The sequence below is a fragment of the Eriocheir sinensis genome, chromosome 9, assembly GCF_024679095.1.
Source record: "Eriocheir sinensis breed Jianghai 21 chromosome 9, ASM2467909v1, whole genome shotgun sequence".
Lineage (NCBI taxonomy): Eukaryota > Metazoa > Arthropoda > Malacostraca > Decapoda > Varunidae > Eriocheir > Eriocheir sinensis.
In genome coordinates, this window is record NC_066517.1 from 20,105,048 (window position 1) to 20,162,526 (window position 57,479).

A 57,479-nucleotide genomic window follows, 5' to 3' on the forward strand; every position below is an offset into this window, starting at 1 on the left:
TTCTTCTTTCTTTTCGTCATCCTTTTCTTCTCCGTCCCTTGCTCCTCCTTCTGCTCCTCCCCCTCCTACTGCTACTACTACGTTTTCTTCTCGTTCTTCGCCACCTCTTCTTTCTTCTCCGGCATCTCCTATTCATCCACTATTTTTTCTCTTCCTCCTCATCTCCTTTTTTTTTTTCTTTCTTTTTCGTCCTACTTTTCTTTTCCTTCTCTTGCTCCTGCTTTCTGTTCCTCCTCCTTCTCTTCCTCCTCCTCCTGCTCCCACTAATTTTCCTCTTCCTCCTCATTTCTTTTTGTCTTTTTTTCTTCTTTCATTTTCGTCTTCCTAACTTTCTTCTCTTGCTCCTGCTCTCTGCTCCTCCTCCTCCTTCTATTTCACTTTCTCCTCCTCCTCCTCCTGCGCACTTACACCCACTATAATCAAAGTCTCATAATCCAGCAATCATCGTATTTATCATGACAAATATTGGAATCACCGTGAAAGCAGTACCGTTATTTTCCTGCAGTGTTGTGTATCTTCTTTAGAATCTTCACTATGTATGGCTGTGCCTACCACTTTTAGGGTGTTCGTAGAGAGATATGAACTATGTGGTTGTGTGGGTGAGTGAGTTGGGAGGGGGTGGAATCTGTGTGTGTGTGTGTGTGTGTGTGTGTGTGTGTGTGTGTGTGTGTGTGTGTGTGTGTGTGTGTGTGACTAATTCTAGGGGTTTTGGACTTAAAATGAGCGGACCATATGGGAGTTTTCGCTTAACATAATGATGAAGAGAGAGAGAGAGAGAGAGAGAGAGAGAGAGAGAGAGAGAGAGAGAGAGAGAGAGAGAGAGAGAACCGGCTTGTAATCTAGTAATAGAAACAAAACATTAATCAGCCTGCTTTTTACCTGTCTACCTACCTGCGTGTACCTTATCTACAGGCAGGAACTTACAATCAACACCAACAAACTAACGGGTTAACATTCTTGAGGCAGTCATTCGAGCACAGTTTCCGGTGTCTCTTGTGTTCGTCCCAGCGAGCGCTTTAATGTGTTTATGTGCAGAGTTACTCCTCGCCTCTTCGTCACACTGCAGGAAGGTATAATCATCGTGAGACAAGGGAAAGGAGAGAGAGGGAGGAGGAGGGATGTCACGATAACCCAAAAATGCTCGTACTGGGAGAAAATACTGAAAGATGACGGGAAAAGAAGAAAATTACCAAAAGATACCAGGAAAAGATGATGGTACTTAAAGAAATATACGAAAAGATGACAGGAAATCATGTTTGTACTGAGAGAAAACTATCAAAAGATGACTAGGAAAGATGATCGCAGTGAGAGAAAAATGCCAAAAGATGACAGCAAAAGACGATCGTACTGGGAGAAAATAACAAAAGATGACAACAAAAGACGATCGTACTGGGAGAAAATAACAAAAGATGACAACAAAAGACGATCGTACTGGGAGAAAATAACAAAAGATGACAACAAAAGACGATCGTACTGGGAGAAAATAACAAACGTGACAGCAAAAGACGATCGTACTGGGAGAAAATAACAAGACAGCAAAAGACGATCGTACTGGGAGAAAATAACAAGACAGCAAAAGACGATCGTACTGGGAGAAAATAACAAAAGATGACAACAAAAGACGATCGCACTGGGAGAAAATAACAAGACAACAAAAGACGATCGTACTGGGAGAAAATAACAAAAGATGACAGCATAACGTACTTTGTATTGGAAGAAAATTCACAAAAGACGACAGGAAAAGATAATAATCGTACTGTAAAAAGAAAGATGCTCGTAATACAGGGAGAAGAGTACCAAAGATGAAACCCTTACAGACGACTTCCTTCATAAAACTATCTGGGAGTGTAATAGTGTTGCAGGGTGGGCCGAGACCTGTGATGATCTACATAACCTCGCTAAACGAAAGAATAAGTTCAGGAGCAATATACTGCCACCTTAAATCGCTTAGGTATTGCCCTGGTTTCTGTCATTTTGTTGAACCCTTCCCATACAGGTTACCGTTACCCTTCACTCCAACCTCCCCGCATGTCGCACCCACCACTCAGTCGATCCGTCAGGCGTCTTCGGGTCCCGAGGCGTGCTGTCAGCCCCGCCACGACCTGCTCTTCCTCAAGACACACAAGTGCGCCTCGTCCACCACGCAGCGCATCTTCCTCAGGTAATACTATTACTGTTATTAATATCATTATTATTATTATTATTATTATTATTATTATTATTATTATTATTATTATTATTATTATTATTATTGTATTAATATTATCATTACAAGTTTTGTTATTACTATTATTGTTGCTGTTATTATTATTACAGTAAACCCTCAGTTATCCGGGTGCACCGTCTCCTACATCGCCCGTATCCGGGAGTTTTCAAAAATATTAGATTTTTTCCAAAAAATAGAATAAAAAATTGTCGTTCAAATTGCCCGCGCGATGCCTCTAAGCTCTTCCCGGGCGGCGTACCACACCAACAACAAGCGCCCCGCCCGCCATTGTTTAATAAAACTGTTCTCCCCTTGCAGTCAGAGACGTGGTGCATGTATTATCTTTAGAATTACCACAGTTACCCAAGTAAGTGTGGGTACAGATCCAATGAATCATAGCTGATTTAATGAGCCATTCGCGGTTTCGCCTTAAATCGGCTTGTACTTAGACATGCATGGCTTAATCTATGAGACAAGCATATGACTACTGGCAGGATCAACCAGGTAGCTATGGCGTTAGCTGGGGCCAGGCGGCGAACGAGCACAACACCACCACTACCAGGAGGCGGAGGAGGAGGCGTGCCGCACACTCGCTTGGCAGTAAGGTAGGAGACGCCGGATGCGTGGGCTCGAAACTCTTCCGGCCACGTCGCCCGCGTGCACTCCCAACCCTCTTCGTGCACAAGTGAGCAGACTGGTGGGTGGGTTTCCGCATGAGGCCGTGTCGAGGTACGAACGCACCACGGACACCAGCCCCAGCGTACCGTCACCCGTCGTCGCCTGCGAGAGTGGAGTGCTTCGTTCCAACCGACCGCTCGATAGAAGCTGCGTCAGTGTGAAGACTAGGGGCCGCTTTCATAGTCACTTTGTTTGTTTTGATCGTTACCAATGGCGGCGATCGACGCTATAATTTTCCACGTGAAACTGGCCTATGAGGTAGTGGCGGCTGCAGATGAAGGGAGAGCTGTTAAGAATGTGTGGTAAGGTGCAGGGCTAGGCTAACCCCGCAGCCGCCACTACCCCATCGGCCAGTTTTACGTGGAAATACTATAGCGGCGATAACAGCCATTGGTAACGATCAAAACAAACAATGTGACTGTGAAAGCGGCCCTAGGGTTCTAACCGACGACATTGCGTGCGGCGTCACCTTCGGGATGCATTGTCGCACGGAGAGTGGAGTTACCATCACCTAGAGAGAGAGGAGTCGCTGCATTGAAGGCTGATCGCATTGGCAAACACGGTAAGAACGTGCGCCGCCACAAGGAGTCTCAGCTAATGCCATGAGGCTTCTCATGAAAGAGAGAGAGTTGTGGGGGCAAGACAAAGGTGTCAACATCAACATCGACCTGAGAATGAGGATTGCTAGGTGGAAGTGAGCGATGCCGAGTCTTAGAAAGGCCTCTCGTAGGCCTTGGTCTTAGCCCGCGGGAGGGTCGGCTCGAACTAGGATACAGTTCAACGGCGTGTTTAGGCTGCCGTAGTAGGTCGGTGCGTGCAACACAGACTAAGCCCACCCAAGTTTGCTGGCCCCTGTCTGAGAGGTTGGCAAACGATTAGTCGCTCTGGTGGATGCAGCACGCTCCGGCCCCAAACAACGGGGAAGCTCGAGCGGTGGTGTATATATGTATATAGAAATATATGTGTATTTATCATTTTTATTAAATGTGGTAGGCGAAAGATAGGTTTTCGGGTCCGTAGACTTAACTTACACCATTTCCGGGTTTTTCCCATATCCGGGTGCCCCCGTGGCTTTATTAACCCGGATACCAGAGGGTTTACTGTATTATTATACTGTATTATTATTATTATTATTATTATTATTATTATTATTATTATTATTATTATTATTATTATTATTATAACTACTACTACTACTACTATTACTATTACTACTATTACTATTTTCCCCTCGCTCAAAAAAGTTACTCCTTAAGAAAAAAATATTGTGTGTACTCCGTAAACTCACACAGGTAAGTGTTCCCTCACTCAAACTACCTGTATACCGACATGACTCTGGTGTATGGCACTTTCCAGGTATGGGAAGGAGAACGGCCTGAGCCAAGCCCTGCCCCTCACCGGGAACTACCTGGGCTCCCCGATGCCCTTCAGGCCCTGGATGCTGCCCCGTGCCCTAAGGACACCTGACAAAAAGTACAACATGATGGTGGTGCACACGAGGCTGAACGCCGACTCCCTGGCGATGGTGAGGACTGGTGGTGGTGGTGATAGAAGTGGTGGTGGTGGTGGTGGTGGTGGTGGTGGGGATAAAAGTGGTGGTGGTGGTATATGCTAACAGTAGTGGTGGTGGTGGGGATAGAAGTGGTGGTGGTGGTGGTACTGATAGCATTTTTTTTTACAGTAAAGGAAGCATCTCAAGGGGAAAAAACGACAAAAAAAGCATAAATGCCAGTTAAGAAAAATTGGTGTAGTTGGTGGTATATGCTAACAGTGGTGGTGGTGGTGGTGGTGGGGAAGGTGGTAAAGGAGTCAGATTCCAAAGATATGCCACAGTTTTATAGGTGTTGATGTTTTCTTGAAGGCTGCTTGAGAGTTTGGCATTCATCGCAGTACTATATCAAATAGAACCAGTCAGTCTTTCTTAATTTATTTGTCTTTATTTACTTTCCTCTGCAGGTGATGAGGCAGGAGGCGGTGTGGGTGACTATTGTGAGGGAACCCGTAGCCCAGTTTGAATCGCTCTGGGAGTACTTTAAGATGGAAAAGGTGTGTGTGTGTGTGAGAGAGAGAGAGAGAGAGAGAGAGAGAGAGAGAGAGAGAGAGAGAGAGAGAAAACACACAAAAGAATATCATCTACAGCCTCATTATCACAGTCAAAACAATACTGTCATCATTATCACCCTCATCACCTTCACATTTTTGGCATACATCTTTACAAAATAGTGATACTGTGATACATTAATATTTTTCTAACTTACTGTAAACCTGCCCCTCCTCATCCCCACTATCATCATCATTATCACACTCATCACCATCAAATCTCATCAAGAAATAAGGAAACATGGCTAGAAAATTATGCTTCTGTACTACATTAACATCTTAACTTTCCATAAACTTCTCCCTTCTCATCCTTTTCTCTCCTCTGTTAGTTCTACAAGATGTCTCTGGAGAAATTCACACACCAGAGTTATGAGAAAGTGGCTCGTTGGCGGCTGGCAAAGGTCTACGGCATCCACCAAATGTTCTTCGACTTCGGCTACAGCACTGCAGAGGACATGACAGCGGAGCGTATGAGTCACATCCTGGAGACACTCAACACCACCTTCAATCTGGTGATGGTGGCTGAGCGCTACGATGAGTCCCTGGTGCTTCTCAAGGACTTAATGTGCTGGACGGCAGACGATGTGGCCTACTTGAGCATCAACTTCCGGAGCAGTAAATCCAAAACCACCAAACTCTCCAAGGAAGCTCGGGAAAGGCTACTGCAGCTAAGTTACCCTGACGTACAAATCTACAAGTTTTTCCTACATATGTTTGATGTAAAAGTAGAGGCATTTGGGCATTCAAGAATGGAGAAGGAGCTAGCAGCCATACAGGAAGCCAACAGAAGACTAACAGAGATGTGTGTGGTTGAGAAGGACAGTCCATTGAAGGCGAGAAAGGGTATGGAGTGGGAAGAGGTGGTGGGGAAAGTAACGGTGCGAGGTGACATTCAGAAGTGTGTGGATGTTGCCCGCACGGAACACGACATACTGAATGAGGTGAGGGAGAGGCAGAAGCTGTGGGTGGTGCAGGGATGGCGCCAACCACTCTCACAGGTGGTGGTGCCTCCCAGGTGAGCCATGCCATACATCCACTCACCTGGGTTAATTTGCTCACCTGTTTAAAAAGATGTAGTTATTTATTTACCTGTTAATTTATTCTTATTTATAGCTGCACTTTATTTCGGTATACCTTTCATTTCCATACTGAAGGAGATGAGTTAAAAAGCAAAGGAAATTAGATATGTGAGAAATAATAAAGGAGAAAGAATAGGAAAGGAGAAGAAGGGAATAATAAGAAAGGAGACAAAGGAATGTATTTAGCATCTACATATGTATCTATTTTTAATTCTCTTATTTATTTCTGTATTCCATCTCAGTGCCATTGATTTCCATAGTGAAGGAGGGAAGGTCAAGAAAAGGAAGAAATTAAATATGAGACGAGAAAGAATAAGTTTAGTTCCTACTGGTCTACATATTTATCTTTTTTATTAATTGCTGAACTTCTTTTCCATACCTTTGATTTTCCAGCGAAAGAGGAAGAGGAAATGAAATGCAAGAAAAGAATGAGTTTAGTGCCAAGCTATTTATCTATTTATTTACCTATTTATTACCTCACTTCATCTCGGCACCATTGATTTACAGAAGGCAGGGAGAGAGGAACAAGAGAAATGATTGGAATATAAGGAAGGAAAAAAATTAGATAATAGTTTAGCATTCTTGAACGTTAATTTGGATAGCTGATTGTTTTTCTTTGCTCTTTGCGTCCTTCCTTTGATAAATGCTTATGGTAGGCAAATATCTGACTTTTTTTCTGATAATGCATTCGGAAAAGTCCATCTTAATACAATCTTGCACACTTTAGACAGCTTTAATTTTCTTATTATATTTTTCTGACTTAAAAATTTGAAGTCTTTTTTCCAAATTCAATTTTGTTTTGTTTTCATGAATTTGTACCATTGGGATTTGGTGACTGATGGACGTTGACTGTATACCAAGCAAAACCACTTCACAAAAAAAAGAGGTTAAAAGTGAAAAATAGATAAATAAAAATCTATACACTTTTATTTGCCGTTATGGTAGTGCAGCTTTTTGCTCGTCAGCATGAACAAGATTTTCATGCATTAGAAAAATTCTTTACATTCTGTACATTATAACTTACCACTTCTGAATTTGTCATTATCTTGTGGTCATTAGTAAGTGGTGTTCATCTTCTCCATTACTATTATCTGGATGCATTACCATTTCTCCCTTCATCATCACCTATACATACATACATACATACATACACCTATACACCTAAACCTTTTCTTCCTTTTCATCATTATTTATTATCACTCCATCATCATCTGTAAACAATTATATGGCCTTTCTTTCTTCTTTTTCATCATCCCTATCAGTATCAGCAACTTGTCCACAATCAGCAGTCCTGTTCACCTTTTTTTCCATATATTATAAGCACTATCAAGAACCCTAGGCCTGAATCTTCCTACAAGGTTCAAATACTTTCATACGTATTTACAGAGCTAAGAGCATTAAGTAAACACCTCTATTACATATTTCCCACCACTAGAGGCATAAGAATAACACTAATAACAACAAAATAAAATAATCAGTGTGGACTAGCTTGGTTTGGTGTCGAGGGATTTAACGTAGACCGGCCGTGAGTGTCGCTGTCGGCTGAGGTTGGTCTTGCCCCAGGCCTTGGTGATGGTGAGAGGCGGCATGTTGACAGGGCGGGGGTAGGGTGTTCCGTAGTGCAAGGCTGGTGAGAGACGGAACACCAGACTTAGAGGCCAAGATTATAATTATTATGGTATGTGAGGTAAAGTTGTGATTATATGCCAAGTTGAGTGTGGCCTTGGTGCTTATCACTGTCTCATTGGATCTTGTCAATTGTTTTTGTTTTCTTTTTGTGCCTTTTTATATGGTATGTGATAATGGCTGGCAAATATTTAGGACATTTTCACCCAAACCCTATAATCACCAATACAAGGGCATCCACAGGAAATTTTTCACAGGCAATATGTTTTAGGTCCTATGTTTTAGGTCCTATAGTACTACATATTTACATGAAATTTCATATTTTCCTTGGTAAGCCACAAGACATTGGTATAAAACTCTGCATTGCCTGTAAAGATAAATTAGAATATAAACACATTATATTGTATGTTCATTTTACCTTGACAAAACAAATGAAAGTGATATTTTTCAGAAACCATACCAAGTAAACTGGAGGGATTGTTATTTGTGAAAGAAACAAAGGAGTGAAAACATTATTATATACCTTTATAGGAGAGGGAAAATACCATAAAAAAAGGGATAGATGGAAAAAGTAGGAAACAAAAAAATATTATAGCTACCATTTTTATAGAAAAAAAAGAAGAGAGAGCCAGACACACAGAGACTATAACAAGAAAACTGGATAAAAGAACTTTTACTTGGAAAAGAAATAAGGAAGTGATAACAATATTGTATAATTTTTATAGGAAGGAGAGAAGAAAAGCAGACACAAAAAGAGTGAAAATGGACATCAGGGGAGACTGTTTCCAAGGTGACCTCCCCAACCAAAACCTAATCCTAACCTTTCTGACCCTAAAAGCTTACCAATTTCAAGGCGCGACTCCCCCTCCACCAGGTGCTCCTTGATCTCACTGGGGTCCTGGAGGTGCTGGTTGGCTCTGAACAGCTGCCGTGCCTCCTCCAGGATGTAAGCCCTCTCCTCCTGGGTGTGGGCGGGGTCACATGCCCCCCAGTGCCGCCCCGCACGCAGGATTTGGCGGTACAGACTCAGCACCTGCCGCCGCAACCCCTCGGCCATTGAGTGTTGGAGACTGGGAGGGTGCAGGGGAGAGAGGTTATTATGAGTATTTTTCCATGTCAAGTTGTGTGTCTTCTGAACAAATCTGGGAGGAAGTGGTAGACAGATAGTGGGAGTGGAAGAACAGGAGGAGGATTGGAGGACAGAAAGGAGTGGAAGACAGAAAAAGAATGAAAGACAGAAAGGAGTCTAAGATGGAAAGGAGTGGAAGATAGAGTGAAGGCCAGAGAGTTTATGATGATTATCTTCTTCCGAACAAATCTGGTCTTCATTATCTTTGGAAATAACAAGTTTGGAAGTTATGAGCTATATTCAAAGTAATCAAACCAAAATATCTCTTGCAACCAATTCAAGGAGAGTAACTAATCACAGCTAAATTAGTTATCCATTGAGGCTGTGTATTTTCATGAGTGCTGCCCACCTGTAAGAATAATTTGGCATATCCTCCCCTGAAAAATCTGACATTTCTTTTGGACAATCTACAGTTTTACCCAACCAACGATTTTCTCACTTGGGTAATGTTTTCTGGTGAAAGACGTAGTGAATGGACCGTATTGGCTATACAGGCAGCGCCACATGTGGCCACTCAACTCCAAGCTGATTTTTCCATAGAGTTCAAGTTATAGACTAGAGTGCGTCTGAGGCTGTCTCAGGGACAAATGGCCATGATGCCGCCGTCGCCCCTACCCGATGATTGCACACACTTCACTCCTACCCGATTTCAGTTTTTCTCCATGTCAAAGGGTAGAGTCAGGAAATCAGGTAGGAGTAAAGTGTGAGCAGTCATTGGCTAGGAGCGGTGGCGGCACCAAGGCCTTGTATCCTGGAGGCAGCCTTAGACGCACTCCAGTACATAACTTGAGTTCTATGGAAAGTACTGCTTTGACAGTTCACCGAGTGGCCACCTGTGGCGCTGCCTGTTATAGCCAATACGGTCCATTGCACGATTTTGTACCTCATTTCTGTCGCAAATGTCTACTTTTTGAGTTATGTCTCTTTTCAAGTTATGCCTATCCCCTGATTCTCACTGATCTTGGGGGACCTGTGGGAACTCAGGTAAAGGAAGCTTGTTCTGCATATCAAGAGAGAGAGAGAGCATAAAGGAAAACAAAAAGGAGGGAGGTTAATAATATTTTTGGAAGGGAGAAAGGAGGTGGAGGGAGGAAAACAGTAATGAGAGAGAGTGGCTCTGCGTAGGTTAGCCGATTACAAAACTGCCTTTGCGTAAGAATTAGGAGTAAATGATATGCATGCAGGACGGTGAGGGCATTCCTATTACCTCGAGTGCCAAGTGCCGCCTACTGCCGTGCCAGGGAGAGTATGACAAGGACGTGCAGGGAGGTAACTGGACTGTGTTGCTAAAATTCACGCCTGGCCCCCCACGCCTTGTTGTGTTCCCGAGGATCCGCATGGGGGAATCCGGCCCGTTAAGGATTCTCAAACACTTCGGCCCACACACACACGCACATATGATTGATTGACGGGTTATTGCAAAGTCTATATATAGACTTTCGTTTATTGTTGCAAGTAAACATCAAAGGAGAAGGGAAGAACATGCCATCCCAACCCCCGGGCAGTACATATTGTGATTATACAAATATAGTGAGACATATGTGGAGGTAGCACCATGAAACTATAGAAAAAAAGACACAATGGTAGGAGACAAGTGCTAAAAGTTTTCGTAGGAGTTTTGGGCATTTCCAGCGGTAGGCGCCGAAGGAGCCGGCAGCGTTGTCAGAAGATTGACACATTCAGAGCATTGCTTTTATCAGTTAAAGGCCCAAAACTGTCGTAACCACAGTGATAACGATATCCAATATTAACGCTCGTGTTAAAACGGTACAGAACCCGTTTTTATAGGTATACTTGGGCTGAGATACCGAAAATTACGATCAATGTACAAAGGGCGATAATCTGGCACCGCTGCGCGGTCTGGCCATTCTAGCAATTTCCCTGCCAGATTTGAAGATTCCAAGGTTCATGATTTTGCTGGCAAAACATTTCTTCCCTCGCCCCTTCTATCTTTGTCTTGCAAGACGGTCTTGACTTGTATAAGAAGCGTCGATCACGCGTATTAACCCTTGCAATGCCAGTCGCCTTGATCCTGCTCAGTACGTATACATATATTTCAGTTTGCCGCCCTCCGCTGATTATGTCGTGGATTATGGTCATCATTTTGATTTATTTAATTTTCGTCATTTAGTGAAACTATTCTTTATGCCTCCACAATGCATTCGAAAGTTTGGAAAAGAGCTAGTGGCTCAATGATCCTGGCAGACTTGAAAGATTGGCTTACTGAAAAAAGAAAAGGAGCGTTGAGAGCGCAGCACACACTTGATGATTTTAATTGTAATATGTATGACGTAATGTAAATTTTGCTGGATAATTAGTCTGTTCCAATGAAAAAAAGTGTATATTCTAGTGAAAATGCCTATATATGCATTATTGGAGGGCAAAATTATTGTGGTACTTAAATACTAGCGGTTTCGGGCACTGATCTAGCATGTTTTAGGATGAGTCCAACGGACAATATTTTTCTATGGCAACCCTGGGCGGCCGAGGCGTCAGTGTTGTGTTGACGCAGCGGCGGCGTAGGAGCGAAGGACGGCTCCCATGACGCTACTCCTGCCGCCCGCCACGCCGTGAGGGAGTGAGGGAGGCAGCCGACATGGCCAACCTGTTCGGGATAATAGTGTCAGGGAGGCTGGTAATTCACCCCCCTTCGTTACCCTTTAGCTTGCCGCGGGGGGCCAGGTAACTTGTCGGGGGGCGTGTTCACCTGTGCTCACCTGGCCAGAGGTAACAGTGTCGGGGAGGCTGGTGGTTGGGTCCCCTTCATTACCCTTTACCTTTACCGCGGGGGCTAAACAAGGTGATTCGTGTGGGGGCGTTGTCACCTGTGTTCGCCTGGGCCCCCTGCCCTGGGTGGCTGTGGCGGGGGACTCCCCCGTGAATGCTTACCTGTGAACATAATGGAGAACTAGGTAACTTCCTACATTGCCCTCCACCTCTCAAGACATGCCAGCCAGTACAATCAAGTTAATCCAATGCGTGTTATGCCGTGCTTGGAAAGTTGCTGTTGCTGGGGCAGTTACAACACTCGGGAAGGGCGCTCAGTGACTGATGGCAAACCAATCCCTCTTTAATGTTGTCTGCCAGTGATCAGGTGTGGAAGTCTCCGGGTGGCAGTGGGTGAGGGAGTTCAGTGAGGCTGTTGTCCATGCTTGTCACTTCCAGGGGCAGAGATGAAGAGGCTGAGTTGTAGACATAACTTTTTTTGGTAAAGATTCGTTTTAGGTCCGTGCCAGTATCTCATAATCTACTTTATGAAACATCACTATCTCTTAATACATCTTTTCTACAAACCTTCAACAGTCATGGAAACGCTTTGAAAATCCAATTCAAGGACTTTTTTTTTTACTCTTGAAAATAGAGGATAATGTTTACGAAAGCGCGTCGCCTTCTCTGGCGGCGGCCGTGGTGACGCTGCTGCCGCCGCAGCTGTAAAATAGCTCACAGAGGGTTTAGGGTTGGGGAGCATATTTAAACTACTCCAACCAAACTTTACGACCTACTAATGGGGGGGCTGCGCCCCCCTCGACCCCCCATTCTAACCAGGGGAGGCTACGCTCCCCCCTTGACCCCCCCACATGTATATATGACTTATTTCAGCGAGGAGGTATTTCTCGCAACACCGGGTGCAGCGTCGCCGCGGCCATCGCCAGAGGAGGCAACGCGCTTTTGTAAACATTATTCCCTATTTTCAAGAGTAAAAAAAAAGTCCTTGAATTGGATTTTCAAAGCGTTTCCATGACTGTTGAAGGTTTGTAGAAAAGATATATATGAAGAGATACTGATGTTTCATACGGTAGGTAATGAGATACTGGCACGGACCTAAAACGAATCTTAACCCTTTTTTTTAACAGCAGCTTCTGATGTCTTGTTATTATTATGGTAATTGTGGAGATTGACTCCATGCCTCCATACTATAATTAAGGGATGAAATACATGTCCCTCAACCATAATATGAAGATGCAAGTACTTAAAAGTAAAGAAAAAGGCCTAATCCCCTTCCCCTAACGATCTTGGGGGACCCATGGGAAATCGGGGTTTTTGGGTGGAGGAGCATATTTCAAATACTCCAACTGAACTTTACCTAACCTAACCTCTAATGGGAGGGATTGCCTCCCCCTGGACCCCCCCACATGTATGATGCGCCGGTAAAGCTAGAGAAGTACAACAGTATGTGAGACCTTGGTAAGGTCATTATTCTCGTGGGGTCAATATTGGAGGCGCGTAGCGAATCTCCATATTTACCATTATTTTTACTATTGTCCTCTTTATTATTGTCATGGTTATTGCTTTCCTCTTTATTATTGTCATGGTTATTATTGTCCTCTTTATTGTTGTCTTGGTTATTATTTTCTGTTATTGTTATGGTTATTATTTCCCTCATTATTAGTGTCATGGTTATTATTTTCCTCATTATTATTGACATGGTTATTATTTTCCTCATTATTAGTATCATGGTTATTATTTTCCTCATTATTATTGTCATGAATATTATTGTCCTCAATGTTATTGTCACTGTTAAGTCTGTCGTTTATTATATTCATTGTTGTTGTCCTCTTTATTGTCATTGTTATTGTCCTCATCATTATTGTCCTAGTCCTCGTGTGACACCTCCTTTAGACCTGACATGTTGACTTTCCAGGTCTCCCTCCTTGATCTTCTGTTGTATTCTCTTCTTGTTTATCCCATTGTTTCCATCTCATTCACAGTGAAACTGAAATATTGCAATGTGTAGCTGCCAGTAGATGTTTGGACAACTTGTATGTAGATCTTGTTATCTGTTTTGGTGTTACTGAAAACTATGGCCAGCATCATAAAGACAATGTTTGGTATTTATTTATTATGGTGTCGACAAAAAAAATTGATTGTGATACATCTTAATGTGCATTCATCTACTTATGACTATTCCTGTCGGGCGTTACTTTACCATAAAAGATAATTATGCTAGTGTTTCATTTTTTTGAGATGCAAGCTAATTCTGATGAATGTAACATATTAAAATAATTATTAACTTTAAATAAATTAAAATTTGCACGATATTTCATTTCTATTTTCCCACTTGTTTCCACTGAAAGAAACAGTAGAAAGGTGAAATATAGTTGAACTTAAATCCAGTCATAAAATATACATAAACTCAGATTTTACTATTATTAAACCTACCATCAAAGGTTCAGAGGTGTCATTTTATCTTTTGGGGGGAGCAGTTTAAGGTGCAAGTACTTAAAAGTAAAGAAAAGGCCTAATCCCCTTCCCCTAACGATCTTGGGGGACCCGTGGGAAATTGGGGGTTTTGGGTGGGGGAGCTTTTAATTTTATAGCATTTGGTATGTTTCCCTCATCCTAAAATCAAAGTATGCGAGTGTCCCTTTTTTCTGACAGGTACAGACCAACTTCCAGCAGTGTGGAGAGACGCAGTTTGTCACAGTGATCCCCGAGGCTGATAACATCAACCACGTCGTCGTGTTCCTCACAGGCACACAGCCCTTCCCCGACGGCCTTGGGGGCTCAGGTGTGTTTCCTCCCACCTTCTTGTGTGTGGTGTTAATTAGTATTGATATTGGAAGGTGATGAAGGCTGTGTGTTGGGCATTTGCTGATTTGTATTTACTGTTCCACTTAGTAAAGTAGAATATTGATTTAGCGCAGATTTATTTGAGATTATCTATTTAGCACGAGACTAAAACAGACAGAACCTCCAAGAATATTATATCAGCTTGGTCTGATAAAGGAGATGCCATTTGATATAGATAAGGGCCAAATGCTTCAAGTTGAAACAAAGAAGAGAGTGTTCATTTATAAAATGTGTGGTGTAAAACTCATAATGTACACTGTACAATGTTAAGGATTTTGACATCAGAATTATGGTAGACCTCAGTCTCCCAGCAATGTGTTGAGTCAGCAAATAAAGAAAACAAAATGTTGGGCTTCATTTATAGAAAGTTCTCATTCAAGAATAATGATGTAATACTACCACTATGCGATTGTAGTCAGACTTCACTTAGAATATGTGGTACAGTTTTGGTCTCCACCATGTGAAGAACATTGCTAAATCAGATGGTGTACAACATAGGGCAGCCAAGATGATGGTGATGAAGGTGTTGTCTGTGCTCCCTGCAGTGTACTTCAGCTGGCCAGACCCCAACAAGCCCCCAACATGGCACCTTCTTGGGAACATCACCAATGAGAAGCCATCAGCCATTTTCAAGATCTCTGGCCTCAAGCAGACCAATGGAGCCAACCTTCAGGCTGGCTTCACCTTTGGGGAGCAGAAGATGTCCCACAATGCCCAAATTGGGCTTTCGGTGAGTCTCAGCGAAGTGAGGAGAGCAGACATAAGGCAAAACAGATTTCCTCTTGTTAATGTCTCACTTACATCTCTTAAGTCTTCATGCCTGAATATTTAGTTAAATACAAGATGAGAGAGAGAGAGAGAGAGAGAGAGAGAGAGAGAGAGAGAGAGAGAGAGAGAGAGAGAGAGAGAGAGAGAGAGAGAGAGAGAGAGAGAGAGAGAGTTAGAGAGAGAGAGAGAGAGAGAGAGAGAGAGAGAGAGAGAGAGAGAGAGAGAGAGAGAGAGAGAGAGAGAGCATGCATATAGTAGAAATGCTGAAATACGGTGTAGTTGTGGAATGGGCGTGATGAGAGCAGGGTGAGGCACCAAAAGACCAGAAAAGTGGTCATGGTCATGTTTGATATATGGTCTGGCACTGTAGATCATAAAGGTACTCACATACACTGCACTACAAATGACACTACCAATCATGTGAAGATGTGAACATGTGACTTCCATTTGTTTCAGGTGGAGCCCTTGTCCCAGATCCAGGGGCAGGTTGCTAATCCATCCACTGAACCTTCCACTCTCAACTCCTATGTAGAGTTCAGTCAGGCCATGTGTGAAAACTTGTACAACTATGCCTCCAGCTTCGCTCAGAGCCCGGCACAGATCACCCCCAACCCTTCGGACCAGTACCTCCCCCTCTCTGTGCTCTCCAAGTGGTACGAGAATTTCAGTCGTAGGTTACAGCAGAACCCAAATTTCTGGCGGAAGTAGTGGTTATGAATATCTTGCTCTCACTCACAGACTAAGGTAAATGAAGGGTATCCAAGGCAGTTTCTGGAGAATTTGGAAGCAAATTAATGTTTTCCCTTTATTTTTAGAGAATGGCATGGTAAACTTTGAAGTCAGTGTAACTTTCCAAGGATGTGGAAATTACATTTCAGGCTCTATTATAAACTCTGTAGGGATGGGATTTGAACATGGGTTCAAAGAAAGGTTAAGTAAAGGAGAATGTGATAAAGTAAAAACACATCTGAGGATTGGCTTCTTGGTGAATACATCAACAAGGTAAGTAAATAATAATGGACAGAGTATTCACAAGCCTCTTACATGAAGTGATGAAAGAATGTTGGGTCGAGCAGCATGCCATAACAAACAGTGTTCAGAGTTCATTTAGATGTAGGATATATAAGCTAATATTGATGTAGGCTGTGCATCTTGAGACTATGAATAAGGAACACAAAAAAATGTCTTACTTGATTGGGATAAGCTATACAGTTATGTGGGTCAATAAATATAATGACACAACACTCATACAGAATTAGTTCATTAGCTGATTATTTTTATAACAACCTGCTGAGTATTATGTTGCAGGATTTTTATAAGTGAAGGAACCTGTTCCATAGGTCTTGCTCACATGGTCTCATTCTCTCTGTGGCTGTCGTGTTGTAGATGAGTAGTATTTCATTGCTGTGGTTACTTGGTTTTTATTTGTTTGCAGTATTCTTATTGCAGTTTGCAGTATTCTTATTGCCTTGATTGTGTAATATAATCCCACATAAGTGAGCGCTACTTGTGATCACACACATTTGGTGCTTCTGTTAGTCTACCCGTTGAAGAATTGATGATGGTGCTTCACAGATTAGGTTATTGTATTTAGTATATTGAATGACATGTTGTCTGAAAACAGGGCCACTTGTAGTTGATCTTTATAAAGTTTTATGAGAAAGAAGTGTTTAAAGGTATAAATTAACCCTTTGTTTTGCCGGGAGGGATATCAAGAAAATTCTGATGTTACAAAGAAGACTTTTTTTTTCATGAGCTTGGGCATGTACAGAATATATGGAATATATGAGAGCTAGTTGTATTAACCATGCCCTTGCATGATGATAAATTACAGGTACAGGCGACCCCCACTTTGCAAACAGGTTACGCTTGGACAAACTGATGGTATATTTAATTGATTACAACAACAACAAAAAAAAAAAAAATAATTGTGATTGACTACTATCAGTCTTGATAGTACATTTTCTGAATTACATCAAAAAAGATATATATATATATAATGGGTTACAAAAAAAGTAATCATGAGAGGAAGAGGTACACCACACATTACCTCCTCAACTGAAACAAATAACTCCTAAACTGCCATGAGCCTCAGCCAGGGCCTCTACATCCCTCCCCCCCTCATTGGCGGCGCCACCAGAATCACGCCGTCCCCGCGCACAAACAGCATTGGAATGTTGCGCCGGGTTGTCTTGTACACTTCCTCAAAGGTCTCATCGTCCACCTGAAATGAACAGTAAATCCACTTGTTGGCAGAAAAAAGGTAAGGTAAAGTTGGGGGCATACACTATAGGTGCAAGTGGCCTCGGTGCTCATCTCCATCGCATTGGCCCTTTAGCCTGTGGTGGGAGGGAGCCCATTACCCTAGGGCACAGGGCCAGTGTGACATTCGGGTTACCACAGTTTACCTTCCCCAGGTACCCATTTAACAACCAGCCCGAAAGGGAGGGTGAACAGCTGGGTGAGCTGCATGCTGACTGCCCGGGCCAGGATTCGAACCTGGGCCTGCAGAGTAGTAGCCAGGCATGCTGACCACTAGACCATGGTGGCGCTAAGGAGGAAGAAGTACACTAAATGCCAGTCTTAGTAATAAGGGGGTAAAGTAGTACAATTTGGAGGGGAAAATGTTGATTGAAGAAGACTTAAAATTTAAATATTAAAAGCTTAAGTCTTAAAGTAGAAAAGGGAAGAGTACAAAAATGAAGGAGGAATACTAAAAGCTAGTCTTACAATAATAGGAAAACAGTAAAATGTTGTTCTTTAATTTTGAAAAGGAAAAAGTACAAGATATTGTCAAAATAAATTCATATGCCTATTACCTGGGTGTGACAGAAATAATAAAAGTAAGGTAAAGTTAGAGGTGGGAGCATACGCTATAGCTGTGCATGGCTGCGGTACCTCTGCACCACTGGCACATGAGTCTGTGGTGGGTGGGAACCCATTACTCTGGGATATGGCCAGGGTGACACCTGGATTTATTGATCAGTCTGAAAGGAAGGATGAACAACTGGGTGGGCTGGACACCAACTGCCCAGGTTGGGATTTGAACCCAGGCCTGCAAATTCATAGTTAGGCATGCTAACTATGCTGCAAAATGGGAACACTTTGGAAAAGTGGAACTTGTAAAATGACCTCCAGAGGTGACACTAGTTGCAAAATACATGTGTGAATCATTCTTGAGCCACATTCAAAGTATTAGATAAGTTGGACAGGAATCAGCCGTAGGTGTGTGTGTGTGTTTACCTCCACAGAAGTGACGGTCTCCTCCACGTCCCCGAGGATCATGTTGAGGTGCTGGTCATAGGCGTGAAGGCGGCCCCGCAGCTCCCGCTCATTACGCATCTTGACATATATCCGCTCGTCCAGGGAGAGGCGAATCAGGTCCAGCGGCTCCTCCACCGCCATGGTGCCAATGGTAGGCTCTCCATCCTCAGCCATGATGCCTGTGGGTGCCAAGAGGACTCAGATGCTGTGGCCATGCTTCCTTACCATTACAGTGAATAGCATTTTATATTTTTCTTTTGTTTATTTAATAAATTATTGTAGCTCTACCACTCCAGCCCATCAATTTCTCAACACTTGCATAACACTAGGAAACTTACACACATTGGCCACACCAATTCACAGTTACATTGGACAGTATTTTTCTCTTTTGTATTTATTTCTAACTTACACTTTCAAATATCTACCTTTTTTTCCACATCATTTGTCAACATGTTTACTTTTTGAGGGAGAATAAAATGTGGGCAGACCTGTTCACCTTCCACTGACCAGCATTTTATATTTACTAGCTCTTATTATTGTGTATTGATTTAATCTTGTAAATTTCTACAGCTCCATCCTATTATTTTTTCTGCACTAGCATTTTTATACATACATATGTAACTTTAATTTTTTTTTATTATATATTCTGTCTTATAAACTTCAGTCTCCACCTTTTTTGGGCATCAGTACATCCTACTCACTTTCCAGTCAGCATTTTTATCTCTTATATTATTTACCTTTAATTTCACTCCTAAATTTTTGTTGTTCATCCTCCATGCCAGACTTTACCACACAACTAAGCCATTTTCTAATCAGCCTTCTGACAACCTACACATGCCTCTGACTTCTTGCCTCAAAGCTCCAAAAGTTTGGGTTCCTCTTTTTCTAAAATGTCAATCCAAATTTAATGTTCTTCACCATAAATAAAAGGTCTTTTGGATATTGTACAGTGAAATGTCATACTTCTGATTACAAATTTTACTGGTTTATTAAAAATTTTGTACTTTCAGTACAGTTAATAAGTTATGAAACAACTCCTTTGAGAATAACTGCATGATACAAATTACAATACAGCCTGGTGGATATTACATTTAAAATAAACACCACATTGTGACACCTAAGCATGGAAGGGAACACACAGTGCTACCATGGTTTCAGATCACAAGTCTACCATCAAAATGATAACTTTTCAGCATGATAATGGAGTTTTGAGTATTAACAAAGTCTTAAAATTTTAAAGTTTCTTACCTCATGATATTATAATCTAACATACTGGAATATATGATGAATTAAATAACACTCAAACACAACATACTGAGGTATATTCTGTAACCTTTGGTAGTGATTTTTTCCCCTGAAGCTAACAGGTTGTCATTATTAACAATGCATTTATTCAATGTCATTGGTTAACAGTTTTCACCACTGGGCACCACAAATACAAACCACAGCATCAGTTTCATTTATTCTGGACACCATTCATGGATTTGTTGAGCTTATGACAATATAATTAGTATCCTGTCAGAGGTTTAAAATCACCTCTAAGTACTCTAACTACGATCATTTCTTTATTTATTCTATTCTGGCATACTTCATAAAATGACATTGTTAACCAGAATAGAGATGCTATTGCAGTGAATGAGTGATTAGAGATGATTTTGACCCTTTCATCCTTAAAAAAAAAAGAAGAAAAAAAAAGGTATCCTCAACAAACTTAAACGAATGCTGCACTTTGCATTTATTATAGTGCCTGGATCTAGCTATTTTAGAGAGGCTTTGCATTATACCTCCAATTTTGACCTTCATTCACACAACATCTTGTCTCTTTAATGTCATCTACCCACTGCCACACACAAGTGAATGTGAAAACATCTCAAATTCCATCATATAGAAATACTTCTACCATGTACTACCTAACACACTAAGATAAGATGGGTTGTGGTAATAGTTACACAGAGTAATGAAACTTTAGTGGGATTATAGTGAATACAGTGAATGACCAATGTGCTGAACTTGGGGAGTAAGCACATGATATGGCTGTGACAAGTTGAGGGGTCATGACAAAAACTGGAACTCAGAGTAATGGAAGACACCAAAAACAAAGTGAAACCCTTAATACTGCATCCAGGTATGAGTAGACAAAGTTTCCTATGGAATTTCACTAATCCTTTCCTATATTTAAAATTACTTGAGGTTAGGAGCTTTTTTTCCCATTATTTTACAACAAAGGCAGCAGCTCAAGGGCAAAACAGGAACACACACACACAAAAAACCCCACAAAGCAATGTTCCAACAAACAGAAAACATACCCATGTCATACGTTTGTTATTTCAGTTACTCACATCAGTGAAAAGTTGCATTCATCCACTATAACTTATTTGTTCCATTGCTCTATGTGACTGTGAAAGTACAAGTACAAGCATACAAAAATACTGATTATATCACAAATCCATTATTTTTTTTTCTCTCACTATTGAAATCCTTCAAACTTATTGTTGCCTTTCTCCATGAGTTTCTGCACCTCAGCCCAGGTAATCTTCTGTGGGATGGTCTCCCTGAGGAACTCTAAGTGGTCTAGGGTGTGCACAGCCATGGCCAGGTCCTCATAGCTCAGAGTGGAGGTATCAGCAGCCTTCTTGTGGGACTCCTGGGCCAGGTGCTGAATGAAGAGCTCAGTGGCTTTGGTTACGAGGTGAAGAGTCTCCTGGGGCACTGTCTCCACATCAGGGCAGCTCTTCATGATCATCTTGACTCTCTGTGTGGGCAGCATGAGGTCCGATGGCTGGGCACAAGGCCGGCCAGGCTTCCCGGGGCTCTGGCCGGTTGGTGACTTGGATGGGGATGGGGATGCCATTTCTGCTTCCAACCTGCAGTGAAGAAACCATGATCCAGATTTTTTTTCAACTTGTGATTCATTTGCATGTGCTGTTGAGAGCAGAAATGGCATCCACCAACACTTGCTAATTCAAACAACCTTTACCTGAGAATATCACAAACCATGACTAGGATGGGAGGCCATTTCTGCTTCTTAGTTCCACAGAACAACTCATGTCCCTAGTAGCCTATTTTTTCATATTTATTCCCAATTCTTTATGTGCAATGTTGGAAGCAGAAATGGTATCCAGCAACAACAGTGTGGTTACAATCTGTGGTCCTAATGATACATTGGGGTAAAAACATGTGCCCTAAAAGAGTAGGATTAGTGTTTGGCAAGGTTCTTCATCACTCCTTAGGGGCCTCATAACCACAGGTACTTTGTCTAACATTAGCTGCAAGGTAAATCACATAATAAATAGCTGTTGTAACTTAATTCATCCTAGGGCAGAGTGAAGAGTGGTATCGCCGGCTCGCCGCTATGGCTGTGCCTCACACTGCATGGTCCTACTGACTGCCATGCACGTCAAGTTCCAGCAGGTCAGTTTGAACATAGAAATAAAGACTCAGCACAGCGGGTTCTCACATGTGCCATACAAGCAAAAGTCAGAGGGAGCAAAGTGTAGAGAGAAAAACAGCTCAGAGCAAAGTAAAGTATACAAGTGTGTATAGTGAAGTATCTAAGAGTGTGTAGTGAGGTATCTGAATGTGAGGAAGAGACATGGAGGACCTAAGAAGCGATACAAAGTGGAACAGCTCAAAAGAAGAAGGGGAAGAAGCAGTGGCGGATCCAGCTCCAGGTGAAGGGGGGGGCTGATATACAAGATGGGCACCATACCATATATATATATATATATATATATATATATATATATATATATATATATATATATATATATATATATATATATATTAGGACAATTTACCGTTTCACCCAACCAACGATTTTCTGACGTCGTTCATGTTTTTCTGGTGATAGATTTAGTGCATTAAACGATTTTGTACCTCATTTCCGTCGCAAATGTCTACTTTTCGAGTTATGCCTCTTTTCAAGTTATGCCTATCCCCTGCCCTAAACGATCTTGGGGACGCGTGGGAACACGGGGTTTTCGGGTGGGGGAGCATAAAATCGACTAATGCGCAATTTAGGTCCTGAGGGGGGGGTCGGCCAACCCCTCCTGGGTCCGCCACTGAGAAGAAGGCATTTTTCTGGTTCAAGTTCAAAGTGTGGGCCACCGCGTCGCGCCGCCTCCCCCCTCAGCCCCGCCCATCACAGCGGTGCAGGCATAGGAAACATGCACGGTCTGCTCACCTGTGTGCTGCTCCTTGAGGCGCTGACACACACGTCGGGGTCCTGGCGGGTCAACACACGAAGTAAAGGCACAGCGGCGCCTCACGTGCGGCACAGAACGTCTCGGGCCTGGCTTGGGGAGGCGACTCGGCTATAAATGTTTATATACTCACATTTGATTCACCTGTAATATTACCACAATACTCAGCATGATTTTTTTCCAGATGAGTATATCAGTTAATCTAAATGCCTTTCCTAGAAGGTTGTAACTAATGAGGCATTTCCGCATTGACATTTAGCTAGGTTGTAATACCAGCAGTAACATTACCCATCATCAGAGTTTATATTTTAGTATCTTAATGGACTAAATTAAATCATAAATATACATAAAATTCAAGGTATTTATATAATGTTTACGTCTCTGCCGAGGTGGGTATGTTGTAGGAATTAACTCGCAAGGGCAAAATAACTCGCAGAGAGAGGTTCAACTTGCTTACTTCGTATTTCGCTCACTGCTATCGTTTACTTGTCCTGTTTTAGTTCTAATGCATGGCAAAAACATCAGAGCAACACTTAATCGAGTGAATGAATAGGAAGTGAATGGAATGAAATGAACAGGGCAGATTAAAGAAAGAATTACCCTACGTTGATGTTCACCCAGTTCTTGTTTGTTTTGTCTGTTGGTCTGGTGTGTTGCTATCTTCCCGGTAATATCAACCATGACAAGGATCACAAGTGGGCAAACTAGAACAAAACGAGGCATTTTAATGTGTTTTTTTTTCTGCCGTGTATTCCCAGTGCGCATGCGTGGTGTACATCAGAGCGACTTATTTCTGCGAGGAGTTATTTCTCGTAACAGTTCTAGCAGGTCAAGAGGCCTGCCGAGTTTGGAGTGGAATAATGGGCGGCAGCTACTCTGTGCAGGTGTGTCTGGCCCTGCTTCCTCCGCCACAGCGTCAGGAGTCTACCAGGGGGCCAGAACTTCACTTATTTCCACATTGGTTACCCTTATTTCCTATTTGCCCTTACTCCCTCTTTGCTCGGGGGTCTACCAGGGAGCCAGAAGTCCACTTTTTTCCACTTATTTCCACATTACTTGGCCTTATTTCCACTGTTACAGCCTCAGGAGTCTACCAGGGGGCCAGAACTCCACTTATTTCCACATTGGTTGCCCTTATTTCCCATTTGTTCGGGTGTCTACCAAGCGGTCAAAAACTTGCTTGCTTACTTGATGTTGTTGCAGGCTGCTTAGGAAGACGTCCAGGTGTTTTTTGTATGTCTCCACGGGGCAGTTTGTGAGGTTCTGGTGTACCAGTCTGTATTTCCCCCCGTCTGAGATTCCCCCAAGGGAAATTTTGGCGTGGGATATATCTCCCCCAGGGGGAATTTTGACCCAGGATAATATTCCCCCTTCCTGGCCAATAATCACACCCCCCCCCTCACACACACACACACACATAACTGTCAATCTTTTAACAATACTGATGTAATATATACAAGAAGTGAATGTTCACAATTATGGCCGTGACGAGTCAACACACCTCATTACAAAACATTAACTCCAACATAGCGAGGCAAACTGGCGGTGGCCGAGTGGTTAGCGTGCCGGTCCAGCATTCGCTGTGTTGTGGATAACATGGGTTCGAATCTGCCACTAACCACCTGGGATTTTTCAGTCACCGCCGAGTGGCCTGAGACTACCCACATGCTGTCCTGAAGACCACCCATCAGCCCGGGCTCAAAAAGAAGCTGTGCAAGTGAAATCAAAAGTGAGTTCTGGGGGGCAGCATGAGCCAATAATAATGGTGCCATGACAGGCTCGGGCCAACCATCAGGCCCCCAAGGAATAGCCTACTGGCGCTATAGGCAATATGTGAAAAAAAAAAAAAAAATTATTTGATCATCACGAGACAGGGGCTTCAGCATTATGAAAAAAAAAAAGACACAATGTCAACAACAGGCGGTAGGGAGCAGCTGAGTGCCGGGCTCTATGGCCTTCCAAAAAAACGTGTCATTCTTCTCAATTCTTGGACCCAGCCTCCATTCAGTGCCTGGGAGACTTCATCCTTCATATCTGTTACCTTCTTTTCCTGGGTAGAAGCTTTCACAACTTGGAGATTCTTCTTCACTTTCCTGCCTCTCTTCGCCACCTCAGCCCAACTAGATTCAGCATGCTCAGCGCAGAGCACATCAACAACTGATCCCAGCTCCTCCTGCACCTTCTCAGCACTTGATTCAACCTCATCTTTAACCACAGATATTTCTTTAGATAATTCTTGCTTGAATTCATCCAATTTTTCCACAATGCTGGTAGTCAGAGATGCTTTATGGAGGCATGGGGTGCATATCCAGTTTATTTTAGGTATATTATCTTGCTTGATCCCAGAAAAATTAACACACCTCACATGACACCACCTAGGACACAAACAGCATCCAGTCCACTTCTTGCCTGAGAATTCCACACAAACAACACAAATCCCCCAGTCCCTTGGCCCTGACAGCCATGTTGACACTTTCTGTGTGGAGCTAGATGCAACACACATCTGCTCAGGACCAAAACCACGCACTCACTCATATCATAATTTATAAAGAGATGAAAAGTAGATGCATGTATGTTCTTGACTTATACCCCAAAATTGCTGTAGACTTGTAAGAAAAAAATTGACTAAAGAGTTCTGGTTCCCGTACAGACTCGTAAGACTGTGATATTAAAGATACGGCTCCATACGAAGGGAGTATACTGTGGCACTTAGGTATACAGAATTACACCCAACTCACTCTGGTAGTTGAAGCCAGTTTTGGGGGATACTCAGTAGGGCCACAACCCCCGGTATTACTTGACATGCCACATGAGATGTGCTATTCATTATTGTTTATCATCATTTCCATTGCACACCACTGCTAGTTTCTGAGATAGTGACTTTCCTACACTTGAAAATTCAAGTGTGCTTAATTTTTTGCCTTGCCTGGACTTTTTATAATATTCAGATTTTGAAATGCAGGACAACAAACTGATTTTGGGTCATAAGGAAATTTATGATAGTGAAAGATTTTTAGTTTGTATGTGGTGAGTGACCTGCCTCCTGAACCCACTCAGTGAATGGAATAACTTTGGCTGACTTGTTAAGGAGTGGCTTTCCCTTCTAGCTGGTTGCAGCTTCAACCCCTGGCACCCATAAAACTCATTCCTGATCTGGATTAAGTTCTCATGTGTTTCATGACACACAGAGATCGTGTAGTGGTATGGTGAAGGGGAAGCCAGTGGGGTTACAGGTAAACTAATCACCTAAGTTGATATCACCATCTTGGTACTGTCAGATAGCTGTTGCAAAACACATGCATGGAGTGTAAATTTTGTATACTTATTTTCAGGCTGAATGGTAGAGACCAAAGAAGAGCTCCCAGCAGTCTGCCAGACACCTTTGAGGGACATCAAGAACAGGCTGCCTCACTGCCCTCTGAAAACTCACTGCAGGCCATACTGAAGACTGTGCTAAGAGCTGAATGCTAAGCCTTCACAGCCAGACCATGCTGAAGACATTGCTGAGTGCTCTAATATAAGCACAGACGGCAAACGTCCCTTCAGTGGGTGGGGCGGCAGCAGCACTCCCCATCGCCATGAATCAGCAGGTCTTTCAGGACTCCGTAGACCCCCGCTGCTTCATGCTGGTGGACGGGCAGGCGGTCAGCGTGGTACCGGGGAACAGCGAGGTGCCGCAACTCCTCTCGGAACAGGATGCCAGGTTGGGGCGAACGAGGGAAGGGAAGAGTGACATAAGGATGGTGCAGGTGGGGGGTGAGAGGGACAAAAGTGGTATAAAGGAGGATCCCTTTGAGGAGGTGTTGGGGATGAAGGACGAGAAGATGGAGGTGAGAGGGATGGTGCAGGTGGTGCATGTGGAGGGTGGTAAGACACTGGAGGTAATGCACTTAGACACTGGGAAGCAGCTGCAGGTGATCCACATCGAGGGAGGCGGGAAACTGGATGAGGGTAGGGCGAGGGTAGGCCAGGTGGGGGGTGGGATGCAGCGAGTGAGGCGTGTTGTCAGCTACCCCCATCGCAGGCATCACACTGCCCCAGGCCTGCGTTCCCTGGGCCAGCAGGTGACGCAGCCAGTCGTTCTGTCTGCTGGGCAGGGTGGTCTTGTGCCTGGCCACTCGTACCGCCGCCTTCCCTCTGGCAACATCACATCACACGAGATGGACTCCAACACCATCATATCTGGCGACAAGGAGGGTCTTGGAGGCACAGAGGTGGCCCTAGACGAGGCCATCGTCATCTCCTGGCCCCCCATCACCCAGAAGCTTAATAACTCAGTAGGCACCCAGACGGAGCCCTGCAAGGACCTGGGACTCAGCCTCAACCTCTTCTCCTGCACCTTTCATGTTGACGGCTGCGTGGAGACCTACTGTGACCTCCCCTTGCAGGACAGCACGAGTTTGTCCACTGGCAGCAGGGCACGCTGCAGGGACAAGAGGAAACTGTGGGGCCAGCACCCTAGAGGGGAGGAGGAGGAAAAGGCTCTTCTCTCTGTGGAGGAAATACCAGAGGAAGATGAAGAGCTGAGGCAGAAAGAAACAAGTAAACTTTTCTACATTATTACATACTTAGATTTTTACACTCTTTGTTTTAAGATTTTGTAAATTGTTGTTTATAAATATAAAATCCATGTTGCTTCTAGTTAGTGAGCAGTATAAAATACATAATTTTGTCTCAATTTGAAGTATGCAAATTAACTCAAAGGCATGAAAAGTCTCCCTTCATGAACCCAGAAGTACTAATAACTTTGTCTTCTTATTCGTCATGAAGTTATTTGACTGTCTGAGACATGAAATATCCACAGTCACTAATAACTTGCTTTGCTGTTCCAGACCGGCGATTCTCTCGTAGCGGCCGTGTCCTCAAGGGCAAAGGGCTACTGTTCAAGGCTGACTTAGGGGCCTCTGAGGAGGACCTTGAGGGAGACCCAGATTTTGAAGTGCCTGAGGAGGAGAAAGCAGAGGATGCTGCCCCCCAGAGCATCCCCCTCCGGAGGAAAAGGGGAAGGAAGCGTAAGAGGCGGCCTCCACCTCCATCCCCTGACGGCTTTGAGCAGGACCTGCAGCTGGCCGACAGTGAGCATGAGGAGGGGGAGGTGAAAGAGGATGAGGAGAAGATTGATGTGAAGGATGAGCAGGTGGATGGGAAACCTAAAAGTGAGAGTGAGGTGGCTCAGGAGGTTGTGCGCAAGAAGGGCTACAGTCTGCGCACCAAGCGGCGGCCCAAAAAGCTGACAGACATGCACTACCTCAAGGAGCAGCTGGTGCGGCGAGATCAGCCAGACAGCGACCGCCTCCTCACGTGCCGGGTGTGCAACCACCCCTTCCCCACCTTCCCCAAGCTGCAGCGCCACGCCAAGCAGGAACACGGCCTCACTAACTTCTCCTTCCCGTGCGACGTGTGTGGCATTGCCTTCACGCGGCCCAACAACCTGGAGCGCCACAAGGACACCAAGCACGGCACTGGACAGAAGCGCTACGCCTGCGAGCTCTGCAACCGCCGCTTCGCCCGGCAGGACGTCCTGTCGGTTCATGTGTCCATGGTCCATCTGCGGCGGACCGGCGGGCTGAAGGGGCCGCTTGGCAACGCTGCCGGCCACCACTGCACTGGCTGTGACAACTACTTCTCCCATGAGCGGCGGCTAAACGAGCACCGTCGAGGCGACTTTACCTGCAAGGAGTGCAACATTTCCTTCGAGTGTCGCACCGCCCTGCGCCTCCACCTCTACAGGAGCCACCCCACTGCCTGCACTGACTGTGGCAAGGTCTGTAACAACAAGCAGCAGATGTACTTCCACCGGATGAGTCACACTCCCAAGCTATTTTGCAAGTTCTGTGAGAAGGGGTTTATGTGGCGGTCACAGTACGTGGTGCACATGGCCACACACACGGGGGACCGCCCGGTGCCTTGCGATGTATGCGGCAGGACTTTCGCACACAAGGTGGCCGTCACCAAACACAAATGGCAGGAGCACAATGAGAACAACAGGAAATTCAAGTGCGAGCAGTGCGGCAAGTCCTTTGTGTACCGCGGCAAGCTGGCCTCCCACATGCGCAGCCACACTGGTGAGAAGCCGTACACCTGCCACGCCTGCCCCTCAACCTTCACCCAGCGCTCCAACCTCACCGCGCACGTCAAGAGTGTTCACGGCGTGGTGATCAAGTCGGTCAAGAGTGATGGCACAATGCACACTGAGGTCGTCAAGTACAAACGCCCTAAGAAGGCCCCTGCCCCCTCCTCTGCACCCCCCAGTACAGAGGTGGGGAGCGCAGGGGTTTCCCAGGAGGTGGAGCTGTCCCCTGCTGCCCCCCAGCCACCTCACATAGACATTCAGGACCAAGTGCAAGTGTCTGAGTCATCGCTAGAGACTGAAGCAGCTGTGTATCAGATTGTGTATGCCTACCCCCAGTGAGCACCCCTACATCCCTTTACCTCCTCCATGCCCCACTCTTAGGCCCATGAGTAGTACCCTCCATCTCACCACCACCCTCCTCTCAGGCCCCCTGGTTTAGGGTATGTATGTAGGGTCAGTTTTACACCCTTCCAGTTAGTACTCACAGCAGGGAAAAAATGACTGGAAAGTTGAAAGTTAGGGTTGATTGAGGATCTGGGCAGCATGTGGGTAATCTTCTGCCACTTGGCAATGATTAGAAAGATCAGTGTGTTTTGGTGAAACTCAAACCTAGGTCCATGGGTTAACCACGCCCACATGCTGACCACTCGGCCACCGCCTCACCTGCACCATAATGGGCTGTGGCTGACCACCAGGCCTCACCAAGAAAGCCTACTGGTGCCATGGGCAAAATATAAAAACAAAAAAAGTGAAATGTAAAGAAAAATAATAATAATTTCATCAATATGACTTTAGTCAATGTAATTCATTTTTATATGTCAGCTTAGCTTTTCAGAGTTATTTTTCCTGATGTGTGTTCTAAGTGTGGTGGTGTAAATCCAAGCTGCTCCGCTGATTCATGTATCTATTGGAAAGCTGTATTGCTTGGCAACTTTCCAACATCTTTTCCAACATCCTTTCATGCCCTTCAGTTCCTCCCCCACCCCATGCAAACAGATCCTCTATCCATCTGACTGCTGTGTGTGTGTGTGTGTGTGTGTGTGTGTGTGTGTGTGTGTGTGTGTGTGTGTGTGTGTGTGTGTGTTTACTTATTTGTAGTCTACCAGGCCCGAGCTAAGATCTTATATTCTCATCTTCATATCTACATTCATCCAGCCTTTCCTTCATTTGTTGGACACTGTTCGCCTCCACCACCTCTTCCCGCAAGCTGTTCCATGTGTTAATACTTCTGTGTGGAAAACTATACTTTTTTTAAGTCACTCAAAGTTCAGGTTCCTTTACTGGGTGTGTGTGTTGCTGCAGGACTTGCATCCATCATCAAGACTTTGCTCTCCTGCCCTTGTGATAATTACGATGGAGACTAATTTAATTTATCTACATTCATTTCATCTATAACAAAATGCATAGCTCATTAAAGTGCTCATCCTTGTCATGTGAATTTGGGAAGAACAGTGATGAATTACATGGCATCTTCTGATTTGTATCCTGTGTCAATAGTGTACAGTTGTAAGTTGCAAAGGTTTAAGAAGTAAGAAATCATGAGAAAAGTGCCATTATAGCCACAACAATAAATTTACAAGGAATAAGTCAGTCCTTTAGTCCTTCAGATAGTTTTAAAAAAGGTGTGTGTGTGTGTGTGTGTGTGTGTGTGTGCAAGAAAGGAAAGACTGCAGTGGTGTAGGCTCGTGAGGAAGGAACAAGTGGATAAATATATATAGTTGGAGCAGGGGTCTTATATTCCTGCAAGCTAACATTACTTTTTTTCTAGATTAACTTTTTTACAGTGCAACCCTGAGTGGATGTAGGTAGCGAGGCATTGCAGCACTCAGAGGCTTGCATACGAGACCTGAAACTATTATCATTATTATTAAGACAGAAGAAAGGCAGAGAACATACAAGTAGCTGAAAGGAAGCTATTCACTGCGTTGGGGGTTTGGGGCTGATGATGATAAGACTATTACGCCATTATAGAGGTATTAGTGGAGTAGAGAAAAAAGAAATGACTCAAATAGATGGTTCGAGCTTGTTTTGGTCGAGCTAAGTGAATCTCTGTAGTAAGAAATAGTGGGGGTTTGGGGCTGATGATAAGACTTAGCCATTATAGAGGTATTAGTGGAGTAGAGAGAAAATAAATGACTCAAATAGATGGTTCGAGCTTGTGTTGGTCGAGCTAAGTGAATCTGTATAGTAAGAAATAGTTGGGAGTGATAGGAAAGCGTAAATATATAAGAATGTACGAGTGCAAAACGTCAATAATGAGTAAAGTGGAAACGGAAGCAATTACGAGGCACAGGTCTATAAAATAGGTGTGTCATGAAGCGCAAGAAAGGGACAGCAGATGAAGCGGTTCGAAGCTCTACAATTCACAAGAAGAAGAAGAAGAAGAGCAGTATGTGTGGATAGCATTCGTTTAGGAACTTTGCATAAGCTTTTCTGTTATTAATCGTATTTTGGACTAAGAAAACTGTGTGTGAGAGGCTGAAAAAACGGCCAAAATATATCATTCCTATCAAGAAGGTGCAGGGGAGGGGGTGAAGCTGCAAATGCTACAAAATTATATATGAATGGTAGTTTTCTTCCTCTGATAATAATATAGCAATGACTTTATAGATGGCGAATATTCTTCACAGTTTACTATTGCTATTTTTCGTGAAGTTAGAGATGTCAGTGATGTAATTTAGACGTCAATGGGGTAACTTTGACAAGGTGACCATTGCCGCCGCCGCGCAACGTTGCCAGATTGTCGTACTCTGCCTCTTATATTACCGATTTCCAACCCCTCAACTGTCTCCTGGGCCCAAATAACGAGATAAATTCATAGTTATCGTTAAAATAGTTAATTCCTGATGTTTCCTGGCAATAGTTATGCGTCAGAAACCGGTAAATACTGTGCTCTGAGTACGATAATCTGGCAAGGGTGGGATGGTCTCCATAGAGCCACGTGGGGAAAGTGAAGCACCGCGGGTCCAAGGTCATCGCGGTGATAATAAAGGTAAGACTGAACAAATTAATAAGTCCTTGCTATACCTGATACTCTAAGCTTACTACAGTGCTCCTGGTGGCTACGTGGGAGGATAAACAGCGTGTGAAGAGAGTTAAAGACACGAGGAAGGGCTAAATAGGAAAGGAGGAAGCAACCGGACATGATGGAGTGTAACAGGAGTCTTTAGTGTATCGTTTTTTTTTTATCATTTGTGGTTTTGTCCGTCATTTACTTTGCAGAGGGAAATATTCGTATTTTAAAGCACGGTAAAGATATGGGAGCTGTGTACCGTACGTGGCTGTTGTGATAGACATTCAAGCTTATTTTTCAATAATATATTTGAATGTTTATGTACACAAAAAACAACAACCGAGTCGTTTGCATCGATCGATAAGCTAACACAACCACACGAAAAGACAAGCTTGTATCAAACAACAAAAGTCGCGTCATGCTCGACGATCTTTGTTTTTTGATAGCACATTTCAGGTATATTAAAAGACATATCTGGCTCTGCAAATGCAAATAAGGGGGATTTTAATGATTTGCTGTATGTAAATAATAATTAATAATCGAAATAACATGAAACAGTAAATAATAATAAGTGTTGAATGGGATGCAAGCTAGGCTATTTAGAATATTAGGCTACTCATGTTATTTACATTCAACGCATCAAAATTCCTCATGTATAAACATTTGCAGAGCCAGATATCACTATATAACCTACCTTCCTGAATGAGATGAATATGGGTATCTGAAAGGCTATAAATCGCTCGAGTATGATATCAGACTATATACTGTTTGATATACAATCAAGTTGTTCTTTCGTGTGCTTCTGTGGTAGATTATAATCGATGCAAAACGGCATGTTTGCGGTTCATATAAGAGGGCTTGAAGGTTTTTTGTATACACAAACATTCAAATATATCACTGAAAATATAAAGTTGATCATCATGCAATCACGAACTCACAATGCGCAGGTGACACATCTACGTTCGCGAGTGGACAGACGGAATGAAACGGACTATAGTCACGTATAAGAAGATGAGGATCGTGGGAGGTGAGAGGTGAGGTGAATCAACGCGCAGCTATGATTATAGACTTGTAGCAACTTATGGTCATGGTACGTTTTGAAGGGGGTTTAGGAGCAACGAGCTCAACACGGAGATACCGTTTAAAATTTAAGTTTATCACAATTTTCAATATCCTCGTTTTTTTTCTAAAAAGAATAGTCTCAGGGGATCTGACGTGTGCCAATTCAATTTTTACCTAAAACTGTAATATTGCCACCCATCAAAAACCTTGGACCCAAAACTGATTTTTTCCCATTGTTTCAGTGCAAAGGGAATTAATTACCATTTGATTAGCCTATTTAACAACTAATTATTTTTATTGGTCAAAAGCACTGACTGAAAATATCGCCTTGTGACGTGACGAGTTTGTTTTTCCAGCGGCCAGGGTTGCCAACCGATCGAGTTTATTGCTAGAGATATTTTTATTGAACATTGGAATATAGATCAGGAAACATTATCAGAGCTATCATGGTTTGCAATCACTCTTTTTGGCACTATACATTTTTTGGCACTATACATTACCTGAGATATTAAAGTGCTAATTGTACTGCTTTTTAAAGTTGTATATTCTCCATTCCTATTCTACTACTGTACAGGGTGCACCAGGCACACTGGCAGAAACTGATTTCAAAAGAAGAAAAAGAAAACCACCACCCCAACCCGCACGCAATAAATTTTAAATTTTTTTTTTTTTCCCCCAACCATTTCCACAGCTAATATTTATGGAGAAAGTTGACTAGTGCGATCATATCACCGTTGAAGGGGTATAGGTGTCAGGTCACTTTGAAGGAGGGGGGAGGGGGGTGCGATTAGGTTACAGTTGAAGGCGGTTAGGTAACATTAGATGTACTTTTTAGCAGGTTAGGTTAACATCTAGTGTATGTTTGATTGTTGTTTATGCAAGGTTCCATTATTTCGGTCTGTTGTTGATTTTGTAGCCAGAGCAGCAGCATGATATGACGGAAGAGGTTTCTATTTATATATTTTTTTACTCGTCCAGAGAAGATAAAATTTACTCCATACTTTTTTCTCAGACCGTGTAGTAATCACTGTTTGTCATAGATCTTCCTGTGACTTGTCCGTTTACCTATATACTCCTTATTGCCTTTTATGATCCTATGTGGGCTGTATGATTGGTATTTTACTGATTCTATTGTGTTACGGTATTGCTGTTTATTTAGCGTCTAGCACGTGATCAGGCAGAGGTGAAATGTACACTTACGCACTTACTCATTTATATGTTGTCCATCTTGAACTCATAACATACCATTTATTCACATACCATGCATTACTAGACATGCATACCTACCATACGATTACATACATATATACATACATTCATACCATACTATTACATACATACACATCACTACTTTCACTGTTCCCTCACTTTCCCATTCTCTCTAAATACCAAACAAGCTGAGGGTACTGCGCATAATTGTGTCTTGAGTACCTCACACTTCGCATCCTCCCCTTATACTAGAGCAGAAAGTGCAATTCAGAATGCAGAAGCTTGGAGTGTATAATTTCATAGGGAAGAGGTTTTTTTAAACAATTTGCCTGATTTTTTTACACAGTGTTTAGGCCTGGATAATGTCTATGATTCAGAGTAAGGAAGGTAGCTGGTATGTCTAGTAACTAGACATACCATATTCTCGTTATTAATTACAAAGGTTTATCGTATTCCTTATTGTCTTGGAACTCCATCGTCATCTCCTCTGTTGTGTTTGTATTATGGTGTGATTGGTGTCTTTCCCTTTTTTCTTTTTATTGTTGCCAAGTACGAAGGGTTGAATTGGTATTTGTGGGTGTGGGTAGTACGGGTCGTTGGGTCCTGTTGTTATCAGTAGCTGTGAATGTATAGGTAAATTGATGTTTATTATAGTTCTTGCTTCATTGTTCTCCTGCCTGTTTCATCCTGTCAGCTTATTACGCCTCTCTCTCTCTCTCTCTCTCTCTCTCTCTCTCTCTCTTGCTTCACTTTTCCTGCTTGCATCATCCTGTTTCATCCTGTTAGAATCTCTCTCTCTCTCTCTCTCTCTCTCTCTCTCTCTCTCTCTCTCTCTCTCTCTCTCATTTTATCCTCATTCTCTGCGCCATGCTCATTTTCATTCACTTATCCTTACCACTGCGTCGCTCTCTCTCTCTCTCTCTCTCTCTCTCTCTCTCTCTCTCTGATATTTTTTAGTTTTATCATTCTCTTATTCTCTTATTCACTCATTCGCTGCCCCCCCCTCCTCTCTCTCTCTCTCTCTCTCTCTCTCTCTCTCTCTCTCTCTCTCTCTCTCTCTCCGTCCAAGGGAATCACAGCAAACGTCCGTACAAACGCGAGTGTGCGCGTCTCATTAAAACTTTCCACATTACTTGATGTTCCTCTTTTTAGGCAAATGACCGTGTTTTCTTTTTTCTTTTTTTTTCGTATTTATTTATTCCAACTTTCTTTCCCCGATAAATGAGGAAATTCCCGACGTGATGCGAACGGATCTGGGAAATTTTTGCGACGTCTTGAGAGGAGGAGGAGAAGGAGAAGGAAGAGGAGGAGGAGGAGGAGGAGGGGAAGGAGGAGGAAAAAGAAGGAGAAATCAACGTAGAAAAAGAAGAGTGAAGGAAGTTGTTTTAATGCGTCATCAGTCTTATTTAAAAGCTGTTTCTTGACCTTCAGTAAGAATTTTTAGGTGTGTGTGTGTGTGTGTGTGTGTGTGTGTGTGTGTGTGTGTGTGTGTGTGTGTGTGTGTGTGTGTGTATGAACATTGAATATCACTTACATAAAATCCTTGGTATCTCAGTTATAATTTTCCCAAGGTAATTATTATTATTATTATTATTATTATTATTATTATTATTATTATTATTATTATTATTATTATTATTATTATTATTATTATTATTACTGTTACTACTACTACTACTACTACTACTACTACTACTACTACTTCTAAGGCCATTGCTACTACTACTACTACTACTACTACTACTACTACTACTACTACTACTACTACTACTACTACTTTCCCTACCACCATCACCACCACCACAATCACCACCACCTTCATAGCGAAACCACAGGTACTTTATATGGGATGCTGGTTCATTCCTACCTCATTCCTATTCCTGGTTTGAGAGTGTAGCGGCGTTCAGAAGAGAGGGAGGAGGGAAAGAGGAGGAGGAGGAGGAGGAGGAAAGGGTATGTTCCTATCGTGGCCTCGGGAATCATGGGAATATGGGAATAGGAATCGTTTCTCCTCCATCACCGAATTGCATTGAGGTGATCAGGGAGAGAGGAAGGAGGAAAAGGAGGGAGAGAAAAGGAGGAAAGGTCACTAAGGAGGGGGAGTACGAGGAGGAGGAAGGAGGTATGGAGGGATAGGAAGAGAGGGAGAGGAAAAGAGGGAGAGAAACGGAGGAAAGATCACTAAGGAGGGGGAATACGAGGAGGAGGAAGGAGGTATGGAGGGATAGGAAGAGAGGAAGAGGAAAAGAGGAAAGGTCACTAAGGAGGGGGAGTACGAGGAGGAGGAAGGAGGTATGGAGGGATAGGAAGAGAGGGAGAGGAAAAGAAGAAAGAAAAGAAGGAAAGGTCAGTAAGAAAGGGGAAAAAGAGGAGGAAACAAGAAATAGAAGAGGAAAAGAAAAGGAGAAAAGGTTAAAAAGGAAGAGGATAAGAGACGAAAGAAGGAAGCCATGGATAAATGAAGGAAGAGGTGGAGAAGAGGAAAGAAAAAGAACATAAAACAACATATGAGAAGGTGAAATACAGGAGGAGGAAGACTAGTATGAAAAAAAATATGCAGGTAAACAGGAAGAGAATTAAAGGACAGGAGATGAGGAAAAGAAGAGAAGGAAAACAAAAGAAGAGGAGAAAGAGGAGAATGGAGAACGATATGGAGGTTAGTAGGAAGGAAAAAAGGGATGGAAGAAGGAAGGAAAAAAAATGATAGGAAGGAAGAACGAAGGAGAGAAAGAAATAAAGAGAATATTGGAAAGGGAGAAGAAATAGGAGGAGGAGGAGGAGGAGGAGAAAGTGGTAGTGGTGGTAAAGATGATGATTGAGAGAGAGAGAGAGAGAGAGAGAGAGAGAGAGAGAGAGAGAGAGAGAGAGAGAGAGAGATGCGAGTCTTGTGTTGTAAATTTAAACTCCTCTACTTAATAATCCCCCTTCCCCTCCCCTCCCTTCCCCTTCCTCCCCTTCTCTCCCCACCCCTCCTCCCTCCCTCCTTCCCTTCCTCCCCTTCTCTCCCCACCCCTCCTCCCCTCCCCTCTCTTCACCCCCTCATTCTTTCTAATCCCTAATACTTTTCTCTCCTCCTCCTCCTCCTCCTCCTCATCCTCATCCTCCTCCTCTTTAATCCCACTATTAGCATTTCCAGTATTAATAATTAGCAATCAATACACATTATGTTTTGTATTTTAATTAATCTGCATAAATAAACATCAGACAATGGAGTTCAGAATACATTGTTGAATTTTTTTATTGTATTCTTGTTTTTTTGTTCAGTGTTTGTGTTTCTTTATTACTCTCCTTTATTGCTTTCTGCTGTCTCTTTTTTCTCCCTTTTTTTACTTAATTTTATTCGTATTTCTCTCTTCCTCCATCCGTCCCTCCCTTCTTTGTTGCGTTCTTGCTTGCTTTTCCTTTTTTTAACTAGTGTTTTGTGTGTTCTTCTTCCTCTCCTTTATCCGTTTATATTATTTCTTATTTTTCTCCTTTTTTTAATTCCTTTTATTCATATTTCTCTCTTCCCTCCCTTCTTTGTTGCGTTCTTTCTTGCTATTCCTTTTTTTTAGTAGTGTTTTGTGTGTTCTTCTTCCTCTCCTTTATCCGTTTGCATTGTTTCCCTATTCTTGTTCCTTTATTTACCTTCTTTTATTCGCGTTTCTTTTATTTCATTCCCTTCATCCCTCCCTTCTTTGTTGACGTGTTTTTTTTTTTAGTGTTTGTGTGTCTTGTTCCTCTCCTTTATTTGTTTTTACTTGGTTCTCTTTCCTTTCCTTATGTTTCCTTACCTGTTATTCTTCCTTGTTTTATTCTAGTCATCCTTTTACATATGATTTTTTTTATTGTGTGTTTCTTCCTGTCTTTCATACCATCATTACGTGTCTTCCTCTGCTCTTCTCTACTCCTCTCTCATTTCTCCTCTTCTTTCCTCTAATTTCCTCATCTTTCTTCTCTTCTCATTTCTGTCTCTCCTCTCCTCTCCTCTCTCCATTTCCATCTCCTCTTCTCTCCTCCTCTGTCTCCATTTCCCTCACCTCTTCTCTCTCTTCTCTCCACCTCCTCTTCCCCCTGTGTGTGTGTGTGTGTGTGTGTGTGTGTGTGTGTGTAGGGGGAGGTTGCTTGTGTATGTTAATGTATATATGATGACCCTCTCTGTCACTGACTGGGTTGTATGTGTGTGACTTAGTGTGCTGTGTGTGCGATCAGCGAGAGAGAGAGAGAGAGAGAGAGAGAGAGAGAGAGAGAGAGAGAGAGAGAGAGAGAGAGAATGTAATAGGTAAAAAAAAAAAAAGGTATAATTGAGAGACGGAAAAACATGCGAAATAAATAAAAATAAAAAAGAAAGAAAGGAAAAAAGGAGGAAATGAGGAACAGGACAGAGGGAGGAAAATAGATAAAAGAAAATAGGAAGAAAAGGAAAACAAACAAGATGAAGAATTATGGGAGACGAAAATAAATGCACAAAATAGCCATAAAAAAAAATGGAGAAAAACACACACACACACACACACACACACACACACACACACACACACAGAGGGGTAGAAGAGAAAATGAGAGATAAGGAAAGAGAGAGGAAAGCAGAAAAGGGAGGAAAGGATACACACACACACACACACACACACACACACACACACACACACACACACACACACACACACACACACACACACACAGAGCCAAACATTAGACGCCAACTCGGTAAATACATAAATCGCTTCCAGATCGATCGAAAGTCAATCTGTTTGCATATTTGGATGAGCATTTGGCGAAGGTCTCCGAGATTTGTTGTGGGATCTTTATGGGACGAAGCATCTGACCTTACGGCCTCCTATAAAGAACGTGGGAGGAAGCTGTGTATGGGAGGGAGGGAAGGAAGGAGGGAAGGGGGCTGGAGGGGGAGAGAAGTTAAAGGAGGAGGAGAAAAGATCAGAGAAATGGGGGAAGTGGGAAGGAAAGAGGAGGTGGAGAGGAAGGAAGGAAGGAAGGGAGAGGCAAGAGTTAAAAAGAAAAGGAGAAAACAAGAGAAAACGGGGAAGAGGAATGGAAAGAAGACTTGAAGAGGAAGGGAGGGAGGAGAGAGGGAGGGTGGAAGAGATGTTAGAGGAAGAGAGGAGAAAAGATAAAAGAAATGGGAGAAGAGAAAAAGAAAAAAAGAGGAAAGACAAATGGTGGAAGAGAGTGGGAGGGAGAGGAGAAAGGGTAAGAGAAATGGAGGAAAAGGAGAGGAAAAAGGAGGTGGAGAGGAAGTGAGGAAGAGGGGACAGAAGAGAGGAGAGTTGGAAATAGGGGAGAAGAGGAGAAGAAGAGGGAATATATTGGGAAAGGGAGAGGAAGTGGAGAGGAGAGGAATGGGGAAGAGGTAAAGATAAAATGGAAGAAGAGAGAAAGAGAGAGGAGGAGGAGGAGGAGGAGGAGGAAGGAAGGAAGGAAATGATTGTGCAGAAGGCAAGATGAAAACAGGCACACACACACACACACACACACACACACACACACACGGTCAGGGCCACGATACCAGGTCAAGTTAGGTCACATCAGAGAGAGAGAGAGAGAGAGAGAGAGAGAGAGAGAGAGAGAGAGAGAGAGAGAGAGAGAGAGAGAGAGAGAGAGAGAGAGAAGCAAGGCACTCTCACCCAATTATAACTTTTTCAATCTGTATCGTTGCTTAGCTTGCATTTTAGGTCCTTTTTTTTTTTAGGGAGAGAAATCTGAAACTACACTAGCAGGATCTTGAGAGAGAGAGAGAGAGAGAGAGAGAGAGAGAGAGAGAGAGAGAGAGAGAGAGAGAGAGAGAGAGAGAGTAAATGGATCCGTCATAATTTTAAAGGTAATCTAAATAGAAATAAAATGATCAAAGAAAAAAATATTACTGTAGGATTGAGCAAGAAAAGTTATATAGTGACTCTTATATAAATGTGTTTGATCCATTTCTCTCTCTCTCTCTCTCTCTCTCTCTCTCTCTCTCTCTCTCTCTCTCTCTCTCTCTCTCTCTGCCATCACTTCCTTTTTTATGTGAGTATTAACTTTACATTATTTTCCTATCTTCGCCTCCTCCTCCTCCTCCTCCTCCTCTTCCTGCCCCTGCTCTCGCTCTCGCCGTAAAATATAATCTCGCTAATATGTGTTTTTTCTGAGTGTAATTTACGTGAAGGAAAGAGTGTGTGTGGGCCGCCGGTAGCTTATTCCAAGTCCATTATACCGGCGATTCTTAAGAGTATAAAACACCTCTTAAAATATCTTGCACCTTGTAGTTTTGTGAGGCGAATCAGGTCTTGCTCTCAGGTGGGTGTCGGGGCACAGGTAGGCAGGTGGGAGAGGAGGAGGAGGGAAGGTGAGGTCAGGTAAGGTAAGGTAATTGAAGGGAAGGAAAGTGAAGGGAAGGGAAGGGAAAGAAAGGTAATGGGATCGAAGTGAAGTGAAGTGAAGGGAAGGAAAGGAAAGGAAAGGAAAGGAAAGGAAGGAAGGAAGGAAGGAAGGAAGGTGGGAGGAAAGGTAAAGTGGGAGAGGAAGTGGTAAGGTGAGGGAGAGAAAGGAATGAGAAGGAAAGGAAAGGAAGGAAAAGGGAAGGAAAGGAAAGGAAAGGAAAGGAACGGGAAGGGAAGGAAAAGGAGAGAGGGAAGGTAAGGTGGGAGAGGAGGAGGTAAGGTAAGGTAAGGGAAGGTCATTGAAGGGAAGGAAAAGAAAGGGAAGGAAAAGGAAGAGGATGGGAGCTAAAGGAAAGGAATCAAAAGGGAAGGAAAGGAAAAGGAAGATAGAGAAAAGAAAGGCAGGGAATGGAAAGGAAGGAAAAAATGAAAGAATGAGAGCGAAAGAAATAAAGAAAGGAAGGAGGGAAGGGAGTAAGTACAGGTAGGCAGGTGAGAAGGGAAGGTGAGAGAGGAGGAGGTAAGGTGAGGGAAGGAAGGAAGAAAGAAGAGGGAAAGCAAGCGATAGAAGGTTGCATGGAAAGGAAGGAAAGGAAGGAAGGTAATGTGATAAATAAAGAAACTAGGACAGAAGGGAAGGAAGAAAGGAAGGGGGGAAGGAGTGAGATGTGAAAAAGGGAAGGGTAAATAGAGAGGAAGAGAGGAAGGAGATGAGGAAAGAGAACGAAAGGGGAAGAGAATGGGAAAAAAGAAAACGCTTAAAGGGAACGGGAAAGAAAATAAAAGAAGAAAAGAAGGATGGAAAGGAAGTAAGAAAAGCTGGTGGAAGAAAAAAAAACAGTAAGGAGAAAAATAAGAAAGACGGATAATGAACGAAATAACGAGTAAAGGAGGAAAGCTAGTTAAAAAAAATAAAAAGAAGGAAGGATGGAAGGAAGACAAAAAAAGAGGAGGAGGGAAGGGTGGGAGGGAGGAATTAAGGTAAGGAAAAGGGGGGAGGGAGGGGAAGGGAGGGGAGATAAATTGTCCAGGTAATCCAAATCCACTCCAATTTTTTACCTGGTGGAGTTAAGAAGGAAGGAAGGAAGGAGGGAAAGAAAGGAAGGAAGGAAGGAGGGCGCGAGAGAGAGGGGGGAAGGAAAGCGTGTGGAAATAGATTCTCTCTCTCTCTCTCTCTCTCTCTCTCTCTCTCTCTCTCTCTCTCTCTCTCTCTCAGGTGTGCGGGTTATGAAGATAGTCAGTGAGGTAGGTAATCAAAGGTCATAGAATACACACACACACACACGCACACACACACGCACACACACACACGCACACACAGAGAGAGAGAGAGAGAGAGAGAGAGAGAGATAGAGAGAGAGAGAGAGAGAAAGGAAGGGATAGCAAGGGGGGAGGGGGTAATATTCCTGCAATAACTCAGCTGTTGTTATGGAAACGAGAAGTGGAAAAGAGAGAGAGAGAGAGAGAGAGAGAGAGAAGTGGAATGAGGTGTGTGTGTGTGTGTGTGTGTGTGTGTGTGTGTGTGTGTGTGTTAGCAAGAGTGAGAACGGGAAATGAAAGATATTTATATGAGGATGTGTGTGGGAAAAGAGAGAGAGAGAGAGAGAGAGAGAGAGAGAGAGAGAGAGAGAGAGAGAGAGAGAGAGAGAGAGAGAGAGAGAGAGAGAGAGAGAGCATACTGAATGGGAGCTAAAGGCGAATCAGATGTTATTCAATGGTACTAAAATTTATGAACTGCTTTAAAAGGAAAGAAAAAAAGTACGTGAAGTAATGATATATTTGACTCTTAAAGGGAAACTGGCATAACGCATCGCTTATATACGTTGACAATAACAATAAAAATAACGATAATGATATAGTAATAATAATAATAATAATAATAATAATAATAATAATAATAATAATAATAATAATAACGTGACTGACTATAATGAGCTTATGGGAAGTACACAACAGGAGAAAGAAGGTAATTAAAGGAGGAGGATTAGGAGGAGGAAGAAGAAGAGGAGGAGGAGGAGGAGGAGGAGGAGGAGGAGGAGGACAAAGCGACAGAAATAAGAAGAGAGGGAGAGAGAAAACGAAGAGAAGGTGAAGGAAGATATATATGAGTAGGAGGAGGAGAAGAAGGAGGAGGAGGAGGGGAATGAAAAGGAAGATGAAGATGAAAAGAACGAGAACAAAGAGGAGGAGGAGGAGAAGGAGGAGGAGGAGGAGGAGGAAGAGGTTCAGTGGGCAGGTTGGACAGCCAGAGTCGTGAATTACTGAAGAAAATACCACTTAGGAGGAAGAATGTGGAAAGAGAGAGAGAGAGAGAGAGTAAAATACAGAGTACGAAATTAACTAGTTTGAAAGAAAAAAAATGATGGGGGTTGTGGATCTCTCTCTCTCTCTCTCTCTCTCTCTCTCTCTCTCTCTCATGGTGGTAATAATATTTGTTGCCGTAATGATGATGATGACGATGATGATGATGATGATGTTGATGATGGTGATGATGATGATGATGGAAATGGAACGTCGCGATAAAAGAGGATGAAAGGACTAACGTGAAATAAGAGAAGAAAATGGAGGAAGGGAAGAGGAGGAAGACAGGAATGGAGCTAAGTGGAAGGGGGAAGAGAGGTGAGAGGTGAAGAGGACAGAGAGAGAGAGAGAGAGAGAGAGAGAATGGCTTTGTTTCTTCGCCTGTCTGTTTGTTTGCTCTCTCTCTCTCTCTCTCTCTCTCTCAACAATAAGGTTTTAGCAAGCAATTCGCATTCTCCACCACCACCACCACCACCACCACGACAACAACAGCAACAACAACAACAACAACATTACCATCACAAACACCTCACAAACAGATGACTTTCAAGGAATCATAACCATAAACCATTCAACCCTTCCCTTCCCTTCCCTTCCCTTCCCTTCCTTTCCTTCCTTCCTCCCTTCTTCCTTCCTTCCTTTCCTTTCTTTTCCTTCCCTCCCTTCCTTCCTTCCTTCCTTCCTTTCCTTTCTTTTCCTTCCCTTCCATTCTCTTTCCTTCCCTTCCCTTCCCTTCCTTTCCCTTCCCTTCCCATCCCTTCCCTTTCCTTTCATTTCCTTCCCTTCCCATCCCATCCCTTCTTCCCTTCCCTTCCCTTTCTTTTCCCTTTTCTTTCATTCTCTTCCTTTCTCTTTCTTTTTCCCTTATTTTTCTTTTCTTTCTCTTCCCCTCTCTTCCCTTCACTTTCCTTTCCCTCCGTTCCATGTCTTCCTTTCCCTTCTTTTTTCCTTTCTTTCCCATGTCTTTTCTCTCGTTTGCTTGCCTTTCGTTTCTTTTCATTTTTCACTTTTCCTTCCACATTTATTTTCTCTCCGGTCTTTATCTCTTCTTTTCCTCCCTTTCCCTCTTTCTCTTCACGTTTTTTCACTGTAATAAGCATGGAACTCCCCTCTTCCTCCTCCTTCTCTTCTCCCTTTCTCTCCACTCCCTACTTCCCTCTTCTTTACTTGCCGCGTCTTCCTCCTCTCCTTTTTCCTTATCCTCTTTTTTCCTTCTCACCATTTTTCTTCCCCTTTCCTCGTAACTCTCCTCTTCTTACTCCCTTTATTGCCATTCTCTACTCCTCCTTTCTCTCCTTTTCATATATTCCTCCTCTCTCTACCATTCTCCCATTCATTTATCCTTTTGAATCCTTTTAACCCTCATTTTTCCCATCTCTCCTTCCTCTATGTCCTCTCTATTTAATTCTCTCCCTCACTCCTCTTCCTCCTCTTCTTCTTCTTCCTTTCATCCTCGCTAACCTTTCCCTTCTTCCCTCTTTCCTCTTTCCATTTCATTCTCTTCCCTTTTTCCTCCTCTTTCACCCACAGGGCCAGCCTCTCCTTTCTCTCTTTTTCTCTCCCTTCTTCCTTCTCCTCTATTTCATTCTCTCCTCCTCCTCCTCCTCCCCCCCCTCCCTCCCATCTCCTTCCCCCTCCTCCCCATACATCAACTCTGTCTTTCTTATTTAATCAACGTCTTCTTTCCAGCGTGACCTAAGGGGTGAAGGAAGGGGAGGGGGCATGTAAAGAGGGGAATGGAGGGGGGCAGGGGGAAAAGGGGGAGGGGGAAGGGGGGGCAGGGAAGGGCGAAAACAAGGGATTGGGGAGGAGTTGAAGGGATTAGGGAGGAGGCTGCCCAGGAGATGAGGGATTGGGAGGAAGAGAATCTGGGAGAGTGGTGGTGGTGGTGGTGGTGGTGGTGGTGGTGGTTTTGTTGTTGCTGGTGGTGGTTGTGGTTTTAAGTCTATTTATACTCTTTTTAGTGTGGTGGTGATGAGACTCGGTGGTGGTGGTGGTTGTTGGTGGTGGTGTTGATGGCAGTGAACTAGATTTCTATTGACAGTGGTGTTGATAGGACAGGTGTTAGTGGTGGTGGTGATTGTGGTGGTGTGTTTGATAGGAGTGGTAATGATAGGCGTGGTAGTTTTAGTGGTGGTAGTGCTGGTGATTGTGGTGGTGGTGGTGATGGTGGTGGTGAGAAAGCTCTTTAAGTGGAGTGCTGGTGGTATTATTATTATTTTTTTTTCATTTTACATTCACTGGTGTTGATGGTGACAGGAGTGATTAGGATAAGTTAGGTTAGGTTAGGTTGGTAGCGAGAATAATGGTAACAAATGGTGATATATGTGATGGTAGTCTAGTTAGTGGTAATAGTGAAAGTAGTAATCTTATTGGTGTTTTTATAATGGCATAAGTGATTAGGTTAGGTTAGGTTAGGTTAGGTTGGAGGTAGGATAATGGTAACAGATGGTGATGAATGGTGATATACGTATGTGATGGTAGTCTAGTTAGTGATGGTGGTAGTAGTAGTAGTCGTATTGGTGTTTTTATATCCACTGGTGTTGATGGTGGTATAAGTGATTAGGTTAGGTTAGGTTAAGTTAGGATGATGGTGACAAATGGTGATATATGTGATGGTGGTCTAGTTAGTGGTGATAGTAGAAGTAGTAGTCTTATTGGTGTTTTTCTATTCACTGGTGTTAATTTTGGCATAAGTGATTAGGTTATGTTAGGTTAAGTTAGGTTGAAGTGAGGATGATGGTGATAAGGTATAGATAGTGATGATGGCGGTAGTATAGTATTTTTATTGGTGTTATTGGAGATAGCAGGGATTGAGGTGGGCGAGGTGAAGGGGCAAAAGGAGGAACAGGTAGATAGATAGGATTGAGTGGACAGGTAAGGCGATGGGAGGGCAGGTAGTGGCCAGGTAAGACGGCGGATGATTGGATGTGAGGAGGTGGCGGAGGAGGGGAGCAGGTGTGTGTGTGTGTGTGTGTGTGTGTGTGTGTGTGTGTGTGTGTGTGTGCGGGACAAAAGCCGGATATTGGGCTGCGGTCACAACAAGGGCACTGCTGTCTTCTGCCCGCCCTGGATAACGTTATTTAGGGGACACACACACACACACACACACACACACACACACACACACACACACACACACACACACACACACACACACACAAACACACACACACACACACACACACAAGATTCCTGCCTGTATGAAGTCAAAATGGTGGCGTGCAAGAGTTTCACATCAACTTAGCTTTCTCATCATCTTCTGCTGTCATTTCATTTATTTCTTCCCCTTGCAATCTCTCTCTCTCTCTCTCTCTCTCTCTCTCTCTCTCTCTCTCTCTCTCGCATATTGCCTTACTAATGAAAAATTTGTCTTATTTTCGACTTGATTTGAAGTTCTCGGAGAATAATAGCATTGTCGAGAGAGAGAGAGAGAGAGAGAGAGAGAGAGAGAGAGAGAGAGAGAGAGAGAGAGAGAGAGAATTGCATCCAACTTGTTTTTTTTTTTTTTTCCCGGCTCATCTGTGCTGTGACAAGTTAATCTCAGACTTGAATTTTTTCCTCCTAATTTCTTGGAATTCATTAGTAAAGAGTCATTAGGCGGCGTGCATGAGGTGGCGGGAGGCAGATTAATGAGGAGGAGGAGGAGGAGGAGGAGAGCTTGCTGTTGTCTCATGATTACTTGTACTTATTTTCTCTAGTGCTGTTATTATTATTATTATTATTATTATTATTATTATTATTATTATTATTATTATTATTATTATTATTATTATTATTATTATTATTTTCAGTCGTTTTCTTTCTGTGTCATTTTCCTGCTTTTTTTTGCTGTCTTTTCTTCTTCCTTTCGCTTTCGTTTTCTATATTTCTTTTTCTATTTCTTTTCGGTAACTTATTTTTCCTCGATTCTTTTCTTTGCCAGACACGACGCTATCTTGTCACCTCCTCCTCCTCTTCCTCCTCTTCCTCCTCCTCCTCCTCCTCCTCCTCCTCCTCTTCCTCCTCCTCCTCCTCGCGCCCTTTCTTCGTCACCGGAGCTTCCTATCCATTAGCCAGGCCTTTCCTTGCTTTACTCAGCTGGTAACTTTGCCAGGGGACGACGAGGAGGAGGAGAAGGAGGAGGAGGAGGAGGAGGAGGAGGGAAGAGATATGTATGTATTCAGTAGAAGAAACACACTTGCTACTACTAACCCTCCCCTTCCCACTCTCTCTCTCTCTCTCTCTCTCTCTCTCTCTCTCTCTCTCTCTCTCTCTCTCTCGAGCTCATATTATTCTTGTTTTTTTTCTGTTCAATATTTTTTTCTCCCTCAAATGCGTGGGACGGAGATTTATAACTTCATACACTAATTTCTCTTCTCAATTTACTCTCTCTCTCTCTCTCTCTCTCTCTCTCTCTCTCTCTCTCTCTCTCTCTCTCTCTCTCTCTCTCTCTCTCTCTCTCTCTCTCTCTCTCTCTCTCTCTCTCTCTCTCTCTCTCTCTCTCAATTTACGAATTTCCCTGTTAACTCTGGTTGTGGTGAGAGAGAGAGAGAGAGAGAGAGAGAGAGAGAGAGAGAGAGAGAGAGAGAGAGGGGGGGGGGGGCTTTGTCTTGGTCGTCAAGTGGAGAGAAGGAGGGAGGAGGACAGGGAGGAAGGAAGAAAAATAAAGGGTATTGGAGGAGTGAGCAAACACACACACACACACACACACACACACACACACACACACACACACACACACACACACACACACATTAGCGCAGCCTCAATTCCCCTCCTTTTTCTTTTTCCTCCTCCTCCTCCTCCTCCTCCTCCTCTCTAATGCACATACTATTGTTTTATTCAACATTAGTCTCGTTCTCTACAACAGCTACAACAACAACAACAACAACAACAAAAGAGTAAAAAAAAAAATACCTCCCCTCTTCCTCCTCTTCCTCCTCTTCCTTTTCCTCCTCTTCATCCACCTCCTCTTCCTATCTCTCTCATTATCAAGCATCTTACTACCCACCACCACTCGCACTACTACTACTACTACTACTACTACTACTACTACTACTACTTGTATAAGATTAATAATGCCTCTGCCTCTTCATCCACTCTCCTTCCCACATTCACATCCGGCACTCCATATAGGATTGCTCTTCACCCTCTTCCCCCGTTCTCCCTCTTCTCCCCCCCTCCCCACCACCGGCGCGCCCCTACAGTTTTAGCCCCTTCTCACTGCTGCTCATTCTAGGCCTAGTTAGTTTTTGTTCAGTTTCCCCTTTCCTCTTCTCGTTTTCTTTCTCTTACGAAGGACGTAATCTTGATTGAGCTACGAGAAAGTACCAATCCTTCCCCTATCCACCAGTCCCATTACCAATCCTTCCCCTATCCACCAGTCCCATTACCAATCCTTCCCCTATCCACCAGTCCCATTACCAATCCTTCCCCTATCCACCAGTCCCATTACCAATCCTTCCCCTATCCACCAGTCCCATTACCAATCCTTCCCCTATCCACCAGTCCCATTACCAACCCTTCCCCTATCCACCAGTCCCATTACCAATCCTTCCCCTATCCACCAGTCCCATTACCAACCCTTCCCATATCCAACAGTCCCATTACCAACCCTTTCCCTATCCACCAGTCCCATTACCAATCCTTCCGCTATCCACCAGTCCCATTACCAACCCTTCCCTTATCCACCAGTCCCATTACCAATCCTTCCCCTATCCACCAGTCCCATTACCAACCCTTCCCCTATCCACCAGTCCCATTACCAACCCTTCCCCTATCCACCAGTCCCATTACCAATCCTTCCCCAATCCACCAGTCCCATTACCAACCCGTCCCCTATCCACCAGTCCCATTACCAACCCTTCCCCTATCCACCAGTCCCATTACCAATCCTTCTCCTATCCACCAGTCCCATTACCAACCCTTCCCCTATCCACCAGTCCCATTACGAACCCCTCCCCTATCCACCAGTCCCATTACCAATCCTTCCCCTATCCACCAGTCCCATTACCAATCCTTCCCCTATCCACCAGTCCCATTACCAACCCTTCCCCTATCCACCAGTCCCATTACCAACCCTTCCCCTATCCACCAGTCCCATTACCAATCCTTCCGCTATCCACCAGTCCCATTACCAACCCTTCCCCTATCCACCAGTCCCATTACCAACCCTTCCCCTATCCACCAGTCCCATAACCAATCCTTCCCCTATCCACCAGTCCCATAACCAAACCATCCCCTATCCACAAGTCCCAATACCAACCCTTCCACTCTCCACCAGTCCCATTACCAATCCTTCCCCTATCCACCAGTCCCATTACCAACCCTTCCCCTATCCACCAGTCCCATTACCAATCCTTCCACTATCCACCAGTCCCATTACCAAACATTCCCCTATCCACCAGTCCCATTACCAAACCTTCCCCTATCCACCAGTCCCATTACCAACCCTTCCCCTATCCACCAGTCCCATTACCACACCTTCCAATATCCACCAGTCCCATTACCAACCCTTCCACTATCCACCAGTCCCATTACCAACCCTTCCCCTATCCACCAGTCCCATTACCAATCCTTCCCCTATCCACCAGTCCCATTACCAACCCTTCCCCTATCCACCAGTCCCATTACCAACCCTACCCTATCCTCCAGTCCCATTACCAATCCTTCCCCTATCCACCAGTCCCATAACCAACCCTTCCCCTATCCACCAGTCCCATTACCAATCCTTCCCATATCCACCAGTCCCATTACCAACCCTTCCCCTATCCACCAGTCCCATTACCAACCCTTCCCCTATCCACCAGTCCCATTACCAACCCTTCCCCTATCCACCAGTCCCATTACCAATCCTTCCCCTTTCCACCAGTCCCATAACCAAGCTTTCCCCTATCCACCAGTCCCATAACCAATCCTTCCCTATCCACCAGTCCCATTACCAACCCTTCCCCTATCCACCCGTCCCATGACCATTCCTTCCTCTTTCCACTAGTCCCATTACCAATCCTTCCCCTATCCACCAGTCCCATTACAAACCCTTCCCTTATCCACCAGTCCCACTACCAATCCTTCACCTATCCACCAGTCCCATTACCAACCCTTCCCCTATCGACCAGTCCATTACAATCCTTACCCTATCCACCAGTCCCATTACCAATCCTTACCCTATCCACCAGTCCCATTACCAACCCTTCCCCTATCCACCAGTCCCATTACCAATCCTTCCCCTATCCACCAGTCCCATTACCAACCCTTCCCCTATCCACCAGTCCCATTACCAATCCTTCCCTATTTACCAGTCCCATTACCAATCCTTCCCTATCCACAGTCGTACCAACCCTTCCCTATCCACCAGTCCCATTACCAATCTTCCCTATCCACCAGTCCCATTACCAATCCTTCCCCTATCCACCAGTCCCATTACCAATCCTTCCCTATCCACCAGTCCCATTACCAATCCTTCCCTATCCACCAGTCCCATTACCAATCCTTCCCTATCCACCAGTCCCATTACAATCCTTCCCTATCCACCAGTCCCATTACCAATCCTTCCCTATCCACCAGTCCCATTACCAATCCTTCCCTATCCACCAGTCCATTACCAACCTTCCCCTATCCACCAGTCCCATTACCAATCCTTCCCTATCCACCAGTCCCATTACCAATCCTTCCCTATCCACCAGTCCCATTACCAATCCTTCCCTATCCACCAGTCCCCACCAATCCTTCCCTATCCACCAGTCCCATTACCAACCCTTCCCTATCCACCAGTCCCATTACCAGCCTTCCCCTATCCACCAGTCCATTACCAATCCTTCCCTATCCACCAGTCCCATTACAATCCTTCCCTATCCACCAGTCCCATTACCAATCCCCTATCCACCAGTCCCATTACCAACCTTCCCCTATCCACCAGTCCCGTACCAATCCTTCCCTATCCACCAGTCCCATTACCAATCCTTCCCTATCCACCAGTCCCATTACCAACCTTCCCCTATCCACCAGTCCATTACCAATCCTTCCCTATCCACCAGTCCCATTACCAATCCTTCCCCTATCCACCAGTCCATTACCAACCTTCCCTATCCACCAGTCCCATTACCAATCCTTCCCTATCCACCAGTCCCATTACCAATCCTTCCCCTATCCATCAGTCCATTACCAGCCTTCCCCTATCCACCAGTCCATTACCAATCCTTCCCTATCCACCAGTCCATTACCAATCCTTCCCTATCCACCTGTCCCATTACCAACCTTCCCCTATCCACCAGTCCATTACCAATCCTTCCCTATCCACCAGTCCCATTACCAATCCTTCCCCTATCCACCAGTCCCATTACCAACCCCTTCCCTATCCACCAGTCCATTACCAATCCTTCCCTATCCACCAGTCCCATTGCAAGCCTTCCCTATCACCAGTCCCATTGCCAATCCTTCCCCTATCCACCAGTCCCATTACCAATCCTTCCCTATCCACCAGTCCCATTACCAACCTTCCTATCCACCAGTCCATTACCAATCCCTATCCACCAGTCCCATTACCAATCCTTCCCCTATCCACCAGTCCCATTATAGCTTTCCCTATCCACCAGTCCCATTGCCAATCCTTCCCTATCCACCAGTCCCGTTCAACCCTATCCACCAGTCCCATTACCAACCCTTCCCCTATCCACCAGTCCATTACCCTTCCCCTATCCACCAGTCCATTACCAATCCTTCCCTATCCACCAGTCCCATTACCAACCCTTCCCCTATCACCAGTCCCATTACCAATCCCTTCCCTATCCACCAGTCCCGTACCAATCCTTCCCTATCCACCAGTCCCATTACCAATCCTTCCCTATCCACCAGTCCCATTACCAATCCTTCCCTATCCACCAATTCTGTCGTCCATTACCAACCTTCCCTATCCACCAGTCCCATACCAGCTTCCCTATCCACCAGTCCCATTACCAACCCTTCCCTATCCACCAGTCCCATTACCAATCCTTCCCTATCCACCAGTCCCATTACCAACCCTTCCCCTATCCACCAGTCCCATTACCAATCCTTCCCCTATCCACCAGTCCCATTACCAATCCTTCCCTATCCACCAGTCATTACCAATCCTTCCCTATCCACCAGTCCATTACCAATCCTTCCCTATCCACCAGTCCATTACCAGCCTTCCCTATCCACCAGTCCATTACCAATCCTTCCCTATCCACCAGTCCCATTACCAACCTTCCCTATCCACCAGTCCCATTACCAACCCTTCCCTATCCACCAGTCCCATTACCATCCTTCCCTATCCACCAGTCCCATTACCAAGCCTTCCCTATCCACCAGTCCCATTACCAATCCTTCCCTATCCACCCGTCCCATTACCAACCCTTCCCTATCCACCACCTGTCCCATTACCAATCCTTCCCTATCCACCAGTCCCATTACCACCCCTTCCGCTATCCACCAGTCCCATTACCAATCCTTCCCCATCCCTGTCCCATTACCAATTCCCTATCCACCAGTCCCATTCAATCCTTCTATCCACCAGTCCCATTACCAATCCTTCCCTATCCACCCAGTCCATTACCAATCCTTCCCTATCCACCAGTCCCATTACCAACCCCTTCCCCTATCCACCAGTCCATTACCAATCCTTCCCTATCCACCTGTCCATTACCAATCCTTCCCTATCCACCAGTCCATTACCAATCCTTCCCCTATCCACCTGTCCCATTACCAATCCTTCCCTATCACTGTCCCATTAAATCCTTCCCTATCCACCAGTCCCATTACCAATCCTTCCCTATCCACCAGTCCCATTACCAACCCTTCCCTATCCACCAGTCCCATTCAATCCTTCCCCTATCCACCAGTCCACATTATCCTTCCCTACCTTCCACCATCCACCAGTCCCATTACCGCCTATCCACCAGTCCCATTACCAACCTTCCCTATCCACCAGTCCCATTACCAATCCCCTATCCACCAATCCCATTACCAATCCTTCCCCTATCCACCAGTCCCATTACCAACCCTTCCCCTATCCACCAGTCCCATTACCAATCCTTCCCTATCACAGTCCCATTACCAACCCTTCCCTATCCACCAGTCCCGTTAAATCCTTCCCTATCCACCAGTCCCATTACCAATCCTTCCCTATCCACAGTCCCATTACCAATCCTTCCCTATCCACCAGTCCCATTACAATCCTTCCTATCCACCAGTCCCATTACCAATCCTTCCCTATCCACCGGTCCCATTACCAGTCTTCCCTATCCACCAGTCCCATTACCAGCCTTCCCCTATATCACCAGTCCCATTACCAATCCTTCCATCCACCCGGTCCCATTACCAATCCTTCCCTATTTACCAGCCTTCTCCACCGGTCCCATTACCAGTCCTTCCCTATCACAGTCACGTACAACCTTCCCTATCACCAGTCCCATCACCAATCCTTCGTATCCACCAGTCCGTACCAATCCTTCCTATCCACCAGTCCCATTACCAAGCCTTCCCCATCTACCAGCCTTCCCTATCCACCAGTCCATTACCAATCCTTCCCTATCCACCGGTCCCATTACCAACCTTCCCTATCCACCAGTCCATTACCAATCCTCCGCAGTCCCGTACCATCCACCAGTCCCATTTACCAACCCTTCCCCTATCCTTACCAATCCTTCCTATCCACCAGTCCCATTACCAATCCTTCCCCTATCCACCGGTCCCATTACCAACCTTCCCCTATCCACAGTCCCATTACCAACCCTTCCCCTATCCACCAGTCCCATTACCAATCCTTCCCTATCACCAGTCCATTACCAACCCTTCCCTATCCACCAGTCCCGTACCAACCCTTCCCTATCCACCGGTCATTACCAATCCTTCCCTATCCCAGTCCCATTACCAATCCTTCCCTATCCACCAGTCCATTACCAATCTTCCCCTATCCCCAGTCCCATTACCTTCGCCCTATCCACCAGTCCATTACCATAACCAGCCTTCCCCTATCTGGTCAATGCAATCCTTCCGCTACCAGTCCCATTACCAGTATTCCACTTTATCCACCAGTCCATTACCAGCCCTTCCCATTGCCAATCCTTCTATCCACCAGTCCCATTACCAACCCTTCCCTATCCACAGGTCCGTACCTTCCCATCCCCCAGTACCAATCCTTCCCTATCCACCAGTCCCATTACCAACCTTCCCCTATCCACCAGTCCGTACCCCTTCCTATCCACCAGTCCATTACCAATCCTTCCCTATCCACCAGTCCCTGTACCAATCTTCCCTATCCACCAGTCCCATTACCAATCCTTCCCTATCCACCAGTCCCATTACCAATCCTTCCCTATCACCGGTCCCATTACCAACCCTTCCCCTATCCACCAGTCCCATTCCAATCCTTCCCTATCCACCAGTCCATTACCAAGCCTTCCCTATCCACCGGTCCCATTACCTTTCCCTATCCACCATTCTCGTATAAACCCTTCCCCTATCCACCAGGTCCATTTAAATCCTTCCCCTATCCACCAGTCCCATATAAACCAATCCTTCCCCTATCCACCAGTCCATTGCAATCCTTCTTTTATCCACCAGTCCATTACCAACCCCTTCCCCTATCCACCAGTCCATTGCAATCCTTCCCTATCCACCAGTCCCATTACCAATCCTTCCCCTATCCACCAGTCCATTACCAATCCTTCCCCTATCCACCAGTCTCATTTATAAACCCATATCTACCAATCCTTGACCCTATCCACCAGTCCCATTACCAATCCTTCCCCTATCCTGTCCCATTACCAGCCTTCCCTATCCACCCATTATTACAATCCTTCCCCTATCCACCAGTCCCATTACCAACCCCTTCCCTATCCACCAGTCCATTATAAACCCCTTCCCCTATCCACCCAGTCCCATTGCAATCCTTCCCCTATCCACCAGTCCCATTACCAATCCATTTATCCACCAGTCCGCATTATAAACCAATCCTTCCCTATCCACCAGTCCATTACCAATCGGCTTCCCCTATCCACCTGGTCCCATTACCACCCTTCCCTAATCACCAGTCCCATTACCAATCCTTCCCCTATCCACCAGTCCATTACCAAGCCTTCCCTATCCACCAGTCCCATATTCCTGCTTCCTTCCCCTATCCACCAGTCCCATTACCAATCCTTCCCTATCCACCAGTCCCATTACCAACCCTGTCCCTATCCACCAGTCCCATTACCAATCCTTCCCCTATACACCAGTCCATTACCAATCCTTCCCTATCCACCAGTCCCATTACCAACCCTTCCCCTATCCACCAGTCCCATTACCAATCCACTTCCCTATCCACCTGTCCCATTACCAACCCTTCCCTATCCACCAGTCCCATTACCAATCCTTCCTATCCACCAGTCCATTACCAATCCTTCCCCTATCACCAGTCCATTACCAAGCCTTCCCTATCCACCAGTCCATTACCAATCCTTCCCTATCCACCAGTCCCATTACCAACCCTTCCCCTATCCACCAGTCCATTACCAGCCCCTTCCCCTATCCACCAGTCCTTTACCAATCCTTCCCCTATCCACCAGTCCCATTACCAAACCTTCCCCTATCCACCAGTCCCATCACCAACCCTTCCCCTATCCACCAGTCCCACCGTACCAAGCCTTCCCCTATCCACCTGGTCCTTTACCAATCCTTCCCCTATCCACCAGTCCCATTACCAACCCTTCCCTATCCACCAGTCCCGGCTACCAGCCTTCCCTATCCACCAGTCCCATTGTAGTCCTTCTTCCCTATCCACCAGTCCCGTACCAATCCTTCCCCTATCCACCAGTCCATTACCAATCCTTCCCTATCCACCAGTCCATTTACCAACCCTTCCCCTATCCACCAGTCCCACATTCAACCCTTGTGCCCCTATCCACCAGTCCCATTACCAATCCTTCCTATCCACCAGTCAGCATTACCAATCCTTCCCCTATCCACCAGTCCCGTACCAGCCCTTCCCCTTATCCACCAGTCCCATTACCAATCCTTCCCTATCCACCTGTCCCGTACCAATCAGCCCCTTTTCCTATCCACCAGTCCCATTACAATCCTTCCCTATCCACCAGTCCCATTACCAATCCTTCCTTTATCCACCAGTCCATTACCAACCCTTCCCTATCCACAGTCCATACCAATCCCACCCGTACCAACCCTTCCCTATCCACCAGTCCATTACCAATCCTTCCCTATCCACCAGTCCCATTACCAGCCTTCCCTACCCTTATCCACAGTCCCATTACCAATCCTTCCTCTATCCACCAGTCCCGTACCAGTCCTTCCCTATCCACCAGTCCCATTACCAATCCTTCCCCTATCACCAGTCCATTACCAATCCTTCCCTATCCACCAGTCGTACCATTACCAACCCTTCCCCTATCCACCAGTCCCATTACCAATCCTTCCCCTATCTTGTCCACCTGTCCATTACCAGCCTTCGCCCTATCCACCAGTCCCATTACCAATCTTTCCCCTATCCACCAGTCCCGTACCAATCTTTCCCCTATCCACCAGTCCCATTTACCAATCCTTCCCTATCACCAGTCCATTACCAACCCCTTCCCCTATCCACCAGTCCATTACCAATCCTTCCCCTATCCACCAGTCCCACCGTACCAATCCTTCCCCTATCCACCAGTCCCATTGCCAATCCTTCCCCTATCCACCAGTTCCATTACCAGCCTTCCCCTATCCACCAGTCCCATTACCAATCCTTCCTCTATCCACCAGTCCCTGTACCAGTCTTCCTCTCACCAGTCCCATTACCAATCCTTCCCCTATCCACCAGTCCCATTACCAACCCCTTCCCCTATCCACCGTTGTCCATTACCAATCCTTCCCCTATCCACCGGTCATTACCAACCTTCCCCTATCCACCAGTCCCGTACCAATCCTTCCCCTATCCACCAGTCCATTACCAACCTTTCCCTATCCACCGGTCCCATTTACCAATCCTTCCCTATCCACCAGTCCGTACCATGCAGCCTTCCCCTATCCACACTAGTCCATTACCAACCCCTTCCCCATCCACCAGTCCCTATTACCAATCCTTCTATACGGTCCTATCAAGTATTCACCTCTTTTTGTCCCATTACCAATCCTTCCCCTATCCACCTGTCCCGTACAACCTTTAGTCCCTTTGCCAATCCCTCCACCAGTCCCACGTACCAACCCTTCCCTATCCACCAGTCCCATTACCAATCCTTCCCTATCCACCAGTCCCATTACCAATCCTTCCCTATCCACCAGTCCATTGCAATCCTTCTCCTATCCTGACTGTCATTACCAATCGCCCTATCATCGCTGTCCCCATTGCCAATCCTTCCCTATCCACCAGTCCCATTACCAATCCTTCCCCTATCCACCAGTCCCGTACCAATCCTTCCTCTATCCACCAGTCCGCATTCCACCAGTCCTTCCCCTATCCCTGTCCCATTACCAATCCTTCCCCTATCCACCAGTCCCATTACCAATCGCTTCCCCCTATCCACCAGTCTTAAGCCATTACCAATCCTTCCTCCTATCCACCAGTCCCATTACAATCCTTCCCCTATCCACCAGTCCATTACCAATCCTTCCCTATCCACCAGTCATTACAATCCTTCCCTATCACCAGTCCCATTACCAATCCTTCCCTATCAACCAGTCCCATTACCAACCCTTCCCCTATCCACCAGTCCCATTACCAATCTATTCCTCTATCCACCGAGTCCATTACCAATCCCTTCCCTATCACAGTCCCATTACCAATCCTTCCCCCTATCCACCAGTCCCATTACCAATCCTTCATCTATCCACCAGTCCCACATTTACCAACCCTTCCCTATCCACCAGT

At 44.6% G+C, this 57,479-nt stretch overlaps 5 protein-coding genes across 9 annotated transcripts; 3 read left to right on the forward strand and 2 right to left on the reverse strand.

The window, feature by feature from the left end:
- The first annotated feature begins 2,553 nt into the window (after positions 1-2,553).
- LOC126996121 (galactosylceramide sulfotransferase-like) lies at positions 2,554-7,337 on the forward strand. 2 transcript variants are annotated; one of them, XM_050856323.1, is made up of 4 exons: positions 2,554-2,811; positions 4,241-4,409; positions 4,841-4,930; positions 5,314-7,337. In XM_050856323.1, the coding sequence occupies exons 1-4, from the start codon at positions 2,687-2,689 to the stop codon at positions 6,001-6,003; spliced, it is 1,074 nt and encodes a 357-aa protein (XP_050712280.1). In that variant the 5' UTR covers positions 2,554-2,686; the 3' UTR covers positions 6,004-7,337. The 2 variants fall into 2 exon arrangements, with proteins under 2 accessions (XP_050712280.1, XP_050712281.1); XM_050856324.1 differs by lacking the exon at positions 2,554-2,811 and adding an exon at positions 2,906-3,446.
- LOC126996124 (LYR motif-containing protein 1-like) lies at positions 7,230-10,191 on the reverse strand. The gene is made up of 3 exons (XM_050856328.1): positions 10,026-10,191; positions 8,533-8,759; positions 7,230-7,690 (listed from the first exon to the last, which is right to left on the reverse strand). The coding sequence occupies exons 2-3, from the start codon at positions 8,744-8,746 to the stop codon at positions 7,548-7,550; spliced, it is 357 nt and encodes a 118-aa protein (XP_050712285.1). The 5' UTR covers positions 8,747-8,759; positions 10,026-10,191; the 3' UTR covers positions 7,230-7,547.
- Positions 10,192-11,284: 1,093 nt separating this feature from the next.
- Positions 11,285-16,824, forward strand: LOC126996122 (protein OPI10 homolog). Its single transcript, XM_050856325.1, has 4 exons — positions 11,285-11,453; positions 14,198-14,327; positions 14,935-15,119; positions 15,614-16,824. Exons 1-4 carry the CDS (start codon positions 11,415-11,417, stop codon positions 15,863-15,865), a joined length of 606 nt encoding a protein of 201 aa, XP_050712282.1. The 5' UTR covers positions 11,285-11,414; the 3' UTR covers positions 15,866-16,824.
- Positions 16,825-16,883: 59 nt separating this feature from the next.
- Positions 16,884-22,791, reverse strand: LOC126996123 (U6 snRNA-associated Sm-like protein LSm3). Of its 2 annotated transcripts, XM_050856327.1 has the most exons (3): positions 22,605-22,762; positions 18,401-18,600; positions 16,884-17,381 (listed from the first exon to the last, which is right to left on the reverse strand). In XM_050856327.1, the coding sequence occupies exons 2-3, from the start codon at positions 18,593-18,595 to the stop codon at positions 17,262-17,264; spliced, it is 315 nt and encodes a 104-aa protein (XP_050712284.1). In that variant the 5' UTR covers positions 18,596-18,600; positions 22,605-22,762; the 3' UTR covers positions 16,884-17,261. The 2 variants fall into 2 exon arrangements, with proteins under 2 accessions (XP_050712284.1, XP_050712283.1); XM_050856326.1 differs by lacking the exons at positions 16,884-17,381; positions 18,401-18,600 and adding an exon at positions 19,729-21,285 and having other exon boundaries at positions 22,605-22,791.
- Positions 22,792-23,402: 611 nt separating this feature from the next.
- On the forward strand, positions 23,403-30,282 carry LOC126996118 (zinc finger and SCAN domain-containing protein 12-like). Of its 3 annotated transcripts, XM_050856318.1 has the most exons (4): positions 23,403-23,507; positions 24,260-24,352; positions 25,956-27,165; positions 27,456-30,282. In XM_050856318.1, exons 3-4 carry the CDS (start codon positions 26,202-26,204, stop codon positions 29,033-29,035), a joined length of 2,544 nt encoding a protein of 847 aa, XP_050712275.1. In that variant the 5' UTR covers positions 23,403-23,507; positions 24,260-24,352; positions 25,956-26,201; the 3' UTR covers positions 29,036-30,282. The 3 variants fall into 3 exon arrangements, with proteins under 3 accessions (XP_050712275.1, XP_050712277.1, XP_050712276.1); XM_050856320.1 differs by lacking the exon at positions 24,260-24,352 and having other exon boundaries at positions 23,418-23,507; XM_050856319.1 differs by lacking the exon at positions 23,403-23,507 and having other exon boundaries at positions 23,514-24,352.
- The last annotated feature ends 27,197 nt before the right edge of the window (positions 30,283-57,479 follow it).

Bases quoted from the DNA above. Each gene is read 5' to 3' on its own strand.
- LOC126996121 (XM_050856323.1), top strand. From the start codon at position 2,687: ATGACTACTGGCAGGATCAACCAGGTAGCTATGGCGTTAGCTGGGGCC. The intron at 2,812-4,240 runs GTAGGAGACGCC...GGCACTTTCCAG, and splicing joins CACACTCGCTTGGCAGTAAG to GTATGGGAAGGAGAACGGCC. The intron at 4,931-5,313 runs GTGTGTGTGTGT...CTCCTCTGTTAG, and splicing joins AGTACTTTAAGATGGAAAAG to TTCTACAAGATGTCTCTGGA.
- LOC126996124 (XM_050856328.1), bottom strand. From the start codon at position 8,746: ATGGCCGAGGGGTTGCGGCGGCAGGTGCTGAGTCTGTACCGCCAAATC. The intron at 7,691-8,532 runs GTAAGCTTTTAG...GTCTCTCACCAG, and splicing joins GGAGTCGCGCCTTGAAATTG to CCTTGCACTACGGAACACCC.
- LOC126996122 (XM_050856325.1), top strand. From the start codon at position 11,415: ATGGCCAACCTGTTCGGGATAATAGTGTCAGGGAGGCTG. The intron at 14,328-14,934 runs GTGTGTTTCCTC...TGCTCCCTGCAG, and splicing joins CGACGGCCTTGGGGGCTCAG to TGTACTTCAGCTGGCCAGAC. The intron at 15,120-15,613 runs GTGAGTCTCAGC...CATTTGTTTCAG, and splicing joins ATGCCCAAATTGGGCTTTCG to GTGGAGCCCTTGTCCCAGAT.
- LOC126996123 (XM_050856326.1), bottom strand. From the start codon at position 21,272: ATGGCATCCCCATCCCCATCCAAGTCACCAACCGGCCAGAGCCCCGGG.
- LOC126996118 (XM_050856318.1), top strand. From the start codon at position 26,202: ATGAATCAGCAGGTCTTTCAGGACTCCGTAGACCCCCGCTGCTTCATG. The intron at 27,166-27,455 runs GTAAACTTTTCT...TTGCTGTTCCAG, and splicing joins GCTGAGGCAGAAAGAAACAA to ACCGGCGATTCTCTCGTAGC.